Source organism: Malus domestica, chromosome 05, assembly GCF_042453785.1.
Source record: "Malus domestica chromosome 05, GDT2T_hap1".
Classification (NCBI taxonomy): Eukaryota; Viridiplantae; Streptophyta; class Magnoliopsida; order Rosales; family Rosaceae; genus Malus; species Malus domestica.
Window position 1 is genome coordinate 283,193 of NC_091665.1, and position 72,089 is coordinate 355,281.

The window sequence follows — 72,089 nt, forward strand, 5'->3', positions numbered from 1 at the left end:
CACTTCCGCAACCATGGTGCTTGGTGCTGTCAACAATTCGACCTGAATTTTTCTCCCAATTTTGTCTTCCACCGCTGAGGCGAGGCTTACTTCAAAGTTGGGTATGTGAGCCTCCACGATCAGTGAGTCATTGTGAGGGTAGATGATACCTCTTCCTTCCTTAGGGTAGAAACATATTGGATTCCAGTTCAGCTTTTAATACTTGGCTCCCCTGATATCTTCCACGTGAAACACTTGGTGGCCATGCCTTAAAGCTCGTTCGCTGTTTTTCATGGTCCTATTGGAAGATTCAGATATGGGTGTGCCGCTGTTTATGGAATATATCACATTCACTTGGCGTTGGTTACAGTTATCCCTTGAAGGGTGAAGGAAGAATTGATCAATTTTTCCTTCACGCACCAAAGCTTAAATATGATCACGAATGGTGATACACTTTTCGCCGTTATGGCCGTCATGTTCGTGGTAGCAACAAAACGTGCCCGTGTTCTTTGTGGGCTTGAAACCCGACTGCCTCGGCATTGGCTTCGGTATCAGGTGTGCTATGTTGGGGTAAATGGCCACGCATGTGGCGTTCAAAGGCGTGTATGTCTCATACCTCAGGGTAGGGCCTGTCCTGACGCGTGCTTGGCCCACTGTGTGGACTATCTAGGGGCGGGCATTATCATGGCGATACCCTTGGTTATCGCGATAGTGTCCCTTACTCCTTTTACTAAAATGGGACTGGTGAGGATGGAAATCTTTCCTTTTGCCATGAGATTGATATGTCTGTTAACTTGGCGAAGTATTAAGTAAGGCAGGATGAGGCACCGCTGCCATTTGGAAGGTCGAGGTCTTCTCATTTGGTTAGATCTGGCTTCCACTCTCTACTTACTGATAAGGGGTGGCTGTGGGGGTTTCCCTTGATATGTCATTGCCTCAGGGAGGCATGGTTGTAAGCCTGTGCCATCACCTCAGAGTAAGTCTTCCAAGTGTTGGCATTGATCATGTACTTGAAGAAACAATCACGTAGGCTTGCCGTGAAGGCTTTGAGGGCGGTCTTATCGTCTGCCTCTACACAACGGGAATACTCATGGCTGAAGCGCCCAGCATACATACATAATGACTCGTCTGGCTTCTGGCGAATTGTTGGAAATGTGCCCTAAAGCCAATCATGTGATGATACTTTACGGACATTTCACATGTTAAACTAATCTAGTTTTACATATAAAGGGCATACATTATTGTTTGAGCCGTCTCATATAAATGTTATATGCTTAAACAATAAAGTCCAAGGAATTTGTGATTGGGAGAATGTAATCTAATGAAGTTAGATTCTTGAGACCATTCTTTCGTAGACACATCCTAAACGTTCCTGATCATAGGATTGCCAATTGGGCATTGACAGTCCGTCAAGATCGGTACGTACTATGTCTTCTCTCAGGGAGAGTGATTAGTCTCGAATCATTGGTGTGTGTGACATCAAGACAAGTGCGGTAGGTGCTCAATAGAGAATGAGTTCACTGAACGCGATCAACGAAGAGTTCTCATATTCCATGTCACATGAGAACTCATGGTTGGGATAATGCAAAGTAGTCCTTTGACCTGAGGCATCATAGTTGTCTTGTGGTTAAGACCTTGATCTTTGATTATGTCAAAGTCATCCCACCAGGAGGGTGTCCACGGCATCGTTGGGGTCAAGCCGCTTAGCTATGGAGATAAGTGAATGCGCAACAAGGGATCTCTAACCTTCAAACTGTTTGAGGGAGAATACTCTCTGATATGATTTGAATCTCTGGCCAGAGTATGAATGAGATTTGGGAATGTGTTCCTAATCACATTCAAGGTAATCATATAAGCACAAGACACACATTGGATAGTAGACATGAGAAAATAAACTATCAAACCAAACAATGTGGTCAAGAGTATTAGATTAGAGAAAGACCGTATTGCATTTGTAATCCCAGACTGAATAGGTTCTCCACCTCTTCTGATTAGCTTGGGTAACCATGACATACGGCTAGGTGTCACTCATGGTTTGTGGAAGCCCTAAACGTGTGTAATCACTAAAGGGAGAATTGAAAATAGTTTCAATTCACAATCGATGTAAAATGGTTTTAATCGCCCACTACCTCGCTAAAAGGAACCTAATGGATCGTACACCGTGTAAGGTAGAGATGGACGAAATAAATGAAATGAGTAAGATTAATTGAATGGTTTAATTATTTATGGCAAGGATTAATTAATATGTTAATTAATCAAACGAATAAGTTCGTTAAAGACCACGGGATAGTTTTGGACCTTAAGGCCCAATGGGCTTCGAACGTCAAGCCCATTAACTTAAGTTGTATGACAATTTAATGAATAAAGATTCATTAAAGCCCAAAAGCCCAAAAATCCCTAAATGGCCGGCCATAAGGAATGAATTAGGGTTTTGGTTATTTAGGTCACTTAAAGAAGTGACTATATAAATGACTTTATAGCCAAATATTCATTAAGTGAAATAAGGGTTTATTTTTGGGGAAAATGGGTGAGAATTGTCTCTCCATTTTCTCTCTAAAGAGGCCAACACCTTGGAGGTGATTAGCTAGTCATCTAATCCTCCAAGGTCACTCATTCATCATCCAATCTCTCCTTGGTGTAGAGACTTAGAGGTTCTCAATTTTGGGAACTTGGAGAACCTATTCTTCCATCCAAATCCATGGATCTAAGAAGCAAGGAATGAAGGCCCTATCTCTTTGGGTGATTAGCCTTTGCTTATGCAAAGAGGAATCTACAAAGGTAAATTTCAACTCACTTATGTTTTGAGTTGATTATTGGTTCACCAATCTACTAGGCTTTGAATTTCATGGGTTAATGTTTTGTATTTGAGTGCATGTAAGCATGATTCCGCCTTTAATTGTTAATTGCATGCTATATGATGTTGCTCAAATGAACATGTTTTACAAAATAAATTCCTTCAAATGGTATCAGAGCCTAGGTCTAGTAGTTGGTGAATCCTTTTGTGTTTTGTAGTTCATAAGTTTGTGATCTAAAAGTTGTAATTGTTACAAGCTTTATTCTTGCTTCTTTGAAAGTAAATTTTGTTGGAAAATTTACTATCTCAAATGTTGTAGATGTTGTTCATATGAGCATGAATATTGGAGCTAAAATTTGGTGCCATGCTTTTGGGAAAATTCGGCCAAAATCAAAGGGTGAATTTTTGGGTTCTTGTTTGACTTGTTAAAAGTGTTTTAATGTGTTCTTTGGAACCCCTAAGTACCCTAGTTTGGTTAGATGTTATTTCCCTTAAGTAAGAATGGTTTTGGAATGTTTTTGGGTGGAAAAAGTTCATGGAAAAATTTGGGTTTTTCATGGATGTTCTTCATTGTTCTTGATGTTCTTGTCAAGAACAAAAAGGTTTGGTGTTTTGATTCAAAGTTTTGAATTATTTCATAAAGTATATGTGATATGTTTTTAAATGATTTATTATGTATTTAAAGTGTTAAATATTTGTATAAATGATGATTGAAATAATTGTGTTTGAATTATTTCAAAAACATATCTTATCTTACATACACTTGCATGTTTTTGACAAAACTCACAAATCAACACACACACCAACCTTATCCCTCCCTAAAACCAGCCACTCCCTCAAAGGGAGTACTTTTGGGGCTTTTATGCAATTACATAAAGTTTTGATACTTTTGTGTATTTGCACTTTGGCCCAAAAGTTTACGTTTTTACGTTTAGGTCCAAAAACGCTAAAGGACAAATTGTTTTGTTCCTTTAATGATGTTTTTGCATTATTAAAAGTTTGGGTTCTAGTTGTATTTACATGAAGTTGTGACTTTTGTGTATTATACAAAGTGACCCCAAAAGTTTTTGTATTTGCAATATGGCCCAAAAGTTGAGGTTAATTGCAAGATGGCCCAAATAGGATGAGAACAAAATTGTTTTGTCTCTTTAAATGAGAATTGGATTTTCATTTTGTTTAGCTCCATTTAAATCAATTTTATGGATACAAAAACCAAATGAAAATGTTGCATTCAATTAATTAGTTAAAGTGTTAATTAATTAAAGGGTGATTATGAACCTAAGCCTAATATAATTGAGCTATGTGAAAGGCGTTTCAAATTTGTTTGAACCATGAGAATGTGTAGATTAAATTTTGGTTGTAATTTGATTTGATCAAATGTTGTAAAAGGGCTTAAGCTCTTCTTTACTTTAAAGTAATTTGTTATATGCAAATGTTGTAATGAGCATAAGCTCACCTTTACTTTGAAGTACTTCTTTCTTGCTTTATACGATATGCATGAAAATGAAGTAGTTGGGTCCAACGCCCATAAGACAACACGCCTTAATGTGATTAAACGCGTAACTAAAATCAATCTTCATTCCTAGACCGAGATTCAACACAAGGCTCGTGTTGAATCTAAACAAAGGTTCATAATCATCCTTAGGCCCTAAGGCAACTATGTAGTCCATCAAATGAATGCAAAGTTTATGTTAGTAGTATCATATACTCTTGCTTTAAAAATCGTTTTAAAAGCATAGTGGGAGTATTATGTACAACTAAAACAATGAGATGGACCAATAGTTGTAATAGGACCAAAATAGTTTTAATAGAGATTAAAATGTATGTTTATATGTGATGAGACCTAAAACCCTCAATCAAACCAATATTAAGTTGATAAGCGAGAGATGTTTAGAATATCTCTTCGTGGCCTTCCACCGTGGTGGGATCCAATCGTTTATGACTTGTACACCGGCTTCACCCTATCATGGGGGAGTACACAGTGCATGCTTATACTCAGGAGGAATCCATATACATATGATGAGGTGAGTGTAGGCAACGAGGATAGCCATATATCGTATCATCGTGAGGCTATTCTTGAACCCCTTCACACACTAAGCATGGTGGGAAGAACTTAACTAAGTGCAATGGAACCAATATCATATCATTGTGAGGTTACATTCTCTAGAGGCCAAATAAGATGGGTACTTGCATGAGTTGCAAATGAGTAAGCGTACTCTCTCATTATTATTGTTGCTAGCCATATATCGTATCATCGTGAGGTGGGCTTGGTAATAGTGAGCCTCCCATAACCTACTAGGAGTTTCATCCAAAACTCTCGAATTCCTATGAGGGATATGGAATTTGCCAAAAATAGTGGGTGGTGCTATTTTGATTTAAAGACCCGAATCAAATGGCTTAAAATCAATCAATCTATATTCGTTATGTATTTGATTACCAATATATTTGCAAATGCTATCCAACACTTGACAAAACCGAACGTTTAGTTTACGGACTTGGTACTACAAAACCATAGATTGTCTTTAATGGCTTGTAAAAGTACCAAAGTAGTCTCATCCTCACAATCTTACTATTGATAATATATCATTAGAAGAATATGTTAGAAAAGGTCTATCATAAAGAGGACAACATTTTTAATGTCATAATTCTTCAATTACAATTTGTTGTATGAAGAAATAGGAGTTGCTTTGAACAACTCTTAGTCAATACAAACACTTAGTGCTTGTTTCTTTGTTACATGAACAAAGAACTTGAGAAGAAAGCACAAAAGCATGAACACTTTATGTGCCATGTTTCTTCACTTACAAATTGTTGTATGAAGAAATGAGAGTTGCCTTGTACAACTCTTGAAGGTTTGTAATTATGTTTAGAACATAATGGTTGGTTGACAAAAATAGTCCATTAACATGGACTTATGATGATTTTGAATCATTGAATGTTGAAGTGATAAACCACTTAACGAGACGGAAACTAGGCAAGGACTTCACCTTTGTTTCCCTATCCTAATCGTTCACTAAGTTTATTGTAAACTATGTAGTGAAAAATAACCACATGCTCTCCAAAATTGTTTGATGTGATAACACAATTGAAAAAAGGTTTCAAGAGAGATAGTGGGAGTTTAGGGACCATGACTAATGTAGTCAAAGGTGAAAGTCAAATAAAGAAGATAAATAACTCCAAGGGAACAAACTTTCTTTATGAAAGGATGGACATTGGAAGGGGTATTTGCAAGAAATGTCTTGCAAGTGTCAAGGACACACCTTTCGAAGGTGTTGTAAATTGTTCTTGAATAGTTCAAAACAGTTGGTTCTTCTACTTGAATGCATGATTCTGTATTAGTGACTATGTTTTACAATCGTTGTAAAAGTGTGGCTAATAAGAAGTAGAAGATAAATGAGAGAAGAGAAAGTACTTCACATTCGAAACGTGAATCAAATGTAGATCTCTGCGAAAGCAGATGGTACTTACTTCCTCATATGAACTACCAAAGAAATTGGAAAAACATAGATTGTCTTTGTATTCCAATTTTAAGGAACTAAATTCCGTCACTATGTGAAATGGATAAATGTTTTGTTTGACAAAACAATGTTCTTTATTAATCAATGATTAGATTATGGTAATCTAATTAATTATCTTTATAGTAGAGATAATATGGTGGTGTTAACTGTTTAGAAAATAATGATGCTTAAAACCCAAAAGGTTGCAAGGTAGTGACTAATCCCAACTAAAGTTGTGATACCTCTAAAACATAAATTACGAGTTGGTGAAAGATGGATGCTTTGGATCGTTAGATCCGGATCCAATACCTTCTTGTTAAAATTGTATGGAGGCGAAATGTTCGAATCTTTATTCTTTTGGAAAGAAGAAAGAATCACAAAGTTGTTGAGGTTAATTCACTTAAATGTTAGTGGCACTTGTCCACAAACATAATATTACTCATGTTGAATTACATTCACCGAAGATCACTCTCGGTTGGACTATAGTTTATTTTGAATAAACACAAGTCCGAATACTTTGCAAAATGTTTCAAAGAATTCAAGTAATGTAAGTTGATGAGTAAGACATCTAAAGTATTTACCTCCTTAGATTTGATCCAAGGAAAGGTAACACTTTAGATGAGTTTCCTTGAAAGATATCAAGGAAAATAGCATCATAAGATAATGTATTTCTCCATTAGGAGAAGAACGAACTTGAATAAGATTTAGTTCGTTAGATGTTATCTATTACCCATATATAGGATATATACTTCTAAAAACAATATGATTGTCAATGAGAAGATCTTCCAATATTTTCATGACTCCACAAGATGTAGTTGGAAAAGAAAGACAAATCTTAAGCATGTTAAAGATTTGGGGTTGTGTGCTAACAAGCAATATTTGTTTGATAATAATCTTGTAGGATATCCTTAAAATAACTTTTGGATATCGCTTCTATAAACCAACTAACAAATGTTGTTTTGTTGGATAGTTCATTGTAATTCTACAATGTGATTTGCCTAAAAGCAAATGAACGAGAGATAGAACTCAAAGAATGGGTTCTTTGAGAGACAAGAAAGTAATCAACAAATATAACAACCTAGTTCCTATACCACAAGCTCCAAGGTAGTCGATAAGGATTTAAAAACCGTCTCAGTTGAATGGTTTTGAACTTTATGACTATGTCATAGAGTTGCACCTCTTAATTCGAAAGAAATAAGAATGAAAATCCTTATGACTACATTGAGTGCATATACGATATATACTCAAGGAAATGGTAAAGTACCATTTGACTCGAAATAATGAAACCTTCATAGCTAATTGGTAGCTTAAGGTGACTACAATCAAAGAGAATGGTTAACTTTAAAGGAACCATTTTTGACGTAGTCTTAGTTTCAATTAATTCGAAGATTGTTAGCTACAACTAAATGGTGATCCAATGTTTTGACATAATATGGGTTTCCGAAACCATTATTAAGATAGTCTTGATAATATATGTCTAAAACTATGAATCACAAGACATGAAAGTTGTAGAGATCCATCCATCATGGATCTTAGCAAGTTAGTGGGAGCTATTTGCATTTTATGAGAAAAATGATCAAATCGTTTGATTTCTCATAAAGATGTAAATGAATCTTTTGTTTACTAGTTTTACAAAAGATTAGTGGGAGTTAATCATGTTCCTAAAAATTTAAATATATATGATATATTAATTTTGGAAATGAAAAGAATACTTCTTCGTTAAAGTTATGACTTTAATACATTATATGAAGATAGAATGTATATGGGAGATATAGTCTATATACATGGGATGGAAATCTATAATGATATATTTCATGATATAATTGGATTATATCAATCCCTAATAATAGACAATGGATGCTAGGAAGTTTCTCATATGATGATAAACTTCAATTAGAAGGATGACTCTAGTAAGACTAGCAAGTTGCCCTTCTCAAAGGGAACGTGCCCCTTTGACTCCCAAAGAAATAATGCGTAAATAGAATCCTTTATGCATACGCAGAAAGGTGATTTATGTATTTCATATTGTATGAAAAACATTGATATGAGTTGTACCTAGAACGGTACAAGATGATATCAGTGCAAGCCCAGGATCAGAACCATGGCAACTGTCAAGTGAGTCCTTAAGTATTTAAGAAATACTAAAGGATAAATTCCTCAAAGATCGAGGAAGAATCAAAGTAACGTAATGGAAGCGTAAATGTATTAGATTATGAATCTAATCCATCATTGGATGTTTCTTCATTATGAATGAAGAGATAAACAGATATCTCTTTATTATGACTAAAGAGATATTTGGATGGAAACATTAAAGTAATGACTTTAGTGTGTTCCATTATGAATGCAAGATATATTGCCATATAGAAGTTTACAACAATGTTGTTTGGATGGGAAAGTTCATTTATGAACTCTCTATTCGGTTCCAACCAGAAAGTGTATGACACTAATGGGGCGATAGCTCAAGCCTGGGAATCAAGGTCTCATCAAGATCCGAACACAAATGAGAGACTGAACCACATGATTGAGAATCATGTATAATGGTGACGTTGTTATTCTCAAGGTTGCTTCTGTGGATAACACATATAGATATCCACTGCCTAGGCCTACTATTCAGTCATTGATGATCAAGCTGATTGGCTCTAGTGCAAGTGGGAGATTGTTGGAAATGTGCCCTAAAGCCAATCATGTGATGATACTTTACGGACATTTCACATGTTAAACTAATCTAGTTTTACATATAAAGGGCATACATTATTGTTTGAGCCGTCTCATATAAATGTTATATGCTTAAGCAATAAAGTCCAAGGAATTTGTGATTGGGAGAATGTAATCTAATGAAGTTAGATTCTTGAGACCATTCTTTCGTAGACACATCCTAAACGTTCCTGATCATAGGATTGCCAATTGGGCATTGACAGTCCGTCAAGATCGGTACGTACTATGTCTTCTCTCAGGGAGAGTGATTAGTCTCGAATCATTGGTGTGTGTGACATCAAGACAAGTGCGGTAGGTGCTCAATAGAGAATGAGTTCACTGAACGCGATCAACGAAGAGTTCTCATATTCCATGTCACATGAGAACTCATGGTTGGGATAATGCAAAGTAGTCCTTTGACCTGAGGCATCATAGTTGTCTTGTGGTTAAGACCTTGATCTTTGATTATGTCAAAGTCATCCCACCAGGAGGGTGTCCACGGCATCGTTGGGGTCAAGCCGCTTAGCTATGGAGACAAGTGAATGCGCAACAAGGGATCTCTAACCTTCAAACTGTTTGAGGGAGAATACTCTCTGATATGATTTGAATCTCTGGCCAGAGTATGAATGAGATTTGGGAATGTGTTCCTAATCACATTCAAGGTAATCATATAAGCACAAGACACACATTGGATAGTAGACATGAGAAAATAAACTATCAAACCAAACAATGTGGTCAAGAGTATTAGATTAGAGAAAGACCGTATTGCATTTGTAATCCCAGACTGAATAGGTTCTCCACCTCTTCTGATTAGCTTGGGTAACCATGACATACGGCTAGGTGTCACTCATGGTTTGTGGAAGCCCTAAACGTGTGTAATCACTAAAGGGAGAATTGAAAATAGTTTCAATTCACAATCGATGTAAAATGGTTTTAATCGCCCACTACCTCGCTAAAAGGAACCTAATGGATCGTACACCGTGTAAGGTAGAGATGGACGAAATAAATGAAATGAGTAAGATTAATTGAATGGTTTAATTATTTATGGCAAGGATTAATTAATATGTTAATTAATCAAACGAATAAGTTCGTTAAAGACCACGGGATAGTTTTGGACCTTAAGGCCCAATGGGCTTCGAACGTCAAGCCCATTAACTTAAGTTGTATGACAATTTAATGAATAAAGATTCATTAAAGCCCAAAAGCCCAAAAATCCCTAAATGGCCGGCCATAAGGAATGAATTAGGGTTTTGGTTATTTAGGTCACTTAAAGAAGTGACTATATAAATGACTTTATAGCCAAATATTCATTAAGTGAAATAAGGGTTTATTTTTGGGGAAAATGGGTGAGAATTGTCTCTCCATTTTCTCTCTAAAGAGGCCAACACCTTGGAGGTGATTAGCTAGTCATCTAATCCTCCAAGGTCACTCATTCATCATCCAATCTCTCCTTGGTGTAGAGACTTAGAGGTTCTCAATTTTGGGAACTTGGAGAACCTATTCTTCCATCCAAATCCATGGATCTAAGAAGCAAGGAATGAAGGCCCTATCTCTTTGGGTGATTAGCCTTTGCTTATGCAAAGAGGAATCTACAAAGGTAAATTTCAACTCACTTATGTTTTGAGTTGATTATTGGTTCACCAATCTACTAGGCTTTGAATTTCATGGGTTAATGTTTTGTATTTGAGTGCATGTAAGCATGATTCCGCCTTTAATTGTTAATTGCATGCTATATGATGTTGCTCAAATGAACATGTTTTACAAAATAATCCCTTCACGAATAGTGTACAAGTCATCCGCAGAGTGCAAGCGATCGGTCTAGAAAATGTGTTGAGAAACAAATAGTTTCCTCAATTCCTCAAATGAGTCTACTGTCTTAGGTGGAAGACGACAATACCAGTTTAAAGCTCTGCCAGAGAGGGTGGAGGGGAAGAGAAGACATCGCTCTTCATCGGTGTGCATCCGGTATGCCATGGTGGACTCAAATAGGTTAAGGTGTTCAATCAGGTCCTCCTTTCTAGTATAGAGTTGCAAGCCAAGCTTCTGCTTTGTCTTTGCTTGGAGGGGGTGTCGAGGATCTTCCTTGTAAGAGGGCCAGGCCTAGGTTGGTTCCAATCAGGTATCTCAGCTTGCCGTTCGACCTTCAACTTGTTTACTTCCTTAAGGAGTTATAGAACAAGAGGGTCCTGAGTGGAGTCATGTACCACTGGAGCTTTCTTTCGTAAATCTCCATGTCCTCTTGGAAGTATGAAGGTTTGATCAAGAACATGTGATTTTTCCCTAGACTCGCCGTACTGAATTCCAAGGTATGTCTGTCGGAACATCTCTGAGTCCCCTATACTTTCGTGTTTTTCTAGGACTTGTTGCCCCTTCCCCAAATTGGTAGCCAGTCTGGGACATGGGAGGGGACCGAGTCTTTCAGAGACCCTTGGGTCATTGATCTTCGAGCTTACATGGATGGGATTGTCTCGACGTTGCTTTAGGAAGTTTCGACAGTCGTTAAAGACGGCTTTCGATCCTTCCACTCCTTCTGTAAGGAGGTGCCTTCCTCCACTCCTCCTGCTTCGGGTCGAAGCAGTTGGGTTGAGAGAAGTCTCATGTTGGTCACCATTTCGATGAGTAGCTCGCTCCTCAACAGGAATACCTAGGTCGAGGGCAAATGACCCTCCATGTTGGGGGGCACCCAATTGATAATTGACTTCCACAGGGGTGATGAGCTCGTGTGTTTTAGTATATCTAGCCTCGTCGAGCATCTCGAAGACCTTCTCATACTGCTCTTGGAGGATCTCATTCTTCATTGCTATCTTGTTGTTCTGAGCTTCCAGCTCATCGACTTTAGCCTGAAGAGCAAACTTCTTTTGTTCCTTCTTTCGTTGCTTCGCACCAGGTGCAAGAGGGATGTCATTCTGTGTGTTGTGGCTTCCTTCGCTCCCTATGTTGGAAAGGGATGCCTGGTCAAAAGAGAGTGTACGAATGGTGGAAACCAACTTGACAAAGCTGAAGAGAGTGGGAATAAGTGTCGTTCCCACAGACGGCGCCAAATGTTGATGCACAAAATCAGTGAGGACTTTGGTACAACAGAAAGTGTTAATTTTGTGACCTTCTCTAGATTGCTCCGGTCACTAGTGTGGATAAGTATGTAAATATATAGAGACAGGGAAGCAAACACAAGATGTACGTGGTTCACCCAGATTGGCTACATCCACGAAGTAGAGGAGTTCTCATTAATTGTGAAGGGCTTACACAAGTACATAGGTTCAAGCTCTCCTTTAGTGAGTACTAGTGAATGATTTATTACAAATGACATTAGGAAATATTGTGAGAGAATGATCTCTATTTATAAAAGAAAGTTCCTAGTTTCATTCTGACATTGACACGTGTCGTGTTATGATTGGCTTCTGATGTTGACATGTGTCGCGCTATGATTGGCTTATGATGTCGACACGTGTCGTGTTGTGATTGGCCTCCTTGTTGGAGGGAAACTCTTCTGGGTCCTTGACAATATAACGTTGATCGATGCTCAGTAGTTTCGGGATTGGTCAAAGTATGGTACAAACAAACATCATCCGACTTTATGGGTCTACGAGTTTTGTTTCAGAAATCAAACTGTACATGTCATAGGTCATCCCTTAAAGATCACCTTTGCCAAAAAAAATAAAAAAATAAATAAAAAGAATTTGAAACTTTTAGACTTTGGAATTGAAAGAAAAGAGCCCAAAAAAAAGATTTTCGAATTAACACGGATAATGAGAACATCTTCCCACTTTATGGGTCTACGAGTTATGTTTCGAAAATCCAATTGTACATCTCATTGGTCATCCCTTAAAGATCATTTTTGTCAAAAATAAAAGGAATACCAAACTTTTAGACTCTTGAATTGAAAGAAAAGAACCTGAAATTCAAATTGTCGAATTAATACAGGTAATGAGAACATCATCCCACTTTATGGGTGTACAAGTTATTTTTCAAAAATCTAACTGTACATCTCATAGGTCATCCCTTAAATATCATCTCTGGCAAAAAAAAAAAAAAAAAATTAACACTGGTAATGAGAACATAATCCCACTTTATGGGTCTATGAGTTATGTTTCGAAAATCTAATTGTATATCTCATTGGTCATCCCTTAAAGATCACCTCTACCAAAAATAAAAAAGACTACAAAACTTTTAGACTCTTGAATTAAAAGAAAAGTGCCCAAAATACAGATTTTCGAATTAACACGGGTAAAGGGAACATAATCCCACTTAATGGGTCTACGAGTTATATTTCGAAAATCAAACTGTCCATCTCATTGGTCATCCCTTAAAGATCATCTTTGCCAAAAATAAAAAGAATATGAAACTTTTAGACTCTTGAATTAAAAGAAAAGTGCCAAAAATACAGATTTTTGAATTAACACGGATAATGAGAACATAATCATACTTTATGGGTCTATGAGTTATGTTTCGAAAATCTAACTATACATCTCATTGGTCATCCCTTAAAGATCTTCTCTGCCAAAAATAAAAAGAATTTGAAATTTTTAGACTCTGGAATTGAAAGAAAAGAGCCCAAAATAACGATTTTCGAATTAACATGGGTAATGAGAACATCATCCCACTTTATGTGTCTACGAGTTATGTTTCAAAAATAGAACTGTGCATCTCATAGTCATCCCTTAAAGATCTTTTCTGCTGAAAATGAAAAGAGTATGAAACTTTTAGAATCTGGAATTGAAAGAAAAAAGCAGGAAATACAGATTTTTGAATTAATACGGTTAATGTGAACATCATCCCACTTTATGGGTCTACATCTCATAGGTCATCCTTTAAAGATCATCTATGCCAAAAATAAAAAGAATAGAAAACTTTTAGACTCTTGAATTGAAAGAAAAGAGCCCGAAATATAGATTTTCGAATTGATACATGTAATGGGAACACTTCACCACACTCCATGAGTCCATGGGATATATTTCAAAAACCTCACTATACATCATATAGGTTATCCTTTAAAGATCATCTATGCTCAATATAAAAAGAATACGAAACTATACAACACTTGAAGGAAAAAGAAAAGGGTTGGAAATACAGATTTTCAAATAAATACTGGTAATGGGAATCTGTAATCTCACTCGATGGGTATTGGGTTATATTTCAATTATCCAACTACACATCTTATAGGTCATCATGTAAAAGTCATCTCTACCAAAAATTAAAAGAAAGTGAAACTATATTGCCGTTCAATTAAAAGAAAAGGGTTCAAAATACAGTTTTGGAACTAGACGGGTAATTAGAAATTATCATCCCACCTCCACGGGTTCGTTAGTTCTTTTTCAATTATCCAACCTTACATCTTATAAGTCATCCCATAATGATCATCACCGCCAAAAATAAAAATAAAATGAAACTACATGACAGTTGAATCAAAAGTAAAGTTCCCGAAATACAGATTTTCAAATTAATACGGGTAATGAGAATCCATCATCCCACACCATGGGTTCATGGGTTATATTTCATTTATCCAACTATACATCTTTTAAGTCTTCCTATAAAGATCATCTCTGCCAAAAATGTACGAAATACGAAACTGTATGACTCTTGAATTGAAAGAAAAGTGACCGAAATACTAATTTAAATATTCATACGGGTAACGAGAACCCATCATCCTGCTGGATTTGTTAGTTATATTTGAATTATCCAATGGTACAGCTTATAGGTCATCCTCTACAGATCATCTCTACCAAGAATTAAATGAAAACGAAACTGTATGACCAATGAATTAAAAGAAAAGGGCTCAAAATACATTTTCAAACAGATACTGGTAATTACAAACTGTCATCCCACTACAGGGGTTCATGGACTATATTTCAATTATCCAATCATACATCTTATCGGTCATCCCTTAAAGATCATCTATGCAAAAAATAAAAGTAATACAAAACTATATGACTGTTGAATCATTTGAAAACTACCCAAAATGCAGATTTTCAAGCTAATACGGGTAATGAGAACTCATCATATAGGTCATCGCTTAAGGATCGCCTCTGCAAAAAATAAAAAGAATGGGAGACTATATTGACTCTTGAATTAAAAGAAACTGCATGAAATACAAATTTTCGAATTAATACGAGTAATGAGAACACATCATCCCACTTTATGGGTCTATGAGTTATATTGCAAAAATCCAACTGTACATCTCATTAGCCATCCCTTCAAGATCCTCTCAATAAAAAATAAAAAGAATACGAAACTATATGACTCTTGAATTAAAATGAAAGTGCCTGAAATATAGATTTTTCAAATTATTACATATAGTGAGAACACTTCACCATACTCCCTGGGTCCATGGATATATTTTAAAAATCTCACTATACATCTTAAAGGTTATCCGTTAAAGATCATATCTGCTCAATATAAAAAGAATACATAATCATACGACTCTTGAAGAAAAAGAAAAGAGTCGGAGATATAGATTTTCGAATTAATAAGGGTAATGAGAACGCGTAATCTCACTCAATGGGCCTATGGGTTATATTTCAATTATCCAACTACACATCTTATAGGTCATCCCGTAAAAGTCATCTCTGCCAAAAATTAAAAAAATGTGATACTATATTGTTGTTCAATTAAACGAAATGGGCTCAAAATACAGTTTTTGAACAAATACGGGTCATTAGAAACTATAATCCCACTCCATGGGTTCATTAGTTCTTTTTTCAATTATCCAATCATACATCTTGTAAGGTCATCCCTTAACGATATCACCGCCAAATATAAAAATAAAGTGAAATTGTATGACGGTTGAATCAAAAGTAAAGTTTTCGAAATACTGATTTTCAAATTAATACGGGTAATGAGAACCCATCATCCCACTCCATGGGTTCAGGGGTTATATTTCAATTATCCAAGTGTACATCCTATAGGTCTTCCCATAAAGATCATCTCTGCCAAAAATATACAGAATATGAAGTTGTATAACGCTTGAATTGAAAGAAAAGTGCCTGAAATACTGATTTAAAAATTCATACGACTAATGAGAACCCATCATCCCACTAGATATATATGAGTTATATTTCAATTATCCAATAGTACATCTTATAGGTCATCCTCTCCGGATCATCTCTGCCAAAAATTAAAAAAAAAAACAAAAAGGAAACTGTATAACCATTGAATTAAAAGAAAGGGGCTCAAAATACATTTTCAAGCTAATACTGTTAATTACAAACTGTCATCCCACTACAGGGGTTCATGGACTATATTTCAATTATCCAATCATACATCTGATCGGTCATCCCTTGAAAATCATCTCTGCAAAAAATAAAAGTAATACGAAACTATATGACTGTTGAATCATTAGAAAATTGCCCAAAATACGGGTAATGAGAACCCATCGTTCCACTCTATGGGTCCATGGGTTATATTTCAATTTTCTTACGGTACATCTTATAGGTCATCACTTAAAGATCACCTCTACAAAAAATAAAAAGAATAGGAAACTATGTGACTCTTGAATTAAAAGAAAAGTGCCCAAAATATGGATTTTCGAATTATTACAAGTAATGAGAACACATCATCCCACTTTATGGGTCTATTGTTTATATTTCAAAAATCTAACTGTACATGTCATAGATCTTCCCTTCAAGATCATCTCTGCCAAAAATAAGAAGAATACAAAACTATATGACTCTTGAATTAAAAGAAAAGTGCCTGAAATATAGATTTTCGAATTAATACATTTAATGAGAACACTTCACCATACTCCATGGACCCATGGAACATATTTCAAAAATCTCACTATACATCTTATAGATTATCCTTGAAAGATCATCTTTGCTCAATATAAAAAGAACACAAAACTATACAACTCTTGAAGAAAAAGAAAAGGGTCGGAAAAACAGATTTTCGAATTAATACGGATACTGAGAACCCGTAATCTCACTCGATGGGCTTAAGCGTTATATTTCAATTATCCAACTGCACATCTTATAGGTCATCCCGTAAACGTCATCTCTACCAAAAATTAGAAGAATGTGAAACTATATTGTTGTTCAATTAAAAGAAAAGTGCTCAAAATACAGTTTTCGAATTAATACGGGCTATTAGAAACTATCATCCCACTTCATGGGTTCATTAGTTCTTTTCCAATTACCCAATCATACATATTATAGGTCATCCCTTAACGTTCATTAGCGCCAAAAATAAAAATAAAAAGAGACTGTATGCCGGTTGAATCAAAAGTAAAGTTCCTGAAATACAAATTTTCAAATTAATACTCGTAATGAGAATGACACATTCCTACCAGGATTGTTCACTAGGGCTCTGAATTGAGTTGTGTTGGCCGACACCTGGAAGGTGACGAAGCCATAAAGTGTGGTAATGTGGAATATGTGAATAAATTTAAACCTAAAAGTGCCTAAACACGAGAGTACGCTGTGAGCGGGAATGAACCCATTTCACACATGACGTCAGAGCATAAGTAAAGTATAGTAGAGTGGATTAAAAATCATACTGTCGAAGGTAATCTCCAATACCAAGACTTGCCACGAATCCTCGTTGATACAAAAACTTTGCTACTAGAACCTGGAGGGATAAAAAAAAATAAGAGTGAGTGGGCCTGAGTATAAAGCTTTAATAAAGACCTTCTAAATGATATAACCCCTCGTTGCACTACCTGTATAGTTCCCAGGAAATCATACTACATATAAGTATGACGTCAAATGTAAATCAACATTAAATCCAAAAAAATCCAAAATCCTTACATATCGGCAACAACATAATAAAATCAGGTGCTCATCAATCTATAATAACCCATGAGTCGGAGTTGCCTAACGCAACTTGTACGGCTCATAAATCAATCTATGATAACACATGAGTCGGAGTTACCTAATACAACCTATACGACTCATAGGCAACCTCTCCGACACTATTGGAGTTGCCCATTGCGACCTGTACAACAATGTTGGAGTTACCTATCATTGCAACTTGTACGACAGTGTCGGAGTTGCCTATTGCAACATGTACGACAATGTCGGACTTGTCTACTATTCCAACCTGTATGACAATGTCGGAGTTGCCTATTATTGCAACTTGTACGACAATGTGTGAGTTGCATAAAACATAAATATAGTCATGCCATCAATCAATCGTTTCAAATAACACAATTTACTCACCTGAACTTACCTGTGCGTCCTGCGTTCACCTTAGCACTTCAAAGCATTCACATCAATTATATGTAGGTAATATGTATATGGATATGCCATAATGCAATCTAAAACTCAACCATATCATAGTATTTTAGATTATATAAATATATACATGACATGGCATAAAATGCATAAATCAATTTAAAAGTGTTTGTGGAATTATCAATCATATATATACGATAAAAAGGAAAAGACCCACTCACCTAAGGTCCGCACTACGACTTCCTAGCATGAATATCGAGACATCATGAACGATCCCCACCTAAAACAAGTATACAGTCACGTCTCAGCACTCTTATCAATAGAAGACATAACTTACATAAAACACATCCCAAGGACGTTCTAGAATGTTTTGAGACCCATTGACCAAAAGTCAACCATCGGTCAAAAATCAACAGTAGGGCCCACAACCCTATGTAACTCAATCCAGAAGATCCGTATCTTGGATTTCCATTTCGTAACTCCAAAGATCCAGATTGTACTTCTAAACATCATACTAAAGTTTCATTACGATCCAACAGTTGGATCTCCACCAATTGCCAATTCAAGTGGCGATTAACGTTTTATTTTACGAACTTACAAATCTAATTCGGGAAGATCCGTATGTCAGATTTCCAATCCATAAGTTTCTAATATCCTTTAAATAATATATTGTATGAAAGGTTGGTGATGATCCAACGGTCGAATCATCAATTCACATAATGTTCAAGTAGCGGTCTTTATCAAAACTATGTTCAAACGATGAGATTTCATCAATCGGACTTCACCAATGGAATTAGGGTATCAAACTTAGCTTAGAAAGGTCAAGGGATGACTCAGCTTACGCGCCGCCGCACACGGCGGTCGAGCGCCCCGATTAGCCGAAAAATTCAACTATCTCCAAAAATTCTCAAATTTTACAAAAATGAAGATCTCAAAGGGTAGAGCAAGTTTTATACCTATGGCAAAGTCCAATTTGGCCAAGAAAGGCTCCAATTTCACTCAAACCCGCCGAAACCCTAAAATTGGTGAACTTCGATTCTCCTACCTTGGTGTTCCAATGTCTCTACCACTGGTTCGGTCATGTTCCTAGGTCCAAAGGCAGTTGATTGAGGGTGGTGGTGGGTATGAAACTCACCGGAACGATGAAATCGACTTCGAACACCTCCGGTGCTCTGGCATTGTTCTTGGTGATTTTGGACTTAAAAACCCATGAATTTGGGTGAAGATGGAAGAGGGAAGGTTGTATATGAGGTTACAGGTGTTGTATGGTCATGATTCGATGGAAGAAATGGCAAAATTCATCGGAATTGTTTGGGTTGGGTGTGTGGGTTGTACGGGTCAGGGGAAAGTTGAAGGCTTTCCTCCCTTTTTTTTACTTTTCCTCCTTTCTAATTGGTCCTTAGTTCCATTTAAATTGATTGGTCCTTTATTCCCTTGCTAAAAGCTGATTGGCTTCCTTCCCACAAAATGGAAACTCAAATTATTTAACTAACTTTAAATAATCAACTTCAAACGTATGTAACTATACCGTTATAATCCGAACTCACAAACGATTTTTGCCTATGCGTTCGTAGCTTCAAGATCTATTTGGAAACACTAATTTTGACTTCGAACGGTCAAGGAAAGTCAAACATCCTCACGTTTAAGGGCATTTTCATAAAATCACTACTTTAAAATTTATAAAACTTAAGATTTTGGGACGAGATGTCACAATCTACCCACCTTAAAAAAATTTCGTACTTGAAATTTAAAATCATTAGTTATACAAAAGTAGTGAAAGGACAGTAGAGAAACAGATATGTAAGGAAGATATCAAGTTAGAATGGTTGCATAAAAGAGAATACTATTCTGTCACAATCGGAGTGCAATGATTCCTCTTTCATGCCTCCAAACTCATACTTTCCTTCTCCTTTATCACAATACTATACTATACTACTTTTATAAAACATACAGTCAAAATTATTTATATATATGTATAACAACTTTCTGTCAAAATACATATATAATATTATAAAGTTATTGTACTAAAATTAAAACTAAACATAGATTTTTTTTCCCTACGCACTCGTTGCGTTACATACCCCCGAAGATGAACATGTAGTATCTTTGGGTTGAGCCCAGACAATGAATAACTAACTAAATAAGTAAATACAAATGGTAACATAGAATGACCTACTTGTCTATTTGCTTAATGAACCCAACGAATAAGTTATTGATATTACAGTCTGCAGCCCGCAATACAAACAACTGAATAAGCAAGTAACAAATTCCCTAGGGTGCAATATTACCATCTTGCTCCTCATTGGGAAATATATATACATCGTTGATCTAAGTCTCAATCGTGCTCACGCACTACCCTCACGAGTAACATTAACAATAATCATAATTTTTCTATATCATAATCTCGATCATCAAAGTACCTGTTCGCAATAATCATTTTTTTTTCAAACATGCTGAGTGCATAAAATCTTTATACCAAGTCTCAAACAATACCATAGCCAAACCAGAAATGTAACCGTAGCCACAAATAACTCTAACTAGGGTAAGTGCTTACCATGATTGGCTAAAACTGTAAAATATTCAAAAGCAATATGTCCTTCAATGTCCGAATATTTCATTTAGCCTAATGCATACGACCTTCAAGAAAGCTTAATGCATACGACCTTCAAGAAAGCTTCCCAAGATTCAGAAATGAAACATATGTCATGGTGATATATAGTAGCGACATACACACCACATAACCCAACAATGCAATTCATAACACCATAGTAAGCAAGTTCATATTGAATTTTCCCTCGAGTTAGCAAAACTACATCAATAAAAACAATCAAGAATTTGAAAGTCAAACAAGTCCATCATATCTAGAATATAAGGTAATTTAAATTAATATATGACATCTCACTTCAATTGTAGTTTCTAGAACATTCAATCACTAACGATTAAGATTCGTTTAGCAGAGTATTTGTTGGGTGATTGAGAATTTAATGTTCACGACTAAATGTCAATGTCCTAGCAACTCCTTTAGACGATTTGCTGGTTTAAAAAATAATACAAAGTGTAGTAGGGTAGACATGGACCCAAAATTTACTAGAATACCTTCTAGCACAAAGAGATGAATATGGAATCCCCATTAGAATAGATGCTAGTCTAAACGCCTGAGAAATCTGATAATCTCATGAATGAGGAATTTTACCAAGTGGTCTAAAATGTAGTCCCTATGTACCAATACAAAAAAATGGATTGACTTGCCAAGTCTATCTATAAGCATCGAAGCATCATCATCATTTTCACATGTACAAGATACCTTGTATTGAAAGTGTATGATGATACTTCCCAACTCCCTACATATACAAGAAGTGATTACAATTATTCAAACCATTTCTTGATTTCTTGCAAGTAACGTCAAAATAAAACCTGTAAATTCCAACTGAGGCAGAATAGGACAGGCCGAAAGTGTTCAAGTATACATATGTCTTTTTCTACATTAAATAGTAATTACATTTGCACCATCGGGATAATACATGATAGTGCAATCGTAGAAGTTGATTTAGTTCTTCCATCATCACTATCAGAAATCTTAGCTTATCTCAAATGAAGATGTATTTGAGAAAGCTAAGGTTAGTAAAGGTTCTAGAGATGTTCTCATTGAGAAGTGTCATCCGATGTTTCAAAAGAAGATAATAACACTTGACTCTAGTAATGAATAGAAGTATAAGTGATTCTCCATCATGCTGACCCAACTCAGTCGAAACATTCAGAGAGCACGTCATTATGGATGTCCAAATGATCAATGTCGTCAAACGGTGTAAAGAAAAGGTAAAGTGAAACAACAGTTCATTTGTCAAAACTTCATTCATAATTAACATCCCAAACCAAACTAATTTACCTTGGTCGACAAGTGAAGAAAAAACACTATTGTAAAAAAAAATCAATAACAATTTGTCAATAAGGTCGACAAGACCAAAAATTGTCTTGAATTTCACAACACTTTGTGAGAATTCCAACTTTCTTCCGCTACTACCTTTTTGGAGAAAAGAAAAGAATATCATTTACAAAATCACATCTCCCAGGAGAAGTATCAATTTACACAAAGGTAATATTTAAGGAACTTGATGCAAAGCCGACTGTTGATAATATGAGAATTTAATCTCGTTACTAGAATAGGTGAAATAGTCGTCTACAAGACTATTATGAATTTTTCAAACTACAGAAGGAAACTTGAGTTACAAAGTTGGTCGATTAGACCATCAATTCAAAGTAGAGGATAACGGTTTTTAATTGTTATCTGAGGAGGTTGCCAAAATCTAGGTACGATCCTGAAGCTCAATCTTTCACCTTTGCATATAGGTTTGAGATTTCCAAGATGAAATGTTTAATAACTAAGTTCTTCCAATAAAGTAGGACTTGTTCGAAAAGTCATAAGGAAAATTGATATAGGAGTTGTTCAATAAGAAATAGGGAGAATAAATGTGATGTTAACGAGGTGGATCAATGCTGTTTTCTACTTCTCACATTTGGTGGCATCCCAAGTAAAATTTTGAGAAATGACACCAAAGGTATACATCCTCAAAACGTACTATACTACTAACCACTTTACGACATGAACTAAAAAGATCTTCACAGCTTTCTCAACACTCAAATCATACTAACAGTGAGACATTTCTGGAAATTTCAATGAACTAAAACTTCGTAAAGATTCTGGTAAGTAAAACATTAACAGGAACTGCCAAAGAGTCAAGACTATCAATGGTTTCCTAACTCAAAAAGATTGGAAGAAATGACTAGATAGTAGTGGAATTGATAGGAAATTCTCCCCCTGAGATACACAAGTATCAATATAGTAGCCCTGCTTCAAGGCCATCAACTTATCCCAAATCTACATCTTTCCTTGGCAGGGAACTTCTTCCCTTATAATTTAGAGGCATTCACCGAAATGATCTTCTAAAACGTCAACAAGTCGACAAAATTGCCTAAACTTAGGAAAAACTAACACATTTTTAGTATTCGACGAGGTGGCAAGAATCAAGAATGCTTACATCACGCGTGTGATGAACACAATACTACACAACTTGTGCTCTGATACCAAATTGACACATCCCGACCCGAAGTCTCCACTAGAACTCCGAATCAAATTGTGTTGGTCGACACCTGGAAGGTGACGAAGCCATAAAGTGTGGTGATGTGGAATATGTAAATAAATTTAAACCTACAAGTGCTTAAACACAAGAGTGCGCTGTGAGCGGGAATAAATCCATTTCACACGTGACATCAGAGCATAAGTAAAGTACAGTAAAGTGGATTGAAAATTGTTGATGCACAAAATCAATGAGGACTTTGGTACAACAGAAAGTATTAAGTTTGTGACCTTCGCTAGATTGCTCCGGTCACTAGTGTGGGAAATTGATAGAGATAAGGAAGCAAACACAAGATGTATGTGGTTCACCTAGATTGGCTACGTCCACAGAGTAGAGGAGTTCTCATTAATTGTGAAGGGTTTACACAAGTACATAGGTTCAAACTCTCATTTAGTGAGTACTAGTGAATGATTTAGTACAAATGACATTAGGAAATATTGTGGGAGAATGATCTCCTTTTATAGAAGAGAGTTTCTAGCTTTGTTTTGACATTGACACATGTCGTGTTATGATTGGCTTCTGATGTCAACACGTGTCGCGCTGTGATTGACCTCCTGGTTGGAGGGAAACTCTTCTGGGTCCTTGATGGTATAACGTTGATCGGTGCTCAGTAGTTTCGAGATTGGTCAAGTATGGTACAAACAGTGCTCCCCCAAGTTCCCGAGTGAGGGAATCTTCTCGGTTGGGGACTTACAAGATCCAAGCCACTGAGTAATCACGAAACTTCTAAGTACCGAAGTGTGGTATCGTTTTCACTGTTGGAAATGTGCCCTAAAACCAATCATATGAAGGAAAAATTTTGTCCTAGCTAAGAACAAGTATGAACATTTGAATACACATGCAAGCTATTAACACTTTAAAGTAGGCATGCATCCAAAAACAATTCATAAAACCCATGACTTTCAAAGCCTAGTATATGGTGAACCAAAATAAACTCTTTAACAACATTAAAGAGAAGTAAAGATTTAGTGATTCTTTACCCTTGAAGCTCATCCTTGATTACACAAGGGATTCACCCAAGTGGAGGGCCTTCAAGTCACCTCCAAGCTCCTTGAATCCTCCTTGTGTTTTCCTCCCTTTAGTGCTCCTTTGATGATTTGAGGAAAAAGGATTTGTTCTCCAAAACACCAAAAGCTTGATGTCTCTAAGTCTCTTCACCAAGGATGTATCTTGTGAAGATGATATGGATGACTAAGGAAAGAAGAGATTGCTAGATGTCCCTCCCCTTAGTGGCCGGCCTCCTTAGAAGAAAATGGAGAAGAAGAACCCTAATTAGAAGATAGCTATAAAGTTGTATTTATAACCTTTTCTTTGGTGAGTGGCAAACTTGTAATTAAGCAAACTTTCCCCATCCACCCTAATGGCCGGCCATCCTTTGTTATTGGGCTAATTTGCCCATTTTGTTTTAGTTGTCATACAACTTAAACATAATGGGCCTTGTGGACCAAAACGCTTTTGGGCCCCGAAACCCAAAACCAACATATAAGCCCAATACGAACCTTTCGTATAATTAATTAACTAATTAATTAATTTTGACCATTCTTCAATTAAACCATTTAATTGCTTATCCATCTCATTTAATTTCTTCACATACATCCTTACTCGGTGTATGATCCATTAGGTTCTATTTAGCGAGGCAGTGGGCGATGTTACTCTTAACGATCGATTGTGAATTGAAACCACATTTCAATTCTCCCTTTTTGTTGATTAGTGTTTGCTAACCATTAGGGCTTCCACAAACCATGAGTGACGCCTAGCAGCATATCATGATTACCCAAGCTAAGTAGAATTGGTTGGAGAACCTATCCAGTTACAACTACAATGCAATACGATCCTTCTCTAATACAATACTCTTAATCACATTGTTTAAGTGATAGTTTGTTTCGTGTCTACTATCCAATGTGATACTTTCCTATATGATTCCCTTGAATATGATTTGGAACAAACTTCCTAAGTCATATTCATTTGCTTTGGCCAAAGACTTTAGAATCATATCTTAGAGTATTCTCCCTCCACCATGGAAGGTTAGAGATCCCTTGTTGTGCATTCATATGCCTACATGACTAGATAGCTTGACCCCAACAATGCCGTGGACACTCCAAAGGAATGCCGTTGACAGGATCAAAGATCAAGGACCTAATCATTAGACATCGATGATGCCTCAGGTCAAAGGACTACTTTGCATATTGCAACCTTAGAGTTCATACATGACATGTATGTTCGAACTCTCTTTTGATCGTCGTTCAGTGAACTCGAGTACTCTTTCGAGCACCTATGTGTTTGTCTTAGTGTCCAACACCAAATGACTTGAGACTAGTTATACTCACGATTGAGTCAACATAACACATACTAGCCTTAGCGGATTGTCAATGCCCAATTAGCAATCCTATGGCTAGGAACGTTTTAGGAATGAACATAAGAGAAAGGTCTCGATAATCTAACTCATTAGATCACTTATCTCTTAGAACAAATACATTCCTTGGATTCCCTTATTGCTTAAACACATGATACAATAAATAGTGATTAACAATAAGATTTGCCCTTCATTAAACATATAAAAGTTTAATACAATAAGTATTCCAAAAAGCTATTACATCAAATGAGTGGCTTTGTGGGCATACTTCGAACATCATATGATGATACTTTACGGACATTTCACATGTTAAACTAATCTAGTTTAAATATAAAGGGCAAAGATTATTGTTTGAGCCGTCTCATATAAATGTTATATGCTTAAACGATAAAGTCCAAGGAATATGTGATTGGGAGAATGCAATCTAAAGAAGTTAGATTCATGAGACCATTCTTTCGTAGACACATCCTAAACGTTCATGATCATAGGATTGCCAATTGGGCATTGACAGTCCGTTAAGATCAGTACGTGCTGCGTCTTCTCTCAGGGAGAGTGACTAGTCTCGAGTCATTGGTGTGTGTGACATCAAGACAAGTACGTAGGTGCTCAATAGAGAATGAGTTCACTGAACACGATCAACGAAGAGTTCTCATATTCATGTCACATGAGAACTCATGGTTGGGATAATGCAAAGTAGTCCTTTGACCTGAGGTATCACAGTTGTCTTGTGGTTAAGTCCTTGATCTTTGATTATGTCAAATTCACTCCATTTGGAGGGTGTCCACGGCATCGTTAGGGTTAAGCCACTTAGCCATGGAGACAAGTGAATGTGCAACAAGGGATCTCTAACCTTCAAACCGTTTGAGGGAGAATACTCTATGATATGATTTGGAATCTCTGGCCAGAGTATGAATGAGATTTAGGAAGTCGTTCCAAATCACATTCAAGGTAATCATATAAGCACACAAATCACATTGGATAGTAGACATGAATAAATAAACTATCAAACCAAACAATGTGATCAAGAGTATTGTATTAGAGAAAGACCGTATTGCATTTGTAATCCTAAACTGAATAGGTTCTCCACCTCTTCTGATTAGCTTGGGTAACCATGATATGCTGCTAGGTGTCACTCATGGTTTGTGGAAGCCCTAAATGTGTATAATCACTAAAGGGAGAATTGAAAGTAAGTTTCAATTCACAATCGATGTGAAATGGTTTTAATCGCCCACTGCCTCGCTAAAAGGAACCTAATGGATCGTACACTGTGTAAGGTGAAGATTGAAGAAACAATGGAGATGAGTAAGAATAATTAAATGGTTTAATTATTTATGGCAAGGATTAATTAATATGTTAATTAATCAAACGAATAAGTTCATTAAAGACCTCAGGATAGTTTTGGACCTTAAAGCCCAATGGGCTTCGAACGTCAAGCCCATTGACTTAAGTTGTATGAAAATTTAATGAATAAAAATTCACAAAGGCCCAAAAGCCCAAATTCCCTATATGGCCGGCCATGTTAGAGAGAATGGCCTTTTGGTTCTTTAGGTCACTTATTTGAAGTGACTATATAAAGGACTTTATAGCCTAAATTCATTAAGGGTTCTTTTGGAGAAAATGGAGAGAACATGTCTCTCCTTTTCTCTCTAGGAGGCCGGCCCCCTTGGAGGGTGCATCTAGCAATCCCACTACTCCAAGGTCACTCATTTCTTCTCCAATCTCTCCTTGGTGTGGAGACTTAGAGGTTTCAATTTTGGGAACTTGGAGAAACCTTTTCATCCATCCAAATCCATAGATTTTAGATGCAAGGAATGAAGGCCCTCTCTTTGGGTGATTAGCCTTTGCTTATGCAAAGAGGAATCTACAAAGGTAAATTTCAACTCACTTTGATTTTGAGTTGAGTCTTGGTTCACCAATCTACTAGGCTTTGAATTTCATGGGTAATGTTTTGTTTTGGAATGCATGCAAGCATGATTCCGCCTTTTAATTGTTAATTGCATGCTATAGATGTTATTCAAATGAACATGTTTTCACAAAATCATCCTTCATTCACTTGCCTTATCTGTCTCATAGGTAGATGTGGCATCTTCTCTGGAAATACTTTTCCTCCATCCAAAGGTGGTATATTTAACCGGTGGAGAGATGCACAAGGTAATGTATCAATTTCACTTAAAGCTTACTTGTAGTTTCCAGCTTGGTCAAGCGTGATACAAACCATTTAGTAGGAGTCCCCCAAGTCACTGAGCTAGGAGATTCGCCGAAAGAGGTGACAAACAAGGTAAGCAATCAGAGCTCCCAGCAATCATTCCAGATCAGAAGTTTGATTTCAAGTTCTGGCTGATTGTTCTCATTCTCCCTATCTTGTAGGTAGCAGGAAGGATAAGGAGAAGAAAAATGAGAAGAGATGTTATGAGATACTTTTTCTTTTGAAGAAGTAAGTTTCCACAGGCTTATTCTTGAACTGGGCTGGAGGGTTTTCTGGTTTCCTCCAGAGTATAAGGTCGACTCAAGAATTTAAGGATTAAAACAAGTCCATCAAATCAAGAGTGCGTTCGACCTTAATGATATAGGATACTTTTGCTGTTGACAAAGTAATAGATGAATCGGCACATGTTCTGTTGCACTTGTCTCCACATGCTTCCTTGTATCCTTCTCATTTGCCATATCTGTTGCTCAGGCAGATGTGGTATCTTTTCTGGAAGCATAAGATGTTGAAGATAAGTACTCGAGAGCAATGCCAGGTAAGTAATCAGGCAAGGATTTCCAGGTAGTCAGTTCCTGACTGGAAGCTTGATTCCAAGTGTTGACTGATTGCTTTCTTTCTCCTTGTCTTGCAAGTAAGAACATGGCCAAAGGAAAAGATAGGGGAAAAGCATGATATGGGATACTCTTGCTTTTAACCCTGATGATATGAGATACTATGGCTCTGGTGTGGCTTGTTTGTAGAGGTATTATCGGGGGAAAATAAGCTGAGTATTTCGAAAAACTCTGCTGAGAGTGCCCTCTCGGATGTGAAGAAAAGTTGAGCTTTTTTTTTTATTTGTAGGTTTGCCTGGCTGTGGAGGATGAAGGTTGACATATATAGGAATTGTCCTAACAGCGAGTTGTAACGCTGTTCCTTTACCCTTCTCGGTCATAGCAATGTAGTAGGAGCTGTAAGATTTACGTGTTTTAACTTTGTCAAAGCACTTTCAAAAAGTGGTATGTGGTATCTGGAAAGTTGATGTTGCGTGTGAAGATTGCAGACAAGCTTTAACCAAGGAAATCTGGCTCTCGAAGTTTGTAGAGCGGTGCCTCTTTTGTTTTCGAAAAAGCAATCTTGTCGGGTGCCTAGCTCCTGAGATTCAGAGAATGGGGCCTCTTTGATTTTTGAGAAAGCAATTCTGTTGGGAGTCTGGCATTCGAGATTCGAAGAGCGGTGCCTCTTTGATTTTTGAGAAAGCAATCCTGTTGGGAGTTTGGCTCTCAACATTCAGAGAGCGGTGCCTCTTCGATTTTTAAGAAAGCAATCCTATTGTGAGTCTAGCTTTCAAGAGTCGGATAGCGGTGCCTCTTCGATTTTTGAGAAAGCAATCCTGGTGGGAGTTTGGTTCTCGAGATTCGGGGAGTGGTGCTGATTCGATTTTTGAGCAAGTAATCATGTTGGGAGTGTTTTCTCGATGTGAGTAAAGGTTGGGCATTTTTGTCAGTCTGCCTTGCCACGAAGCACGGAGGTTGACACACACAGGGACTTTCCAGTTATCAAGCAGTGGTGCTATTCCTTTACCCTTGTGGGTAATGGTAGGGTAGTTGGACCTTCAAAATTTATGTGTCTAAACTTTGTCAGAGATCTTTGGCAAAGTTATCTGTGGTAATTGAGGAGCTGATGTTGCGTGTGGGGATTGTCGACATATTTTACTCAGGAAAATCTACTTCTCGAAATCCGGGGAGTGGTGCCTCTTCGATTTTTGAACCAATGGCCTTGTTGCCCTTTCTTTTATAGGGGCACCAATTGTGTGCAAGAAGTACCTTAAAAGAGTTATTGCTTGCAGGAATTTTTCCCTTATTTTTGTACTTCAGAGATTTATTGCACATTATTTCTCCTTCATCATTTCTGAGAATGTCTGGCCCATCCGACCGTCGTTTTGACTTGAACTTTGGTGAAGAGGCAGCCATGCCTTCTTGAGACAACATATGGCGTCCATCCTTCTTATCCCCTATTGGTCCTCTTACCGTTGGGGACTCTGTGATGAAGAATGATATGATCGCTGTGGTGGTGGCCAGGAACCTTCTCACTCCCAAAGATAACAGACTACTTTCCAAACGGTCTGATGAGTTGGCTGTTAAGGATTCTCTGGCTCTCAGTGTTCAGTGTGTAGGTTCTGTGTCTAATATGGCCCAACGCCTATTTCCTCGAACCCGCCAAGTTGAATCATTGGCGGCTGAAGTGATAAGTCTCAAACAGGAGATCAGAGGGCTCAAGCATGAGAATAAGCAGTTGCACATGCTCGCACATGACTATGTTACAAACATGAAGAGGAAGCTTGACCAGCTGCAGGAATTTGATGGTCAGATTTTACTTGATCATTAGAGGTTTGTGGGTTTGTTCCAAAGGCATTTATTGCCTTTGTCTTCTACGGTTGTACCGCATAATAAAGCTCCAAATGATCAACCTTCGGTGCCTCATCCTTCTGGGGTTCTGTCCAGTACTGAGGCTCTTAATAATCACCCTCTGGTGCCTCATGTTTCTGGGGCTCTGATGTGAAAATTAACTTGACACACAAATTAAACCCTCTTTTGACAATTGTAGTATATAAATAAGTAGGGATCGTTCTTAAACCGGGGATTAGGAGGGATTGCTAAACACTCTAAAATAACTAAAAAAAGCACAAAAATAAACTTAAAACGTTTGGCTAGACTCAAAAGACTCAAAACAAGTTCACAAGACTCAAAGTAAGCTAAAAACACTCAAAACTGCCTAAAAATAGCAACTAAGCAGTTTCTGACACTAACACACTTTCTGGACAAAATTTAGGTTTTCCTTGACTCAAAACACTTAAAAACACAATCTAAAACAAGTTCTAACTAATATTTCTCAACAAAGTAAAGGGGAAATTGGATTTGGACGAAAATAAAATAAAACAAAACAAGAAAGACTTAAACAGATTTTAGACAAAACTGGGTGAATTAGATGGATGATAGGCTAGCTAGAAGGTCTTTCTCCACACTTGACACACTTGCATACAAAACTATTTCCAGTTGCTGTTTCGATGAACCATGAACCTCAACACCCCAAGTTAATTAGGTACGCTTAAATTAACCCTCAGATTTTCCTTAAGTCATTGAATTGAATGGAAATGGCGCATCGCAATCAAATTATTCTTCAAAAGTTCCCTACATGAAAGCGCATAGTAGAGAAACAATCAAAGGTCATTAAGTTCTATGAAAATCATAAGTGTTGACAAGGTATTCGTAACTATGAAAGCGCATGATACGTATGCCAGGAATTCACTTAACACGATCGTTTATAAGCGACCTCCATTACTTGTAAATATAAGTTTGTAACTATTAAGTGAAACTCCCTTATATTTTAGCTTCAAATCCCTGCATGAAAACTAAGCGTGCACTCTTAATAAACATAGAAGAATAAGTTATCAATCAAAAAGTTAAGCAAATTGAATTCACAATTTATGAAATAACAACTGAAGGTAATCAAATCATATTGCAAGTATAATCATGGTTTCAAAATTCCCTCTAGCTAAGAGGGGTTTAGTTCCTCATACTCACAAAACAAAGATTATTGAATCTAAACATTGAAAGCAAAAGAAAGATTACACCTAAAATGTTTCAGCAACTCTAACTCGAATGGCAAGCACGTCCAAGGGCTCTCCTTCTCCTTCTTGCTGCGGCACAAGGTGTGGTTGGTAGTTTTGGGGATAATGGATGTTAAGGACGAATTTGTGGTAAAAGGTGGATAGTGTAGTGGTCTGATGGTAGAGGGTGGTCGATTAATTGCTGCACAAAGGTTTGTATTTATAAGGCTAGGGAAACCCACAAATTTCTGAAGGAAAGGAATGTGTATTTGGCACAATTCATGAAGGAAAAGGACTAGGGTTCACCCAAATCTGAAGGGAAAAGGATTGCACAATCCTAAGGGAAAAGGATTACAGGTTCTAGAGCTTCTAAAAAGGGTCCAGGCGCCAGATTTGTAGGACAAGGGATAAGGCTTTCTAGAAAGGTTGTTTTGTGGCTGATTCCTAGAAAAACAAGGGATAAGGTGCGGCACCTTTGTAGGAATGGATAAGGGCTTCTAGAAACCTATCTTAATGTGTCCTAATCTGAAAATAAATCCCCCATGCAGCTGGAATTAAGTTAGGATAGGATTAGGATAAGATAAGATAAGGTTAGTTACAATTTCGATAAGATAAGGTAGTTTGGATAATGTTCCTTCTTTCTTGCTGGTTCCTTATCTTCTTTGTCTTGAATTTAATTTCTTCATCTCCTTATCATATTCCTAGCCTTTTGAACTCCAAAAACGTCCATCCACCTTGGCCCATACATGTGCGATCCATTTAGTGCCCAAAACTGCTCCAAAATGCTCCAAAATGCACTTTCTTGCCAACTTTGTTATTTGGACCTACAAACACACGAAAATAGCTTAAAACACTATAATATGTTGGATATATGTCAACAATCCGCAATAAAATAAATTTGCTAATAATAAATACGAATAAATATATTCCAGAGACTCAACAAGATGAAATATTAATTAAGCAGAGTAACAAAAGATCGAGGCTTGCGTACCGCAATGTCCTTGAAATAGAAATTTCGCCCCTACTCAGTGCTTATAGTTTTACGGACGTCTGCTTCACCAGGATTCACCGATCTAAGTTAGAAATTCCAACACCGGAAAATTGACTTCTGGTGAATATTCATGTGGTTCTCTCAGAAAGGATGTTTATGATTGCAGAAGAAGATTTATGATTTTTTTTTGTGTTCTAAATGCCATGCAGATGGATGTATATATAATGTGATTATACCTGTTCGCAACTGGTATAAGGAAGGGATGCATCTGTTGGGAGACATCTGCTGAAAAAGGTGTTTTGTTTCTGCGTTTTCACACTTCAGACTTCATCTGAAAAGATGAGTCTGTTGGTAAAAATAATTAATTAATTTAAATTCGAAATTAAAAATAATTAATTAATTCCGAAAATAATTAATTAATTTAATTATTAGAGCCCAAGAGCCCCAAGGCCCAAGGCCCATCATTTGACAATTAAATATATATTAATTACCAATTAATTAGTACACCCCAAAGCCCAACCCCAAGGGTGAGTCCAATTTTAGTCTCCAGGCCTATTACTCCAATCACTTTTTATAAAGGACAAAGCCTTATAAAGTGATAAAATCTTTTGGGAATGGCCAATGTGGGACAAAGAAATTTCTACTCAAACTACTCAAATTTCCAACCTAATAAACACAAACAAACTATGAAAATGCAAGAAAACAAGCTAACTAAGTCTCATAAATATGCTCCTAACAAATTCCCCCACACTTAGCTTTTGGTAGTCCTCGAGCAAAACGAAACAAACAAAATAAAACAACGGAAACAAAACACACTCTAATCTTTCCAACATTTGCCTCAAGGATTTCCAATGAAACATAACATGCCAAAGATCATCACTCGCATAGATTTTAGCTATCCTTACCCTCGAGCGCATACTTAATCGTAGTCACAACTCACTAGCTCGCATTTAATCAATTTAAAACATGGTTTTGATGGCAATAACATGCCTTAGAGAATTCCCTCAATTCCTCATCGGATATACTCTCTATTTTCACACAGATTTTCTGACTACATTCCCTCAATGTGACGTGACTTCCCATTGTATACATGACTTTTGGCCTTTGATTATGTTGAAGCTTTGGAGTTTAAGCTTTGTCGGTGAAGCTTTGGACTTGAAGCTTTTGTTGGCTACCATGAATTGATTTTGCTTCACACTATCTTGATCAAGATAGTATGAAACTTTTGAGAATTTGTAGTTGTCCTCTATTGATAAAGCTTTTGTTGGCGAAGCTTTTGTGGTGAAGCTTTGTTGGTTACCATGAATTAATTTTCTATCTTGATCAAGATTGTGTGAAGCTTTTGAGAATTTGTAGTTGTCCTTCATTGATGAAGCTTTGTTGAATTTCCCAATTTCTTTTTTTTTTGGGAAAATTAGAAATTTGAAAATATGGGAGAGACAACATATACAAATTTTTCTTCCACACTATTGAGCAAGAGATTGTGATGCAAGCCACACTTTGTAGTAGTCGAAGGTTTGGATGAACCATATAAATTGAATTTGCTTCGAACAGTCTAGATCAAGAGTGTGTGAAGCTTTCTACGAGTTGTAGTTCCTTCATCAACTTTCATCACATTTCATCACTTGGTCGGTGGTATGAGGATGAGTTCCTTCTTCACCTGGTTGGTGTCATGAATAGCAAGTTGCCAAATGATATTAGATTATGGGTTGTACATTTCATCACCTGGTTGGTGGCATGAAAAAGAGTACGAGTTGTACATTTCATCACCTGGCCGTGTTGTACATTTCATCACCTGGTTGGTGGCATTAAGGAGAGTACGGGTTGTACATTTCATCACCTGGTTGGTAGAATGAAGATGAGTTAATTCTTCACCTGGTTGGTAGCATGAAGATGAGTTCCTTCTTCACCTGGTTGGTGGCATGAGTGGCAAGTTGCCAAATAATATTAGAGTACGGGTTGTACATTTCATCACCTGGTTGGTGGCATGAAGGAGAGCACGGGTTGTACATTTCATCACCTGGTTGGTGGCATGAAGATGAGTTCCTTCTTCACATTTCATCACCTAGTTGGTGAGAATAAGGGCAAGGTGTCAAGGCACATTGTAGTAAGTGTCAAATGACACAAAGTATGTTGAACGCTTTCGAAGCACAGTTGGCTTATGTATGAATGTGTTGGAATGTATGATCGAACGAATATACTATGAAGCTATTTGTTTATTTGTATAGTCTTGTTGACATATACTTAGACTTTGTTTCATGTTGGAAGCATTCATGTTGAAGCTTTGAACCTGAGTGTTTCATTGCTAGGAATGTAAGAGGATTAGGACCGACTTGTCTAAATCACCTCTTTATTGAATTCATGCCAAATAGTCTTTGTTACATAGGATGTCGAACGGCTGAAGCTTAACACTTGTACAATGTGAGTTTACTTGTAATAGTACTTCAAGTGATCAGCGTTCCATGGATGGCCAAGGGTTTTGCCATTGGAGCTTCTAAGTTTGTAGGAGCCAGGGTGACTAATGCCAACAACTTCAAACGGTCCATCCCAGTTTAGACTAAGTGTTCTTTCACTCGGGACTCTGTCACAGAGTAATCTTTTCTTTAATACCTAGTCCCCCACTTTGAAAGAGCGAGGTTTGACCCTTCAGTCATAGTAGTTAGAGATGCGCTGCTTGTAGGCGACATTCCTCAAGTGAGCTTGGTTTCTGTGTTCCTCGACTAGATCTAAGTTGAGGGTAAGTTGTTTGTCATTTTCGCTTTGCACGTAGTTTTGGACTTGGAACGTTGCTTGCTCAAGCTCAAGTTGGACAACTGCCTTTGTACCAAAAGCAAGTGAGAATAGGGTTTCTTCAGTTGATGTCTGATACGAAGTGCGATATAACCAAAGAACTTAGGGTACAAATTCTGGCCAACAAATTTTAGTCTTGTCCAAGCTGGTTTTCAAAGTTCGCTTGATTATTTTGTTGATGGCTTTAACTTATCCATTAGACTGGGGATGAGCTAGGAAGGCAAAACATAAGTTAATGTTGAACTTAGAGAAGAACATCTTGAACTTATTGTTATCGAACTGTCGTTCGTTGTCAGTGACTATCGCATTGGGAATGCCTAATCTGCAAAGGATGTTCCTCCACATGAAGTCTTTTATTTTTGCCTTATTAATGGTTGCCAAGGGTTCTACTTCGGCCCACTTTGTGAAGTAGTAAACTGCAATGATTGCATAGTAAACCTTGCCCTTCCCTGCAAGCATTGGGCTGATCAAATCAAGTCCCTATTGGGCCAAGGGCCAAGGGCTGATCATAGGAGTGAGCAGCTCGGGAAGGGAGTAAGGAATAGTTACGTAGCATTGACACTTATCACATGAGAGGGATATTCTGATGGCATGTTGGTGGAGATTTGGCCAGTAATATCCTTAGCGAAAAGCCTTGTGTGCTAGGGATCGAGATCCAGCATGATTTCCGCAGACTCCATCATTTATTTCCCGAAGGACAGTTTCCACCTCTGCGGGCGTAAGGCATCTTAGGTATGGTACGTTAAAACCCTGCTTGTAGAGTTCGTCATTAATGATCAAGTAACGGTTAGCCTTGTATCGAATCTGCTTAGCTTGGACTTTGTCATTTGGAAGGGTGCCATGAGCAAGGAATCTATAAATCGGGATAATCCAACAATTTGACCTGAATTTTTCTCCCAATCTTGTCTTCCACTGCTGAGGTGTGGCAACCCAAAGCATCTGCATAACTGTTTGCCGCTTGAGGAATATAGGTGATCTGGTAGTGGAAGTGCTTGAGCAACAATTGTGTTTATGCTAGATATGCTGCCACGGAGCTATCATTAGCGTCAAAGTTGTTGGTGACCTAGTTAACCACCAATTAGGAGTCACTGAAGATATCAAATCGTTTAACCCCAAGGTGTTTGGCCAAATGTAAGCCTGCTAGGAGGGCTTCATATTCGGCCTCATTGTTCGATGCCTTGAATTTGAAACGAATAGCATACTCCATCGCCACTTTATCAGGGGTCGTAAGGACTAGTCTTGCTCCACAAACCTGTTGGTTGGATGAGCCATCAACATATAGACTCCATGCTAGGGCTATTGGTTCTATTTTCTGAGCATCCAAGGGTAATGAAACCACTTCTTTAGTTGTAGAAACAATGTTAACAGGATATGTGAAGTCGGCGACGATGTCCGGCACTGCTTGGCCCTTCTCAGCTGGCTTTGGTTGGTAGGAGATGTCAAACTCACCCAATGCTATCGCTCAATTTATCATTCACCCCAAAGTGTCAGGACTTTGGAGTATCTGTCGAAGAGGATGATTGGTAAGCACGATGATGGAGTGTGCTTGGAAGTGAGGGCGAAGTTTTCGAGCATACATGACCAATGCTAGAGCCAATTTCTCAATGTTGGAGTATCGTGTCTCTGCATCTTGTAAGGCCTTGCTAGAGTAGTACACAAGCCGTTTGACATTATCATCCTTTTGAATGAGAATGGAACTTGTTTGTACCATACTTAGGGCCTCCGTATTTAGATCTCGTATAAATACTCGGGGGACTTAAATGTAATTATGTAATAAAGGAAGGGGCAGATATGTAATAAGTGAGGAGCCCTTATTCTATAAAAGGACTCCTCACCCTCACAATTGGAAGAGGCCAATTCTTAGGCCCTCTCACCCCTTGTCAAAGCCTCACTCTCATTACAGAGGCTCTCACATTCTCTCCCTCACCTCTCAGATAAATACAATATCAGTGTGGACATAGCCCAAACCTTGAGGTGAACCACGATACATCTTGTGTTATTTACATTTCTTGCAAATTCACGGTCAGATTTACGTTGTTCCAAGACCTTCGGTTTTGTGCATCAACATTTGGCGCCGTCTGTGGGAAACGACACAAAAAACTATGTCGGTTCTCTTTCATTTTTTCACCTCCACCGTGAATCTGCAAAATCTGCAAAAATCCAAAAACCCAAAGCTTTCCCAGAAAACCCACGGGGCCACCCTCTCATCCTCCTCCTCTTTCTGTCGTTTCGTTTGCCTCCACCCAAAGTCTCTCTCAAGATTTCTGGTTCAAGTGCTTACTCTTGAGAGAGAGAATGAGGAGAGAGAAACAGAGAGCAGCGCTGTGAGGTTTCGGTTTTCTCTCTATATAATGTTCCAACATAGCCCTGGCTGCTGCAACTCTCGCTTTGATTCGCAGGAGTTTGGGCTAAGTCCGTGTTTGGCTGCGCCGAAAATGAAAAACCCATTCTTCTGCTCCATGGAAAAGTACGAGCTTTTCAATTCTTCCTCTTCTCTCTCACTCAAGGAGCAACCCCAAACGAAGTGCAACCAGTCCTGGCCTGCCGAGTATCACGTGACCCTCACGTGATTACTGGGAAAGATGATGTAGCTGTTCATGGAGTTGCTGATGTAATTGTTGGTGTTCTTGGAGGAGGCCAACTGGGTTGGATGTTCTGCCAGGCACCACCACCGACGACCGACCACCCCGTCAAGAATAGGAACTTCTTCAAGGTCACCACCACCGATGACTCTGTCATCTGCCGCCTCGCAAACGAGGATAAAGCCACCGTCTTTGCCACTGATACAATTCTCTCCCCCCCTTCTACCTTAAATCTCAGCCTCCCACTTCCATGACCTGTACAAACCGTTGGATGATCTCGGACAAGTTACAACTCACTCAGGCGACCCTAAACTGTTTGAACGACATGATGTAATCCTCCTCCTCGTCGAAACCCATCGGAAAGCCATTCCAGCCCGCTGCTGTTTATTTCAAGGACGCTCTTCAATCCCTCCTTAATGGCTTTGATATGGAGGCGCGCGAGTTCTCTCCCTCGTCCGACATCATCCATACAATCCGCGCCCACAAGACCTTTTCCAGAATTTCGCTGGTCGCGATGTTCTCTTACATTACAACAAATTAGGCCCTGCTCAAAGCCCTCAACGGATCAGCCTTCATCCACGTCATCGACTTTGACATCAGCCTGGGCGGCCAGGATGCTTCCCTAATGAAAGAGCTCGCCGAGAAAGCTAACGTGGCAAGCTGAAATAAAGGCAACCAGTCCTGGAACGAAGAGCATGGCGGGAGAGAGGCAAGGGGTGCAATTGATGGCGGAGAGGTCGACGGGTCAAATCAGAGTGGAGTAGCTCTCGAGCTCCACCAGCTTCCTCGGGCAAACAAGAATCAAAAGCTGGAGTACACTGACCTTTACAACCAACAAAACAAAAAAGCAAAAGCAGATAATATTAATGGGATGCATAGTGGGGTGGTGCAGTCCACAACCATGATGATGATGGGCCAACAAGCCAGCTCATTCGAATTCAAATCTAACAACAGTTGCATGTGCATGGTCATGGTGCTACAGCAGATAACATTAATGGGATGCATAGTGGGGTGGTGCAGTCGACAACCATGATGATGATGGGCCAACAAGCCAGCTCATTCGAATTCAGATCTGACAGCAGCTGTTACTCCCAGTCTCTCAAAAAACCATCCAAGCCAACGAACGCTACCAACAGAAGCAACTTAGTACGCAGTAGGTACAGTACGCACCAATAATCTGCAACTGTCGAAACCTTTATTTTTGAATGATGTAATTTATTTTTCTTATCTTTCGAAGATTTCTGTATAAACCCCATCAGAGGGTAATAATAAAAAAAAAATAAATAAAAAAAAAGGCAAGCCCAAAATAAATGGGCTGGAATGTTGTGTGGAGGGCGAAGGCCCATAAGCCTAAAATAGCACCAAGCAGGTGACCAAAAGTACGTCCAGTACGACAAAAAATTATTTGGCACCACGCCGCTATTATCACCAACCAAGTGATCAAAAGTACTCCCAGTACTCTAAAAATTATTCGGCAGCCTGCCGCTATTACCACCAACCAGGTGATCAAAAGTACGTCCAGTACTCCAAAATTATACATGAGCATCACTCATGCCAATCATACATAAACATTTCATGAGCATCACTCATGTCAATCATACATAAACATTCATGACCATCATTCATGTCAACATTCATGAGCATCACTCATGTCAATATTCATGAGCATCACTCATGTCAACATCCATGAGCATCACTCATGACAATCAACATAAACATTCATGAGCATCACTCATGTTAATCAGCTTCAAAAGCTTCATTTACAGAGCTTTATCTTCAAAAGCTTCATTTACAAAAGCTCCAGCTTCAAAAGCTTCATTTACAGAGCTCTAGCTTCAAAAGCTTCATTTACAGAGCTCTAGCTTCAAAAGCTTTATTTATAGAGCTCTAGCTTCAAAAGCTTCATTTACAAAACTCTAGCTTCAAAAGCTTCATTTACAGAGCTCTAGCTTCAAAAGCTTCATTTACAAAGCTCTAGCTTCAAAGCTTCAACTTGCAAAGCTTCACCTACAAAGCTTCAGTGCAGGTATACAAATACCGCCTCCGAACAACCGCCACTTCGGCCTATACATGGATTCAATTTGAAGTCTCCAGCCAACAGACTCTATTGACCGAAGACTTGGGGGACTACAATATGTACTATATATTGGGCCTCATGAAAAATACTCGGGGGACTTAACCCATTATTCATGTTTTGAGGAGCGAGCCCTTATTCTATTAAAGGGACTCCCTCACTTTCATTAGAGAGCACCCATTATTCATGTACTGAGGAACGAGCCCTTATTTTATAAAAAGGACTCCCCCACCTTCATTAGAGAGCATCACCACTAGCTGAGCAACCGCCTTGCCGCGAGCATCACTCCTAACCCATCATTTATGTATTGAGGAGCGAGCCTTTATTCTATAAATGTGACTCTCTCACCATCATTAGATAGCATCAACTCTAGCCCATCATTCATGTATTGAGGAGCGAGCCCTTATTCTATAAAAGGGACTCCCTCACCTTCAACGCCACAAGCCGAGCAGCCTCACAGCATGTGCTACTTCTAGTTGAGCATCATTTCAGATTGAGCACCACCTCATATCAAGTATCAGTCCTAGACGACATCTAGTTACTTCGGCCCACACATAGACTGAATTTCAAGTCTCTAGCCAAAAGACTCTTTTGACTGAAGACTTGGGGGACTACTGTTTATACCATACTTAGGGCCTCCGTATTTAGATCTCGTATAAATACTTGGGGGACTTAAATGTAATTATGTAATAAAGGAAAGGGCAAATATGTAATAAGTGAGGAGCCCTTATTCTATAAAAGGATTCCTCACCCTCACAATTGGAAGAGGCCAATTCTTAGGCCAATTCGTAGGCCCTCTCACCCCTTCTCAAAGCCTCACTCTCATTACAGAGGCTTTCACATTCTCTTCCTCACCTCTCAGATAAATACAATATCAGTGTGGACGTAGCCCAAACCTTGGGGTGAACCATGATACATCTTGTGTTATTTACATTTCTTGCAGATTCACGGTCGGATTTACGTTGTTACAAGACCTCCAGTTTTATGCATCAACAAAACTTACTACTGAAGCCGATACCGATAGATAGATAATGAGAGTGTCACCAACCTCAGGTTTGGAGAATAGAGGGGCTTTACTTATGTAGTCTTTGAGGTTCTTGAATGCTTCTGCACATTCATCAGTCCATGTAATGTACTTCTTACTTCCCTTTAGTGCTTTGAAAAAAGGAGCACATCTGTCTGTGGCCTTATAAATGAACCTAGTTAGGGCTGCCACCTTGCCAGGAAGGCTTTGGATGTCTTTTGAAGTTACTGGTTCCTTCATGTCGAGGTTTTCTTTGATCTTCTCAGGATTAGCCTCAATGCCTCGTTGGCTTATCATGAAGCCTAAGAATTTGCCAAAGCCTACGTCGAAGGCACATTTGTTAGGGTTCAACCTCATTCAAAACCTCTTTAGAATGGTGAAAGTTTCAAATAGGTTAGCGATGTGTTGGTCAGCATGTTTGCTCTTGACTAGCATATCATCAACGTAAACTTCCATGCTCTTCCCAATCTATTCGGTGAACATTGAATTGACCAGTCTTTGATAAGTCGTTCCTGCATTCTTTAGGCCGAAAGGCATGACTTTATAGCAATATAGTCCCCCGTCAGTAGTGAAGGTTATGTGTTCTTGGTCCGAAGGGTTCATGAGGATTTGGTTGTATCCAGAGTAAACATCCATGAAGCTCAGGAGTTCACACCCTGCCGTAGAGTCTATAAGTTTGTCAATGAGAGGAAGAGGAAAGCTATCCTTCGGGCATCCTTTATTTAGGTTGGTGTAGTCGACACATATTCTTCACAAGACGTTTTGGTGCAAGAGACTTTCTTTGGTCGGATTTTTCTTAACAAGAACCACATTTGCTACCCATGTTGGGTAATTGACTTTGCGTACGAAGCCTATGCCTTTGAGTTTTTTACCTTATACCTTCATTGCTTCGTATCGTTCAATGTCATAAGATATTCGCTTCTGTCTCACCGGCTTGGTCTTGGGGTCAATACTCAAGCGATGACATATAATATCGGGAGAGATGCCTGGCATGTCCTCGTATGACCAGGCGAAGACCTCAGTGTTCTCTTGCAAAAAAGAGATCTATGCCAACCGAATGGGTGGTGACAAGGTGGTACCAATCTTCACCATGCGATCTGGATAATCTTTTGATATAGAAACCTTCTCCAGCTCTTCAGCGGGTTGTGCTTGCTGGGTGAAAGAGTCATCTCGAGGATCGTCGGGTTGACTGTTGCCACCATGAAAATCCAAGTTGGCTTCGTCCGGGCTTGTCTTTATGACTTGGTCATGTATAGAAAAGGTTTCTTTGGGCACATGCAGGTGTTGTTGCTTGACCGAAGTGTTGTAACATTACCGTGCATGATGCGAAATATATAAGCACACAAATTAAATCCTCTTTTTATCAATTGTAGTAAAGTATGTAAGTAGGGATCGTTCTAGGCCGGGGATTATGAGGGATTGCTAAATCACTTGGAAACTGACTTGAAAACGTAAAAACAAAGTTTAAAACACTAACTAGACTCAAAGAATGCAAAACTATACTTTCAAACACTAAAACAAACCAAAAGACTCAAAACAGCCCCTAAACACTCAAAACTACCTTAAACACACAATCTGGGCAGTTTTGGGACTCTAACACAAACTTGGACGAATTTTGGTTTTCTAATGAACTAAAACACTTAAAAACATAATCTAAGACAAGTTCTAATTAATATGACTCGAAGAAATAAGATGGGGTTGATTTTGGACGAAAATAATTAAATTAAGACAAGAACAAAGTAAACAAATTCTTAGAGAAATTTAAGTGAATCAAAACAGATTGTAAAATGAATTTGAATGAAACTTATGGATGGAAGGCTAGCTAGGAGGTTCTTCTCCACACATGTCACACTTGCATACAAAACGATTTCCAGTTGCTTTTCGATAAGCTATGAATACTTAACGCCCCAAATTAACCGTGAATTGCACTAATTAACCCTCAGTTTTTCCACAAGTTATTGGGTTGGATGATTGCATACGACAACCCAAAACATTCCCTACAAGTTCCCTACATGAAAAGCATAATAGAGATACAAGCAAGAATCATTAAGTTCTATGAAAAACATAAGCATTGACGAGGCACTCGTTACTATGATTTGCATGAAACTTATGCCAAGAATTTACTTAACGTGATTGTGACTAGCAACCTTCACTACTTGTGAATATAAGTTCATAACGATTAGGTGAAACTCCCTTATATTCTAGCGTTAAATTCATGCATGAAAATTAAGCGTGCACTCTCAACCAACATACACAAATCATTTTTTATACGATCGGATAAGTAAATTGAATTCACAACTTATGAATCACAACTGGATGTAATCAAATCATATTGCAAGTATGAACATGGTTTCGAATCACCCCCTAACTAAGAGGGATTTAGTTCCTCATACTCACAAAGCAAAGATACATAAAATTAGACATTAAAATCAAAGGAAAGAAAACACCTAAAATGCTCCAACTTGGGTAGCAAGTGCATCCAAGAATTCTCCTTTGCTTGCTTGCGGCAGATTGCTTTGTGGACGGATTTTTGGGTAGTTTTATGATGTAGAATGGATGGGGAATGGTATGGAAAGGTTTAGGGTAAGTGTGGAGGAGTGTTTGAGGGTTGGAGGGTGGTGGAGAACTAGGCAAAGAGGGTGGAAGAAGGTGGAGTGGCTGTTATGTTTTCTAGGCACTAGAATGGTGTTTTTGGGGTGTTTTGCTACCTAGAGGTTGTATGGACGAATTTTCTGTGATGAATGATGAATATGAGAGTGTGAACCCTTTGCCAAGGGGTGTAAACATGTATATATAGGCCCCAAAAACCTTAGAGAATCAGGTTAGGCTAGGGAGAATGCACGGCAAAGAGTGTATGTGGTGTGCAATGGTCCAAGGGTGAAAATGAAGTGATGATGCAAAGTGTGAAGGGTAAAATGGAGTGGTCTTGTAGCTAGGGGGCATGAATGATTGTGTACATTGCATAGAGATGGAAAGGGAGGTGAAAATGTGTCAATAAATGGGTCAAAGGTGCAGCAACATGTGGTACACAAGGCATGGGATTCCAAATGTGAATGATGGAGCATCAATTGGTGCATGTTATGGTTGTGAAAGTTGTATAAAATTTTGTGGGTGAAGGGAACAAGAGGTATCAAGCAATTAAGTGTAATAATTAAATGAATTGAAGCATGAAATCAGAAATTATGTAGGGGACAAGAGTGATCAAGCATGGCATGGGAATCCAAAGGGAATTCTATGTTGTTTTGCATGGCAATGAAGGCAAGTTGGGGTGACAAATTTTTGGGCTGAGTTCTTCATCTTTTGGACCATAATTCTTCACATTCTTGGCCTCTTTAGTTCTCAAATTCGTCCATCCACTTTGGGCCAAATATGTGACATGCATTCCAAGCTCCATTTTGCTCCAAAATGGTCCAAAATGCATCTTCTTGCCTACTTTGTCCATAAAATCTGAAAACACACGAAAATGACTTTAAACATTAAAATAACTAAGGAAACACGACATAAATGCACAAGAACAAGCCAACTAAGTCGCATAAATATACTCCTATCAAATTCCCCCACACTTAGCTTTTGCTAGTCCTCGAGCAAAACAAAGAGATAAAACGAAACAAAGTAAATAAAACACAACCTAAACCTTCCAACATTTGCCTCAGGGATTTCCAATGCACATGACATGTTAAAAATTATTATCCCCACAGATTTGAGTCATCTTCACACTTAAGCACGTACTTAATCATAGTCACCACTTACTTGTTCACAATTAATCGATTAAAATAATGTTTTTGATGTAGTAACATGCCTTAGAGAAATCACTCAATTCCTTACAAGATATGCACTCAATTTTCACTCAGATTTTCTAACTACACACCCTATACTAGTTATATGTGAGAAGATTTATGTAGATATGAAAACGAACGCTCACATATATGTATCACAAAGAAAGCAATTTCTGGAGTTAATAAGCATGTTTAGATATGATCTCATGAATGGAATGCTACTACTTAGATGCGAGAACCAGTGACACCATATGCTCATATCAATTTCAAACTCCACATATTGAAACGCATGACACTCAAGATGAAGTTAAGGGTTGTAACGGGGCTTGTGGTGATGGCTAACAAATGAAGGATAAGGATAACAATCGTTCTTAAAGCAATAGCAAGTAAAGTAATGAAATTGAAACTTAGAATTCACTTAGATTGCAGAAATCAGCTTTTAGACACGAAGGGAAAATTCAAGCAATATTTAGGGCCGAATTCTATGTTTTGGACCCTTTCTTCAACAAGCAGCACTTTAAAACTCTTTTTCGCATATTTTTCAACTCCTTTTTTTTTTTTTTTTTTTTTCCAACTCTTCTTTTCTTTTCAACAAGCATAATAACTCACACTTCCCCCACACTTGTTTTCTGCCATACATTAATCAAAAGAAATTCAATTTGAATCATGCTTTACTATGCTTCAAGAATAAGGGTATGGATGGTCCTAAACTAGGCTAGGTAAGGATAATGTGGTTTAACAAAGAATGTAGGCTATCAAGGCTCAATGGGGTTAACTTAAACATATAACGATATGGGATACATGGCAGTTTGGCTTTGGTGGTGGTAACTACACAACTTCATCTTGAATATGTTTTATGCAAATCAATAGCATGCTTTGAATGAAATAGGCATGAGTTCTAGCATTTGGAACTAAATGATGAAACGCCTTCTAAGTAATAACCAAGCAAAGAATAATGAGATCATGCAACGACTTTAGAAAACAAGAATGCACAGATTTTAACTCTCCAAATAAACGTTTAAGCTCAAGTCTCACAAGGTTGTAGCGTTAGTTTGAGTTCTTTCCTTCAAGCATGTTACAAAAACTAATTTTTTCTTTTATGATTACATGTGATTTCAAAAGTTATAACCACAACCACGCATAAATAAAGAGTAAATCAAACTTTCATCCATGTTTATAACTCTCTTTAACAGTCATGCAATTACAAACCGAATCCTCATCATTGTGTTGGAAGGTACCCTAAGACACAAATAAGCGCACAAAAACAACTCTTTTTTGGATTTTCAAAAACAATTTTTCAAATTTTTATGAATTTTCGGATTTTTATGTCAAAACACACTGAAACACTCCAAAACAGCTTAAAAATATTTAAAACAGCAAGGAACAACACTAGAAGTAATGGGTGATAATTTTCTACGAATTTCATGCAAAACAATGGTTACCCCCCCCCCCACACTTAAATCAAACATTGTCCTCAATGTTTCAAGCATATACTCACACAAAAACAAGCAATGAATAACAGAACAAATATAGCAAAGTAAACAAAAAAAAATTAGACAGAGTAGAGGTTAAGAACGCAAATCTGGTTTTTGAGATAGATGATCTTGGTGACTTTCCACAGCTTTGATCTTGAACTGGTTTGGAATTCTGAGCAGGGAATATCAGAGTGCAGTCTGCATTCTTCTCTGCTTGTTTCTTCTGCACGGCGGGCAGGCACGAGGGAGAGGTGTTGGTCTGTTTCTTTCTTCAATCTTTCCAAGTGCCCACCTCTTGCTTTCTTTCTCCTTGTCCTTAGTTGAGGATGAATCAGCACGTTGTCTCCACATGCTTCGAGGTATCATCTTCACTTCCCTTATACGTGAGAGACGAAAAGGAAACATAAGATGATGAGTACTCGAGAGCAGGTGCTGGTTGGAGAAAGGACAGGGAGAAAACATGATATGAGATACTCGTGCTCTCAACCCTTATGATATGAAATACTTGTGCTCTGGATGGGTTGTTTGCAGGGGTATCCCAGGGGATGAAAAATACAGAGTGACTCGAGAAGGTTTGTTGGAAAGCCATTTCAGAGAGGATGAAGGGTTAAGTGAGGCTGAAAGTTGGGTGAGACTGCTTCACTTTGAAGTTCAGCATTTATAGAATTTTCTTAATGGCTGGGAAGACATTGTTCCATTACTCGTGTCGGCAAGCCTGGGATAATTTAACAGTAGTTTTCACGTGCATTCCGCTTCTCCAAAAATTTTCGACAGATTGCGCGTGATTTACGCAACGCAGATGTGCAAATTGATAGATGCTGACACGTCTCGATAAAGCAGAGGCCTCTTTAATATCCGGAATTTACGCTTCAAGTTCTGAGCTTCGTTGAGGGCAGAGATTGCATGTGACAAGTGCTGACGAGGTTGAGAGAGACAGATGGTTGGAATCGGTGCTTCGACAGACTGCCCGTGATTTTCGCAAAGCTGAGTTGCATGTGATGGGTGCTGACGAGGCTGAGACAGTTGACACTCTTCGGTATCTGGAATTGGTGGTTTGTGAGCAAGCCCAACTTTTGAGAAAGCTGGCGCCTCTTCGATCTCCGAATGGCTTCTTCGATTTCTGAGCTCACCTCTTCGATCTCTGAAATCCCATCGCGTGCTGATTTTTATAGAGGTATGCAGGACGTTCAAAGCACTCTAGAATTTCTGCCTGTAAAAACTCCCGTTTTGCACTTCTACGATCTTGACTTGTTCGATCTCCTCTTTCTTTAACACCTCTGAAAAATGTCTGGCCCTTCCGACCGTCGTTTTGACTTGAACCTTGGTGAAGGAGCAGCCCCTCCTTCTCCAGACAACATATGGAGCCCGTCCCTCATATCCCCTACTGGTCCTCTTACCGTTGGGGATTCGGTGATGAAAAATGACATGACCGCTGCGGTGGTGGCCCGGAACCTTGTCACGCCCAGAGATAACAGACTGCTCGCTAGACGGTCTGATGAATTGGCGGTTAAGGAGTCTCTGGCTCTTAGCGTGTAGTGTGCGGGTTCTGTGTCCAACATGGCCCAACGCCTATTTGCTCGAACCCGTCACGTTGAATCGTTGGCGGCTGAAATACAGAGTCTCAAAGAGGAGATTAGAGGACTCAAGCATGAAAATAAACAATTGCACAAGCTTGCACACAATTATGCCACAAACATGAAGAGGAAAATTGACCAGCTGCAGGAAATTGATGGTCAGATTTTACTTGATCACCGGAGGTTTGTGGGTTTGTTCCAACAGCATCTGCCTTCGTCTTCTGGGGCGGCACCGCGTAGTGAAGCTCCAACTGATCAACCTCCGATACCTCCTCCTTCCGTGGCCCCACCGACTGCTGAGACTCCGCCGACTACTGCAACTTCGCCGACTACTGCGACCTCTCCCAAGCAGCCTTTGTGAAGGCTCCCTCTTGTATTATGCTATGTTTCTTTATTTCCCAGTTTCCTGTTCATTTCCATGAAGTTTAATGTTAAAATCCTTTGCATATTTGTTAATGTTTCAAAATAGAAAGTCATAACCAAAAATAATTAAACAAGTAATAAAATTGACAATCAAGCAGAATAAATGGGTTGCCTCCCTTAAAGCGCTTGCTTTAACGTCTTCCAGCCGGACGATGAACACCTTGATCAACCTTCATGGGAACCCACGGCATAGTGGGTTGTCTCCTCCACATCTTGTTCTACAAAGCTCTCGTACATTGCATCCTTGAACGGAAATGGATAGTGATGTTTGTTGATGGGTGCGTTGTGTTGCCTAAGGTTCGCGTTCCTGTGCCCACCGTCGGGGATCTGCTTGGGTATCTGCACCAAAGAAGGGAACCACCTATCAACTTTAATGGGAATTGGATTTGGATTAGGTGGCTTACCTATGTGATGTGATGAAGTGGCAGCAATGTGAACATTCTTCCCCATGGTGCTTTTGGCCAATTTGAGCATTGTGAGGGCAGTGGCCGTATGGTCCTTGTACTCCACTCCAATTCCCTCGTCTTGCATGGTTGTTGATGCATCCTTTGTGCTTGGTGCTGAACGGTCCAGTCCTATCTTTTCAATTTTATCAATGGCACAACAAGAATGAACAACATTAGGAGTCTCAATGGATTCAGAAATTTTAAAACTAATCATGTCACCACCAAATGCCATAGTGACTAATCCTTTGGCCACATCAATCTTCGTTTGAGCCGTTTTCATGAATGGCCTTCCAAGGAGGATGGGCAATGAAGGGGCATGGTCCGATTCATCCATTTCGAGGACATAGAAATCTGCCGGGAAGATTAAATGATCAACCTGCACTAAAATGTCTTCCAAAACTCCCTTTGGATAAGCGTTAGATCTATCGGCCAATTGTATGATTACACCATCATTTTTCAATGCTCCTAAGTTCATAGATGCATAAATGGAATATGGCATAACATTTATAGAAGCACCTAAATCAAGCATGGCAGATTTGAAACGGGTATTACCAATGACACACGGAATTGTAAAACTCCCCGGATCTTTGCATTTGGGGGGTAGTTTATGTTGCAAGATGGCGGAGACATTCTCACTTACATGTACCACCTCTTTCTCCCGGACACGTTTCTTTGTTGTACAAAGCTTCTTTAAACACTTGGCATACTTCGGGATTTGCTTTATGGCATCAAGGAGGGGAATGTTGACATGCACCTTTCTAAATGTCTCTTGAACATCTTTTTCCTCCTATTCGTTCTTTGATTGCAAAAATCTGCTAGGAAAGGGGACATTCAAAGGAAAAACATTAGTCGGAATTGAATTTAACACATTCTTACCCTTATTGGATGAATTGGACAGATTTGGAGCCATGGGGGCTTGCGCCATAGGTGTGTCCACCTTTGCCGTGGGTGGGCATGCTTCCTCCTCCTCCATTTGCAACATTTCATCCTCTTTGGGACCTGTTTTTTATGAAGAACCTACCCCAACCTCCTTACCACTTCTTGGAATGCATGTCACATATTTGGCCCAAAGTGGATGGACGAATTTGAGAACTAAAGAGGCCAAGAATGTGAAGAAATATGGTCCAAAAGATGAAGAACTCAGCCCAAAAATTTGTCACCCCAACTTGCCTTCATTGCCATGCAAAACAACATAGAATTCCCTTTGGATTCCCATGCCATGCTTGATCACTCTTGTCCCCTACATAATTTCTGATTTCATGCCATGCTTCCTTCACTCCCCATGTTGCAAAGGGATGCCTGGTCAAAAGAGAGTGTATGAATGGTGGAAACCAACTTTGTTAAGCTGAAAAGAGTGGGAATAGGTGTCGTTCCCATAAACGGCGCCAAATGTTGATGCACAAAATCAGTGAGGACTTAGGTACAACAGAAAGTATTACGTTTGTGACCTTCGCTAGATTGCTCTGGTCACTAGTGTGGATAAGTATGAAATGGATAGAGACAGGGAAGCAAACACAAGATGTATGTGGTTCACCCAGATTGGCTACGTCCACGGAGTAGAGGAGTTCTAATTAATTGTGAAGGGTTTACATAAGTACATAGGTTCAAGCTCTCCTTTAGTGAGCACTAGTGAATGATTTAGTACAAATGACATTAGGAAATATTGTGGGAGAATGATCTCCTTTTACAGACGAGAGTTTCTAGCTTTGTTTTGACATTGACACGTGTCGTGTTTTGATTGGCTTCTGATGTTGACACGTGTTGCGCTATGATTGGCTTCTGATGTCAACACGTGTCGCGCTGTGATTGGCCTCCTACTTGGAGGGAAACTCTTCAAGGTCCTTGATGGTATAATGCTGACCGGTGCTCAGTAGTTTCGAGATTGGCCAAGTATGGTACAAACAAAAATCATACCGTCGAAGGTAATCTCTAATACTAAGACTTGCCACGAATCCTCGTCGATACGAAAACTTTGCTACTAGAACCTGGAAGGATAAAAAAAAAACAAGAGCGAGTGGGCTTGAGTATAAAGCTTTAATAAGGATCTTCTAAACGATATAACCCCTCGATGTACTACTTGTATAGTTTCCAGGAAATCATACTACATATAAGTATGAAGTCGAATGTAAATCAACATGAAATGCAAAAATAATCCAAAATCACTATATATCGGAAACAACATAATAAAGTCAGGGGCTCATCAATATATGATAACCCACCAGTCAGAGTTGCCTAACACAACCTATACGACTCATAAATAAATCAATGAAAACACATGAGTCGGAGTGGTCTAATACAACCTGTACGACTCATAGGCAACCTGTTCGACAGTGTCGGAGTTGCCCATTGCGACATGTACGATAATGTCAGAGTTACCTATCATTGCAACCTGTAGACAGTGTTTGAGTTGCCTATTACAACTTGTACGACAATGTCGGAGTTGCCTACTATTGCAACCTGTACGACAATGTCACAGTTGCCTACTATTACAACCTGTACAACAATGTCAGAGTTGCCTATTACAACCTGTATGACAATGTCAGAGTTGTATAAAACATAAATATAGTCATGCCATCTGTTTGTACCATACTTGACTAATCCCGAAACTACTGAGCACCGGTCAACGTTATACCGTCAATGACCCAGAAGAGTTTCCCTCTAACCAGGAGGCCAATCATAGCGCGACACGTGTTGACATCAAAAGACAGTCATAGCGCGACACGTGTTAACATCAGAAGCCAATCACAACATGACACGTGTCAATGTCAGAATGAAACTAGAAACTCTCTTCTATAACTAGAGATCATTCTCTTAGAATATTTCCTAATGTCATTTGTACTAAATCATTCACTTGTACTCACTAAAGGAGAGCTTGAACCTATGTACTTGTGTAAACCCTTCACAATTAATGAGAACTCCTCTACTCCGTAGACGTAGCCAATCTGGGTGAACCACGTACATCTTGTGTTTGCTTCCCCGTCTCTATCCATTTACATACTTATCCATACTAACAACCGAAGCAATCTAGCGAAGGTCACAAACTTAACATTTTCTGTTGTACCAAAGTCCTCGCTGATTTTGTGCATCAACATTTGGCGCCGTCTGTGGGAACGACACTTATTCTCACTCTCTTTAGCTTTGTTAAGCTGGTTTCAACCATTCGTACACTTTCTTTTGACCAGGCATCTGTCTCCAACATGGGGAGCGAAGGAAGCCACAGCACACAGAATAACACCCCTCTTGCACCTAGTGCAAATCAACGAAAGAAGGAAGGAAAGAGGGTTGCTCTTCAAGCTAAAGTCGATGAGCTAGAATCTCAAAACAACAGGATAGAAATGAAGAATAAGGTCCTCTAGGAGCAGTATGAGAAGCTCTTTGAGATGCTCCACGAAACTAGGCATACTAAAACACGCGAACTCGTTACCCCTTTGGACATCAACCATCATCTGGATGCCTCCCAACAAGGAGGGTCACCTTCCTTCGACATGGGTATCCCTGATGAGGAGCAAGCTAATCATCAAAACATTGATCAACATGAGACTTCTCTCAACCCAACTGCTTCGACCCGAAGCAGGAGAGGTGGAGGAAGACACCTCCTTACAGAAAGGTTGGAAGGATCGAAAGCCGTTTATCGTGACTGCTGAGACTTCCTAAAGCAACGTCGAGAGAATCCCCTCCACATAAGCTAGAAGATCAATGACCCAAGGGTTTCTAAAAGACTCGGTCCCCTCCAATGTCCCAGGCCGGCTACCAATATGGGGAAGGGGCAACAAGTCCTAGAGAAACATGAAGGTATAGGGGACTCAAAGATGTTTCGACAAACATACCTTGAAAGTCAGTACGACGAGTCCAGGGAAAAATCACATGCTCTTGATCAAACCTTCCTACCTCCAAGAGGAGATGGAGATTTATGAAAGAAAGCTCTAGAGGTACATGACTCTACTCAGGACCCTCTTGTCCTACAGCTTCTTAAGGAAGTAAACAAGTTGAAGGTTGAACGACAAACTGAGATACCTGATTGGAACCAACCTAGGCCTGGCCCTTTTACAAGGAGGATCCTCGACACCCCCTCCAAGCAAAGACAAAGCAGAAGCTTGGCTTGCAACTCTATACTGGAAAGGAGGACCCGATTGAACACCTTAACCTCTTTGAGTCCACCATGGCATACCCAATGCACACCGATGAAGAGTGATGTCTTCTCTTCCCCTCCACCCTCTCTGGCAGAGCTCTAAACTGGTATTGTCGTCCTCCACCTGAGACGATAGACTCATTTGAGGAGTTAAGGAAACTGTTTGTTTCTCAACACATTTTCCAGACCGATCACTTGCATTTTGCAGATGACTTGTACATTATTCGCCAGAAGCCGGACGAGTCACTTCGAAAGTATGCTGGTCACTTCAGCCATAAGTATTCTCGCTGTGCTGTGGCAAATGACAAGACCACCCTTAAGGCTTTCACGGCAGGCCTACGTGATTGTTTCTTCAAGTACATGATCAATGCCAACAATTGGAAGACTTACTCTGAGGTGATGGCATAGGCTTACAACCATGCCTCCACCGAGGCAAGGACATATCAAGGGAAATGCCCCACAACCACCACTTATCAGCAAGTAGGGAGTGGAAGCCAGATCCAACCAAATGAAAAGACCTCGACCTTCCAAATGGTAGCAATACCTCCCCCTGCCTTACTTAATACTTTGCCAAGTCAACAAACATATCAATCTCAGGGCAAAAGGAAAGATTTTCATCCTCACCAGTCTCATTTTAGTAAAAGGAGTAAGGGACACTACCGCGATAACCAAGGGTATCACCACGATAATCCCCAACCCCAGGCAGTCAACACAGTGGGTCAAGCACGTGTCAAGACAGCCCCTACCTCGAGGTATAAGGCATACACACCTTTGAACGCCACATACGTGGCCATTTACACCAGCATAGCACACCTAAAACTGAAGCCAAAGCCAAGGCACCCAGATTACAAGTCCACGAAGAACACGGGCACGTTTGCTGCTACCACGAGTATAACGGCCATGACGACGAGAAGTGTATCACCCTTCGTGATCATATTGAAGCTTTGGCACGTGAAGGTAAAATTGATCAATTCCTCCTTCACCCTCAAAGGGGTAACCGTAACCAACGCCAGGTGAATGTGATATATTCCATAAGTGGTGGCACACCCATATCTAAATCTTCCAACAGGGCCATGAAAAATAGTGAATGAGCTTTAAAGTCTGGCCACCAAGTGTTTCACGTGGAAGACATCAGGGGAGGCAAGCATCAAAAGCCTAACTGGGATCCAATATGTTTCTACCCTGAGAAAGAAAGAGGTATCATCTACCCTCACAATGACCCACTGATTGTGGAAGCTCACAACGACCCACGAATCCTGGTAGACACTGGGGCTTTGGTCAATATCACGTTTTCCGAAGCTTTCAGGGCACTTAATGTAGCTGAACACTTCCTTGATCGCTCGATTTCCCTTTGATAAGCTTCCCCGATGATATCGTGCAACCTTTGGGGAGCATACACTTACCTTTCACCATTGGTACAAGCCCTTACACCGCTACCATTACGACTAACTTCTTGGTGGTTGATTGCGCAACGGCATACAATGTCATCATGGAACGCACAGGCATCAATGATCTTAAGGCCATGGTATCCACACAAATGTTGTTGATGAAATTTCCAACCCCCTATGGCAATGGTTACATCAGAGGAGATCAACTTAGTGCACGATCATGTTACAACATTTCGGTCAAGCAACAGCACCTGCCTGTGCCCAAGGAAACCCTTTCTATACATGGCCAAGTCATAAAGACCAGCCTAGACGAAGCCAACTTGGATCTTCACGGTGGCAACAGTCAACCTGACGATCCTCGAGATGACTCTTTCACCCAGCAAGCACAACCCACTGAAGAGTTGGAGAAGGTCTCTATCTCAAAAGATTATCCGGATAACATGGTGAAGATTGGAACCACCTTGTCACCACCCATTCGGTTGGCATTGATCTCTTTTTTGCAAGAGAACACTGAGGTCTTCGCCTGGTCATATGAGGACATGCCAGACATCTCTCCCGATATCATCTGTCATCGCTTAAGTATTGACCCCAAGACCAAGCCAGTGGGACAGAAGCGAAGATCCTATGACGTTGAATGGTACGAGGCAATGAAGGCAGAAGTTGACAAACTCAAAGACATAGGCTTCGTTCGCGAAGTTAATTATCCAACGTGGGTAGCAAATGTTGTTATTGTTAAGAAGAATCCGACCAAGGAAAGTCTCCTGCTCTAATGTGTGTCGATTACATCGACCTAAACAAAGGATGCCCGAAGGATAGCTTTCCTCTTCCTCTCATAGACAGACTTATAGACTCTACACCAGGGTGTGAACTCCTGAGCTTCATGGATGCTTACTCAGGATACAACCAAATCTTCATGAACCCTCCAGACCAAGAACATACAGCCTTCACTACTGACAGGGGACTATATTGCTATAAAGTCATGCCCTTCGGCCTAAAGAATGCAGGAGCGACTTATCAGAAACTAGTCAATTCAATGTTCGCCGAACAGATTAGGAAAAGCATGGAAGTTTACATTGATGATATGCTAGTCAAGAGCAAACATGCTGACCAACACATCACCAACTTATCTGAAACTTTCACCATTCGGAAGAGGTATCGAATGAGGTTAAACCCCAACAAATGTGCCTTCGGCGTAGGCTCTAGAAAATTCTTAGGCTTCATGATAAGCCAACGAGGCATTGAGGCTAATCCCGAGAAGATCAAAGCAATCCTCGACATGAAAGAACCGGTAACTTCAAAAGACATCTAAAGCCTTACTGGCAAGGTGGCAGCTTCAACTAGGTTCATCTCTAAGGCCACAGACAGATGTGTTCCTTTCTTCAAAGCACTTAAGGGAAGTAAGAAGTACAATACATAGACTGATGAATGTGCTGAAACATTCAAGAACCTCAAAGACTACATGAGTAAAGCCCCTTTGCTCTCCAAACCTGAGGTTGGTGACACTCTCATTATCTATATGTCGGTATCGGTAATGTCGAAATGATGGTAATGACGAACGGCCTGTCTACTACGCTAGTAAGGCCTTACAAGATGCAGAGACACGATACTCCAACATTGAGAAATTGGCTCTAGCATTGGTCATGTCTACTAGAAAACTTCGCCCTTACTTCCAAGCACACTCCATCATCGTGCTTACCAATCATTCTCTTCGACAGATACTCCAAAGTCCTGACACTTCCGGGCAAATGATCAAATGGGCGATAGCATTGGATCAGTTTGACATCTCCTACCAACCAAAGCCAGCTTCGAAAGGCCAAGCAATGGCAGACTTCATCGCCGACTTCACATATGCTGTTGACATTGTTTCTACACCTAAAGAAGTGGTTTCATTACCCTCGAAAGCTCAAAAAAAAGAACCAACAACCCCAGCATGGAGCATATATGTTGATGGCTCATCCAACCAACAAGGTTGTGGAGCAGGACTAGTCCTTACGACCCTTGACAAAGTGGCAATGGAGTATGCTCTTCGTTTCAAATTCAAGGCGTCAAACAATGAGGCCGAATATGAAGCCTTCCTAGCAGGCTTACGTTTGGCCAAACACCTTAATGTTAAACGAATTGATATCTTCATTGACTCCTAATTTGTGTTTAACCAAGTCACCAACAACTTTGACACTAAGGATAGCTTCATGGCAACATATCTGGCACAAACACAACTGTTGCTCAAGCACTTCCACTACCAAATCACCCAAATTCCTCCAGCGGCAAACAGTCATGCAGATGCTTTGGCTCGCCTCGCCTCAGTGGTGGAAGACAAGATTAGGAGAAAAATTCAGGTCTTATTGTTGGCAACACCAAGCACCATGGCTGCGGAAGTGTGCAACCTACAACAGGGGGATAGTTGGATTACCCCGATTTATAGATTCCTTACTCATGGCACCCTTCCAAATGACAAAGTCCAAGCTAAGAAATTTTGATACAAGGCTACCCGTTACTTGATCATTAATGACCAACTCTACAAGCGGGGTTTTAACCTACCATACCTAAGATGCCTTACACCCGCAGAGGTAGAAACTGTCATTCGGGAAATACATGAAGGAGTTTGCGGAGATCATGCTAGATCTCGATCCCTAGCCCACAAGGCTTTTCACCAAGGATATTACTGGCCAACACTCCACCAAGATGCCATCAGAATATCCCGCTCATCTGATAAGTGTCAACGCTACACAACTATTCCTCACTCCCCTTCCAAGCCGCTCACTCCTATGATCAGCCCTTGGCCCTTGGCCCAATGGGGACTTGATTTGATCGGCCCAATGCTTGCAGGGAAGGGCAAAGTTCTCTATGCAATCGTTGCAGTTGACTACTTCACAAAGTGGGCCGAAGTAGAACCCTTAGCAACCATTACTGAGGCAAAAATAGAAGACTTCGTATGGAAGAACATCCTTTGCAGATTCGGCATTCCCAATGTGATAGTCACTGACAACGGGCGACAGTTCGATAACAATAAGTTCAGGATGTTTTGCTCTAAGTTCAACATCAACTTATGTTTTGCCTGCACAGCTCATCCTCAGTCTAGTGGACAAGTTGAAGCTATCAACAAAATAATCAAGCGGACTTTGAAAACCAGCTTGGACAAGGCTAAAGGTTGTTGGCCAGAATTTGTACCCCAAGTTCTTTGGTCATACCGCACTTCGTATCGGACATCAACAAGAGAAACCCCATTCTCACTTGCCTTTGGTACAGAGGCAGTTGTCCTAGTTGAGCTTGAGCAAGCAACGTTCCTAGTCCAGAACTACGTGCAAAGCGAAAATGACAAACAACTTACCCTCAACTTAGATCTAGCCGAGGAACACAGAAACCAGGCTCACTTGAGAAATATGGCCTATAAGCAACGCATCTCCAATTACTATGACTCAAGGGTCAAACCTCGTTCTTTCAAAGTGGGGAACTGGGTATTGAAGAAAAGATTACTCTGCGATGGAGTCCCGAGTGAAGGAACACTTAGTCTAAACTGGGATAGACTGTTTGAAGTTGTTGGCATCAGTCGCCCTGGCTCCTACAAGCTTAGAAGCTTCGATGGCAAGACACTTAGCCATCCATGGAACACTGATCACTTAAAGTACTATTACAAGTAAACTCACATGTACAAGTGTTAAGCTTCAGTCGTTCAGCATCCTATGTAACGAAGACTATTTGGCATGAATTCAATAAAGAGGTGATTTAGACAACTCGGTCATAATCCTCTTACATTCCTAGCAATGAAACACTCGGGTTCAAAGCTTCAACATGAATGCTTCCAACATGAAACAAAGTCTAAGTATATGTCAACAAGACTATACAAATAAACGAACAGCTTCACAATATATTCGTTCAATCATACATTCCAACACATTCATACATAAGCCAACTGTGCTTTGAAAGGGTTTAACATACTTTGTGTCATTCGACACTTGCTACAATGTACCTAGATAACTTGCCTTTATTCTCACCAACCAGGTGATGAAATGTGAAGAAGGAACTCATCTTCATGCTACCAACCAGGTGATGAAATGCACAACCCGTACTCTCCTTCATGCTACCAACCAGGTGATGAAATGTACAACTCGTACTCTAATATCATTTGGCAACTTGCCACTCATGCCACCAACCATGTGAAGAAGGAACTCACCTTCATGCCACCAACCAGGTGATGAAATGTACAACTCGTACTCTCCTTCATGCCACCAACCCGGTGATGAAATGTACAACCCGTACTCTGAAGGGAAAATTATGAGTTTTACACATAGGGATTTCGAAATGACTATCATGCATATACAAATCAAATTTTATATACGAAAGCAGCGGAAGCATTTAACACAAATTATCAAAGCTATAGTCATGCAAATCCCCTTCAAGGTTCATAGGTTTATATATAATGCATCAAAACATTTTAGAGAAGAACAAAGTGAAGGTTTAGTCTTATACCTCTTGATCTAGACTTGAGACCAAGGATGGACCACCTCCAAGCCCTTTGCTCCTTGAACTCCTTGAGCCTAGCCTCCCTCCTTGCCTCCTCCACTTTGTTGGTAAGAGTGCTCCAAAGTTCTCCTTTAGTCTCCAAAGGAGAAGACCTCTAAAGATCCACACCCACTAGTGTAGTGAGATAGATGGAGGAATAACCAAAAGGGTAAAAAATTGTTAGCTAAAACACCCTCAAGGTGGCCGGCCTTTGTGTAGTTTTAGAGAGATATTTCTTTTGCCTCTTTGTTGTTTTAAACACACAAAAACCCTAAGGAATAAATCTCTATAAAGTTCCTTATATAGACAAAAAGAAACCTAGTCAACAACTTGACTAAATATCTCTCCCAAACCCTTTAAGTGGCCGGCCCTTTAGTGTTTGGTTTGGGCTTTGGGCTTTTATTATTTCAAGTCATCATATGCTTGAATAAAAGCCCAATGGGTTTAGGCCCAATGGGCCCAATAAAACCCGAACGTTTCTTTAAGCCCAAAACGATCTTTATCGCTTTTATAATTTCTTTAGACTTTCTAAATTAATCACAACACTTAATTAATCCAATTAATTATTTCCTTCATCCATTAATTACTCACTACAATAGTGTGTCGGTGTACAATCATTTTAGGTTCTAATTAGCAAGGCAGTGAGGTGATTGGCATCAATCCAATTGATTATATTTAATTCAATCACTTAGTGAATTAAAACTTCCTTTTAATTCACCTTCTTCTTTGATGACTACATTTAATCATCTAGAAGAACTCACAAGCTATGAGTGACATCTAACCATATGTCATAGCTACCCAAGCTAATGTGGAAGTTGTTCGGAGAACCTATTCAGTTGGAATTACAATGTAATTCGATCCTTCTCTAAAACAATACTCTCAATCACATTACTAGGGTATGGATATATTATGTCAAACCCCGAATCTGATTATTCCTTCTTATATGATTCTATTGAGTCGTATAGGAACGCTTTCCTTTATTACGCTCGATACTTCGGCCGAAGATTCCCGAATCATATCTTAGAGTATTCTTCCTCTCTTATCGAGGATTAGAGATTCCTTGTTGCGCATACACTTGCCTTCATGACTAAGTGGCTTAACCCCAATTATGCCGTGGACACCCGCGAATGGGGAGACTTTGACATAATCGAAGATTAAGTACTTAACCACAAGACAACGACGATGCCTCAGGTCAAAGGATTACTTACATTATTCCAACCATTAGAGTTACTTGCTTGACATGTGAGTAGACCTCCATGCAAGTACTCTCGTTCGATTGTGTTCAGTGAACTCATTCCCTTAATGAGCACCTACATACTTGTCTTAGTGTCACCACACGAATGAGATGAGACTTTCCATCCTTCCAATTGAAGCAGACACAGTATGTACCGGTCTAAACATTGTCAGTATCCCTCCGACAATCCAATGACCAGGAACCTTTTTGGACATTATGGTTATGTGAAGAAGGTCTCTGTAATCCAACATCATTAGATTACTTCTTCAATCGATCCATTGTCCATGGATACACTATTTAGGACATATATCGTTTGTTGAGATAGTCCTAATTAGTATCTTTGCCATTTGATGTATAAGAGTCATCTATACATCGATTCATTTGTCCTGAAAGGTTTCTTGCAAAGATTGACTTTCAGGGCATATTTCCAACATACTCTAATATCATTTGGCAACTTGCCACTCATGCCACCAACCAGGTCAAGAATGAACTCATCTTCATGCCACCAACCAGGTGATGAAATGTACAACCCGTACTCTTCTTCATGCCACCAACCAGGTGATGAAATGTACAACCCGTACTCTAATATCATTTGCCAACTTACCACTCATGCCACCAACCAGGTGAAGAAGGAACTCATCTTCATGCCACCAACCAGGTGATGAAATGTACAACCCGTACTCTCCTTCATGCCACCAACTAGGTGATGAAATGTACAACTCGCACTCTAATATCATTTGGCAACTTGCCACTCATGCCACCAACCAGGTGAAGAAGAAACTCATCTTCCTACCACCAACCAAGTGATGAAATGTACAACCCGTACTCTCCTTCATGCCACCAACCAGGTGATGAAATGTATAACCCGTACTCTAATATCAATTGGCAACTTACCGTTCATGCCACCAACCAGGTGATGAAATGTACAACCCATACTCTCCTTCATGCCACCAACCAGGTGATGAAATGTACAACCCGTACTCTAATATCATTTGGCAACTTGCCACTCATGCCACCAACCAGGTGAAGAAGGAACTCATCTTCATGCCACCAACCAGGTGATGAAATGTACAACTCGTACTCTCCTTCATGCCACCAACCAGGTGATGAAATGTACAACCCGTACTCTACTATCATTTGGAAACTTGCCATTCATGGCACCAACCAGGGGAAGAAGGAACCCATCCTTGTGCCACCAACCAAGTGATGAAATGTGATGAAACGTGATGAAGGAACTCACCTTCGTACCACCAACCAAGTGATGAAAGGTGATGAAGGAACTCACCATTCATTCCACCTACCAGAAGATGAGTAGTACAACTTGTACATATGAACTCCTAGCATTCACAAATAATAAAAAACCCTCAAGCTTGACAACTCAACTAGGGGAGCACTTATGCCCAACAAGAGTTATAGTCACCAACAAAGTCTTATTGCAAGCCAACAACAACTTCAGTGCATGGTATACGAAGATCAAGCTATTCAGCCCTCTTGCATCTGCTTTAAACATTTCCCCTCTGTAACAATGCAAACACTGCAACTCGTAGAATGCTTCACACACTCTTGATCAAGACAGTGTGAAGCAAAACCAATTTATAGTGCTACCAAGAGCTTCATCAAAGGAGTTAAACCACAATTCTCAAAAGCTTCACACACTCTTGATTAAGACAATGTGAAGCAAAACCAATTTATGGTGCCAACAAGAGCTTCATCAAAGGAGTTCAACCACAATTCTCAAAAGCTTCACACACTCTTGATCAAGACAGTGTGAAGCAAAACCAATTTATGGTGCCAACAAGAGCTTCATCAATGGAGGGCAACCACAATTCTCAAAAGCTTCACACATTCTTGATCAAGACAGTGTGAAGCAAAACCAATTTTATGGTGCCAACAAGAGCTTCATCAAAGGAGTTCAACCATAATTCTCAAAAGCTTCACACACTCTTGATCAAGATAGTGTGAAGCAAAATCAATTTATGGCGCCAACAAGAGCTTCTTCAATGGAGGGCAACCACAATTCTCAAAAGCTTCACACTCTTGATCAAGACAGTGTGAAGCAAAACCAATTTATGGTGCCAACAAGAGCTTCATCAATGTAGGGCAACCACAATTCTCAAAAGCTTCACACACTCTTGATCAAGACAGTGTGAAGCAAGACCAATTTATGGTGCCAACAAAAGCTTCATCAAAGTAGTTTAACCACAATTCTCAAAAGCTTCACACACTCTTGATCAAGATAGTGTGAAGCAAAACCAATTTATGGTGTCAACAAAAGCTTCATCAATGGAGGGCAACTACAATTCTCAAACCTTCGAAGCAAATTCAATTTATATGGTTTATCCAAACTTTCGATTACTATAAAGTGTGGTTTGCATCACAATCTCTTGCTCAAAAGTGTGGAAGCAAAATTTGTATATGTTCTCTCTCCCACATTTTCAAATTTTTAGTTTCCCAAAAAAAAAAAAGGAAATTCAACAAAGCTTCATCAATGGAGGACAACTATAAAATCTCAAAAGCTTCACACTATCTTCATCAAGATAGTGTGAAGCAAAATCAATTCATGGTACCCAACAAAAGCTTCAACTCTAAAGCTTCACCTACAAAAGCTTCAAAAGCTTCATCAATGGAGGACAACTACAAATTCTCAAAAGCTTCACACTATCTTGATCAAGATAGTGTGAAGCAAAATCAATTCATGGTACCCAACAAAAGCTTCAACTCCAAAGCTTCACCTACAAAAGCTTCAACACAAAAGCTTCACCCACAAAACCTTCACCTAAAAAATCTTGACCTACAAAAGCTTGACCCACAAAAGCTTGACCCACAAAAGCTTCACCTACAAAAGCTTGACCCACAAAAGCTTGACCCACAAAAGCTTGACCCACAAAAGCTTCAACACAAAAGCTTCACCTACAAAAGCTTCACACTATCTTGATCAAGATAGTGTGAAGCAAAATCTATTCATGGTGCCCAACAAAGCTTCAACCTCAAAGCTTCACCTACAAAGCTTCAACACCAAAGCTTCACCTACAAAGCTTAAAATATATATATATATATATATATTGGAAATTCAAAAATTCAAAAATTCGAAAAAATAAATAAAAATTGCCTAGGCCTCCTCTTCTTTGGGCCTAACAACTTTCATAACCAACATGTATGAAGGAGGAGTTTTGGGCTACCACTTAGAAAGGAAATGTCTCATTCGTCAACTCCCTCGACCGGAGACTTGGGGGACACCTACCATATGCTACTGCACCTTGATACTCAGAAGGCTCACGACCACTCAGTGACTTGGATTTTTCAAGTCTCCAACAGAGAAGTTTTCCTCACTCGGGAAATTAAGGGAGCATTACCTCGACATACATGCTTCACTTTCAAAGGTTCAACATACAAGCTTCAACATAAGAAAAAATTCAAAGAACTTAGTGAAGAAGGCCTTGGTGTATTTAACACAATACGTTGAAATGAAGCAAAGCTTGTTTATTGATATCTTCGATAAGTTACAAATATGTACATATACATGAATCAAAATAAACAAACAAGAGGGAGCCTTCACAAAGGTTGCTCATAAGAAGTCTCAGCAGTCGGTAGAGCCCCAGAACGAGTAGGCACTGGAGGGTGATCATTCGGAGCCTCAGTACTGGGTAGAACCCCAGAAGGAGGAGGCACCGAAGGTTTATCATTCGGAGCTTCATTACGCGGTACAGCCCTAGAAGACGAAGGCAATAAATGCCTTTGGAACAAACCCACAAACCTCTCATGATCAAGCAAAATATGACCATCAGATTCCTGCAGCTGGTCAAGCTTCCTCTTCATGTTTGTAGCATAGTCATATGTGAGCCTGTCCAACTGTTAATTCTCATGCTTGAGCCCCCTGATCTCCTGTTTGAGACTTATCATTTCAACCGCCAATGATTCAACATGGCGGGTTCGAGCAAATAGGCGTTGGGCCATATTAGACACAGAACTTGCACACTAAACACTGAGAGCCAGAGAATCCTTAACAGCCAACTCATCATACCGTTTGGAAAGTAGTTTGTTATCTTTGGGAGTGAAAATGTTCCTGGCCACCACCACAGCGGTCATATCATTCTTCATCATAAAGTCCCCAACGGTAAGAGGACCAGTAGGGGATAAGAAGGATGGGCACCATATGTTATCTTGAGAAGGCATGGCTACCTCTTCACCAAAGTTCAAGTCAAAACGACGGTCGGATGGTCCAAACATTCTCAGAAATGATGAAGGAGAAATGAGGTGCAATAAATCTCTGAAGTAAAGGGAAAATTCCTACAAGAAATAACTCTCTTAATTTACTTCTTGCACACAATTGGTGCCCTTATAAAAGAAAGGGCAACATGGTCGTTGGTTCAAAAATCGAAGAAACACCACTCTCCAGATTCTGAAGAGGCACCACTTTCCACACGCAACATCAGCTCCTCACGTACCACAGATAACTTTGCCAAAGATCTCTAACAAAGTTTAGACACATAAATTTTGAAGGTCCAGCTACCTTACTATTACCCACAAGGGTAAAGGAACAACACCATTGCTTGATAACTAGAAAGTTCCACTGTGTGTCAACCTCTGTGCTCCGTGGCAAGGCAGACTGGCAAAAATGCCCAACCTTTACTCATATTCGAGAAAACACACCCAACAAGATTGCTTGCTCAAAAATCGAAGAGGCACCGCCCTCCGAATCTTGAGAGCTAGACTCCCAACGGGATTACTTTCTCAAAAATCGAAGAGGCACCGCTCTCCGAATCTCGAGAGCCAGACTCCCAAAAGGATTATGTGCTTAAAAATCAAAGAGGCACCACCCTTTGAATCTCGTGAGCCAGACTCCTAACAGGATTACTTTCTCAAAAATCGAAGAGATACTGCTCTCCGAATCTCGAGAGCTAGACTCCCAACAAGATTGCTTTCTCAAAAATCGAAGAGGCATAGTTCTTTGAATCTCGAGAGCCAGATTCCTTGGATAAAGCTTATCTGCAATTTTCACACGCAACATCAGCTTTCCGGATACCACATACCACTTTTTCAAAGTGCTCTGACAAAGTTAAAACACGTGAAGCTTGCAGCTCCCACTACATTGCTATGACCAAGAAGGGTAAAGGAATAGCACTACTACTTGTTGTTAGGGAGACTCCTATATATGTCGACCTCTATCCTCCACAGCCAGGCAAACCTATAAATAAAAAAAAATGCTCAACTTTTCTTCACATCCGAGAGGGCACTATCAGCAGAGTCTCTCGAAATGCTCAACTTCTTTTCCTCCTGATAATACCTCTGCAAACAAGCCACACCTGAGCAAGAGTATCTCATATCATCAGTGTTAAAAGCAAGAGTATCCCATATCATGCTTTTTCCCTATCTTTTCCTTTGGCCTTGTTCTTACCTGCAAGACAAGGAGAAAGAGTGCAATCAGTCAGCGCTTGGAATCAAGCTTCAAGTCAGGAATTGACTCCCTGGAACCCCTTGCCTGATTACTTACCTGGCATTGCTCTCGAGTACTCATCTTCAACGTCTTATGCTTCCAGAGAAGATACCACATCTGCCTGAGGAACATATAGGGCAAGTGAGAATGATACAAGGAAGCATGTGGAGACAAGCGTAATAGAACACGTGCCGATACATCCACTACTTTGTCAAAAGCAAAAGTATCCCATATCATCAAGGTCGAACGTACTCTAGATTTGATGGACTTGTTTTGACCCTCAAATTCTTGAGTTGGCCTTATACTCTGGAGGAAACTAGAAAACCCTCTAACCCAGTTCAAGAATAAGCCTGTGGAAAGTTACTTCTTCAAAAGCAAAAGTATTACATATCATCTCTTCTCCATTTGCTTCTCCTTATCCTTGGTGTTATTTACGACACAAGGAGAATGAGAACAATCAACCAGAAGTTGAAGTCGAACCTTCGATCCAGGTTGCTTGCTTGGAAGTCTGATTGCTTACCTTGTCTATTACCTCCTTTGGCAAATCTCCTAGCTCAGCAACATGGGGGACTCCTACTATAGGGTTTGTATCATACTGACCAAGCCCGAAACTACAAGTAAGCTTCAAGTGAAATTGATACATTACCTTGTGCATCTTCATCGGTTAAAGATACAACCCCTGGATGGAGGAAAAGTATGTACAGAGAAGATGCCACATCTACATATGAGACATATAAGGCAAGTGAAAATGATACCACACTTCGGTACTTAGAAGTTTCGTGATTACTCAATAGCTTGGATCTTGCAAGTCCCCAACTGAGGAGCTTCCCTCACTCGGGAACTTAGGGGAGCACTATTTGTACCATACTTGACCAATCCCGAAACTACTGAGCACCAGTCAACATTATACCGTCAATGATCCAGAAGAGTTTCCCTCCAACCAGGAGGCCAATCACAGCACGACACGTGTCGACATCGGAAGCCAATCATAATGCAACAAGTGTTAACATCAGAAGCTAATCACAACATGACACGTGTCAATGTAAAAAACAACAAGACACGTGTCAATGTCAGAAACAACATGACACTTGTCAATGTCAGAATGAATATGCCATAATGCAATCTAACCGGGCCCTAGGTCCCCAACTGAAGGATTATTTTGTGAAAACATTTTCATTTAAGCAACATCTATAAGCATGCAATTAACAATGAAAGGCGGAATCATGCTTGCATGCACTTAAAAACAAAACATTAACCAAGAAATTCAAAGCCTAGTAGATTGGTGAACCAAAACTCAACTCAAAACAAAGTGAGTTGAAATTGTACCTTTGTAGATTCCTCTTTGCATAAGCAAATTCTAATCACCCAAAGAGAGGGCCTTCATTCCTTGCATCTAAAATCTATGGATTTGGATGGATGAAAAGGTTTCTCCAAGTTCCCAAAATTGAGAACCTCTAAGTCTCCACACCAAGGAGAGATTGGAGAAGAAAATGAGTGACCTTGGAGTAGTAGTATGGCTAGATACACCCTCCAAGGGGCCGGCCTCTATAGAGAGAAATGGAGAGACATGTTCTCTCCAATTTTCTCAAAAACAAAACCTTAATGAATTTTGGCTATAAAGTCATATTTATACCTTTATTCATTTGAGTGGCAAACTTGTAATTAAAGCAAGTTCACTACCCTTCCTCTAAATGGCCGGCCATGGGGTTTTGTTTGGGCTTTTGGCCTTTGTGAATTAAGTTGTCATACAACTTAAGTCAATGGACTTGACGTTCGAAGCCCATTGGGCCTTGAGGCCCAAAACTATCCCGAGGTCTTTAACGAACTTATTCGTTTGATTAATTAACATATTAATTAATCCTTGCCATAAAGAATTAAACCATTTAATTATTCTTACTCATCTCCATTGTTTCTTCAATCTCCACCTTACACGGTGTACGATCCATTAGGTTCCTTTTAGCGAGGCAGTGGGCGATTAAAATCATTTTACATCAATTGTGAATTGAAACTTACTTTCAATTCTCCCTTTAGTGATTACACACGTTTAGGGCTTCCATAAACCATGAGTGACACCTAGCAGCATATCATGGTTACCCAAGCTAATCAGAAAAGGTGGAGAACCTATTCAGTTTAGGATTACAAATGCAATACGGTCTTTCTCTAATCTAATACTCTTGACCACATTGTTTGGTTTGACAGTTTATTTATTCATGTCTACTATCCAATGTGATTCGTGTGCTTATATGATTACCTTGAATGTGATTTGGAACGCTTTCCTAAATCTCATTCATACTCTGGCCAGAGGCTCTAAATCATATCATAGAGTATTCTCCCTCAAACGATTTGAAGGTTAGAGATCCCTTGTTGCGCATTCACTTGCCTCCATGACTAAGTGGCTTAACCCCAACGATGCCGTGGACACCCCGATGGGGTGACTTTGACATAATCAAAGATCAAGGACTTAACCACAAGACAACTGTGATGCCGCAGGTCAAATGACTACTTTGCATTATCCCAACCATGAGTTCTCATGTGACATGAATATGAGAACTCTTCGTTGATCGTGTTCAGTGAACTCATTCTCTATTGAGCACCTACGTACTTGTCTTGATGTCAAACACACCAATGACTCGACTAGTCACTCTTCCTGAGAGAAGACACAGCACGTACTGATCTTAACGGACTGTCAATGCCCAATTGGCAATCCTATGATCAGGAACGTTTAGGATGTGTCTACGAAAGAATGGTCTCATGAATCTAACTTCTTTAGATTGCATTCTCCCAATCACATATTCCTTGGACTTATCGTTTAATCATATAACATTTATATGAGACGGCTTAAAACAATAATCTTTGCCCTTGATATTAAACTAGATTAGTTTAACATGTGAAATGTCCGTAAAGTATCATCATATGATTGGTTTTAGGGCACATTTCCAACAATCTCCCACTTGCACTAGAGCCAATCAGCTTGGTCATCATTGATGATACCTCTTCTGTAGTCATTTAATAAATGGCTGAATAGTAGGCCTAGACAATGGATATCTATATGTTATCCATAGAAGCAACCTTGAGAATAACGACGTCACCATTATACATGATTCTTAATCATGTGGTTCAGTCTCTCATATGAGTTCGGACCTTGATGAGACCTTGATTCCCTGGCTTGAGCTATCGCCCTATTAGTGTCATAGTGTCAGTACACTAGATACACTTTCTGGTTGGAACCGAATAGAGAGTTCAAAAATGAACTTTCCCATCCAAACAACATTGTTGTAAACTTCTATATGGCAATATATTTTGCATTCATAATGGAACACACTAAAGTCATTACCTTAATGTTTCCATCCAAATATCTCTTTAGTCATAATAAAGAGATATCCGTTTATCTCTTCATTCATAATGAAGAAACATCCAATGATGGATTAGATTCATAATCTAATACATTTACGCTTCCATTACGTTACTCTAATTCTTCCTCGATCTTTGAGGAATTTATCCTTTAGTATTTCTTAAATACTTAAGGACTCACTTGACAGTTGCCATGGTTCTGATCCTGGGCTTGCACTGATATCGTCTTGTACCGTTCTTGGTACAACTCATATCATTGTTTTTCATACAATATGAAATACATAAATCACCTTTGTGCGTATGCATAAAGGATTCTATTTACGCGTTATTTCTTTGGGAGTCAAAGGGTACGTTCCCTTTGAGAAGGGCAACTTGCTAGTCTCACTAGACTCGTCCTTCCAATTGAAGTTTATCATCATATGGGAAACTTCCTAAATCTTTTGTCTATTATTAGGGATTGATATAATCAAATTATATCTTGAAATCTATCAATATAGATTTCCATCCCATGTATATAGACTATGTCTCCCATATACATTCTATCGTTATAGAATTGTTTAAAGTCATAACTTTAACAAAGAAGTATTCTTTTCATTTCCAAAATTAATATATCATATATATATTTAAATTTTTTGGAACATGATTAACTCCCACTAATCTTTTGTAAACCTAGTAAACAAAAGATTCATTTACATCTTTATGAGAAATCAAACGATTTGATCTTTCTCTCATAAGACGCTTATAGCTCCCACTAGCTTGCTAAGATCCATGATGGATGGATCTATACAACTTACATGTCTTGTGATTCATAGTTTTAGACATATATTATCAAGAATGTCTTAATAATGGTTTCGAAAACCCATATTATGTCCAAATATTGAATCACCATTTAGTTGTAGCTAGCAATCTTCGAATTAATTGAAACCAAGACTATCTCAAAGATGGTTTCTTCAAAGTCAACCATTCTCTTTGATTGTAGTCACCTTAAGCTACCAATTAGTTTATGAAGGTTTCATTATTTCGGGTCAAATGGTACTTTACCATTTCCTTGAGTATATATCATATGTACACTCAATGTAGTCATAAGGATTTTCATTCTTATTTCTTTTGAATTAAGAGGTGCAACTCTATGACATAGTCATAAAGTTCAAACCATTCAACTGAGACGGTTTATAAATGTTGGAAATGTGCCCTAAATCCAATCATATGATGATACTTTACGGACATTTCACATGTTAAACTAATCTAGTTTAACTATAAAAGGCAAAGATTATTGTTTGAGCCGTCTCATATAAATGTTATATGCTTAAACGATAAAGTCCAAGGAATATGTGATTGGGAGAATGTAATCTAATGAAGTTAGATTCATGAGACCATTCTTTCGTAGACACATCCTAAATGTTCCTGATCATAGGATTGCCAATTGGGCATTGACAGTCCGTCAAGATCGGTACGTGCTATGTCTTCTCTCAGGGAGAATGACTAGTCTCGAGTCATTGGTGTGTGTGACATCAAGACAAGTACGTAGGTGCTCAGTAGAGAATGAGTTCACTGAACGCGATCAACGAAGAGTTCTCATACTCATGTCACATGAGAACTCATGGTTGGGATAATGCAAAGTAGTCCTTTGACCTAAGGCATCACAGTTGTCTTGTGGTTAAGTCCTTGATCTTTGATTATGTCAAACGTCATTCCATTGGAGTGTCCACGGCATCGTTGGGGTTAAGCCACTTAGTCATGGAGGCAAGTGAATGCGCAACAAGGGATCTCTAACCTTCAAACTGTTTGAGGGAGAATACTCTATGATATGATTAAGAATCTTTGGCCAAAGTATGAATGAGATTTAGGAAAACGTTCCAAATCACATTCAAGGTAATCATATAAGCACACGAATCACATTGGATAGTAGACATGAATAAATAAACTATCAAACCAAACAATGTGGTCAAGAGTATTGTATTAGAGAAAGACCGTATTGCATTTGTAATCCCAAACTGAATAGGTTTTCTCTACCTCTTCTGATTAGCTTGGGTAACCATGATATGCTGCAAGGTGTCACTCATGGTTTGTGGAAGCCCTAAATGTGTGTAGTCACTAAAGGGAGAATTGAAAGTAAGTTTCAATTCATAATCGATGTAAAATGGTTTTAATCGCCCACTGCCTCGCTAAAAGGAACCTAATGGATCGCACACCGTGTAAGGAGGAGATTGAAGAAACAATGGAGATGAGTAAGAATGATTAAATGGTTTAATCATTTATTTATGGCAAGGATTAATTAATATGTTAATTAATCAAACGAATAAGTTCGTTAAAGACCTCGGGATAGTTTTGGATGTTAAGGCCCAATGGGCTTCGAACGTCAAGCCCATTAACTTAAGTTGTATGACAACTTAATGAATAATGATTCACAAAGGCCCAAACAACCCAAAAATACCCCAAGGCCGGCCATGATGTTTAGGGTAGTGAACTTGGACTTATTTACAAGTTTACCACTCAAATGAATAAAGGTATAAATATGACTTTATAGCCAAAATTCATTAGGGTTTGTTTTGGAGAAAATTGGTGAGAACTTGTCTCTCCATTTCTCTCTAAAGAGGCCGGCCACCTTGGGGGTGCATCTTGCAATCCCACTACTCCAAGGTCACTCATTTCTTCTCCAATCTCTCCTTGGTGAAGAGACTTAGAGGTTCTCAATTTTGGGAACTTGGAGAAACCTATTCTTCCATCCAAATCCATAGGTTTTAGATGCAAGGAATGAAGGCCCTCTCTTTGGGTGATTAGCCTTTGCTTATGCAAAGAGGAATCTACAAAGGTATAAATCTCAACTCACTTTGTTTTGAGTTGATTAATGGTTCACCAATCTACTAGGCTTTGAATTTCTTGGTTAATGTTTTGTTTTTGAATGCATGCAAGCATGATTCCGCCTTTTAATTGTTATTAGCATGCTATAGATGTTATTCAAATGAACATGTTTTCACAAAATATTCCTTCAATAAATCCTTTTCGACTACCTTGGAGCTTTTGGTATAGGAACTAGGTTGTTTATATTTGTTGATTACTTTCTTGTCTCTCAAAGAACCCATTCTTTGAGTTCTATCTCTCGTTCATTTGCTCTTAGGCAAATCACATTGTAGGATTACAATGAACTACCCAACAAAACAACATTTGTTAGTTGGTTTATAGAAGCGATATCCAAAAGTTAATTTAAGGATATCCCACAAGATTGTTATCAAACAAATATTGCTTATAAGCACACAACCCCAAATCTTAACATGTTCTAAGATTTGTCTTTCTTTTCAACTACATCTTATGGAGTCATGAAAATATTGGAAGATCTTCTAATTTATAATCATATTGTTTTAGAAGTATATATCCTATATATGGGTAATAGATAACATCTAACGAACTAAATCTTATTCGAGTTCGTTCTTCTCTTAATGGAGAAATTCATTATCTTATGATGCTATTTTCCTTGATATCTTTCAAGGCA